General features: G+C 32.8%; 6 protein-coding genes and 1 long non-coding RNA gene across 15 annotated transcripts; 3 read left to right on the top strand and 4 right to left on the bottom strand.

The window, feature by feature from the left end:
• The first annotated feature begins 4907 nt into the window (after positions 1-4907).
• Positions 4908-7547, top strand: LOC107934628 (ALA-interacting subunit 1). The gene is made up of 8 exons (XM_016867103.2): positions 4908-5176; positions 5502-5560; positions 5777-5851; positions 5931-6047; positions 6214-6284; positions 6508-6805; positions 6886-7175; positions 7292-7547. Exons 1-8 carry the CDS (start codon positions 5086-5088, stop codon positions 7350-7352), a joined length of 1062 nt encoding a protein of 353 aa, XP_016722592.1. The 5' UTR covers positions 4908-5085; the 3' UTR covers positions 7353-7547.
• A 3852-nt stretch (positions 7548-11399) lies between these two features.
• On the bottom strand, positions 11400-15077 carry LOC107934631 (uncharacterized). Of its 4 annotated transcripts, XR_005928941.1 has the most exons (5): positions 13286-15077; positions 13092-13158; positions 12676-12771; positions 12040-12273; positions 11400-11919 (listed from the first exon to the last, which is right to left on the bottom strand). XR_005928941.1 is itself a non-coding variant. In XM_041116244.1 (4 exons), exons 1-4 carry the CDS (start codon positions 13351-13353, stop codon positions 12112-12114), a joined length of 393 nt encoding a protein of 130 aa, XP_040972178.1. In that variant the 5' UTR covers positions 13354-15077; the 3' UTR covers positions 11400-12111. The 4 variants fall into 4 exon arrangements, 2 of the variants coding, with proteins under 2 accessions (XP_040972178.1, XP_016722594.1); XR_001693971.2 differs by having other exon boundaries at positions 12045-12273; positions 13092-15077; XM_041116244.1 differs by having other exon boundaries at positions 11400-12273.
• A 4811-nt stretch (positions 15078-19888) lies between these two features.
• LOC107934646 (probable protein phosphatase 2C 60) lies at positions 19889-27021 on the bottom strand. Of its 3 annotated transcripts, none has more exons than XM_041116241.1 (11): positions 26897-27021; positions 26088-26207; positions 25471-25534; positions 24084-24192; positions 23536-23689; positions 22224-22349; positions 21599-21722; positions 21404-21480; positions 21106-21158; positions 20434-20488; positions 19889-20312 (listed from the first exon to the last, which is right to left on the bottom strand). In XM_041116241.1, exons 2-11 carry the CDS (start codon positions 26202-26204, stop codon positions 20079-20081), a joined length of 1113 nt encoding a protein of 370 aa, XP_040972175.1. In that variant the 5' UTR covers positions 26205-26207; positions 26897-27021; the 3' UTR covers positions 19889-20078. The 3 variants fall into 3 exon arrangements, with proteins under 3 accessions (XP_040972175.1, XP_040972176.1, XP_040972177.1); XM_041116242.1 differs by lacking the exon at positions 26897-27021 and adding an exon at positions 26784-26805; XM_041116243.1 differs by lacking the exon at positions 19889-20312 and having other exon boundaries at positions 20433-20969; positions 26897-26948.
• Positions 27022-37137: 10116 nt separating this feature from the next.
• LOC107934641 (histone acetyltransferase HAC1) lies at positions 37138-48389 on the top strand. Its single transcript, XM_016867115.2, has 17 exons — positions 37138-37381; positions 37687-38088; positions 39301-39415; positions 39612-39912; positions 39994-40470; positions 40593-42376; positions 42555-42851; positions 42950-43228; positions 43385-43513; positions 43652-43852; positions 43972-44114; positions 44219-44531; positions 44709-44848; positions 45777-45855; positions 45974-46366; positions 47370-47587; positions 47679-48389. The coding sequence occupies exons 2-17, from the start codon at positions 37880-37882 to the stop codon at positions 47791-47793; spliced, it is 5193 nt and encodes a 1730-aa protein (XP_016722604.1). The 5' UTR covers positions 37138-37381; positions 37687-37879; the 3' UTR covers positions 47794-48389.
• Positions 48390-55418: 7029 nt separating this feature from the next.
• Positions 55419-60329, top strand: LOC107934642 (organic cation/carnitine transporter 7). Of its 4 annotated transcripts, none has more exons than XM_016867116.2 (7): positions 55419-55945; positions 56537-56814; positions 57634-57871; positions 58001-58529; positions 58623-58825; positions 58914-59471; positions 60042-60329. In XM_016867116.2, exons 2-6 carry the CDS (start codon positions 56543-56545, stop codon positions 59160-59162), a joined length of 1491 nt encoding a protein of 496 aa, XP_016722605.1. In that variant the 5' UTR covers positions 55419-55945; positions 56537-56542; the 3' UTR covers positions 59163-59471; positions 60042-60329. The 4 variants fall into 4 exon arrangements, with proteins under 4 accessions (XP_016722605.1, XP_016722607.1, XP_016722608.1 ...); XM_016867118.2 differs by having other exon boundaries at positions 55437-55945; positions 60057-60329; XM_016867119.2 differs by having other exon boundaries at positions 55457-55945; positions 60062-60329.
• Positions 60330-61258: 929 nt separating this feature from the next.
• On the bottom strand, positions 61259-66209 carry LOC107934643 (leucine-rich repeat receptor protein kinase HPCA1). The gene is made up of 18 exons (XM_016867120.2): positions 65771-66209; positions 65500-65620; positions 65357-65428; positions 65198-65272; positions 65049-65120; positions 64811-64972; positions 64642-64716; positions 64480-64551; positions 64337-64408; positions 64178-64246; positions 64025-64099; positions 63758-63829; positions 63546-63677; positions 62832-63466; positions 62609-62745; positions 62310-62529; positions 61999-62234; positions 61259-61931 (listed from the first exon to the last, which is right to left on the bottom strand). The coding sequence occupies exons 1-18, from the start codon at positions 65850-65852 to the stop codon at positions 61497-61499; spliced, it is 2814 nt and encodes a 937-aa protein (XP_016722609.1). The 5' UTR covers positions 65853-66209; the 3' UTR covers positions 61259-61496.
• Positions 66210-68479: 2270 nt separating this feature from the next.
• On the bottom strand, positions 68480-69301 carry LOC121230802 (uncharacterized). The gene is made up of 2 exons (XR_005928940.1): positions 69158-69301; positions 68480-69085 (listed from the first exon to the last, which is right to left on the bottom strand). It is a non-coding gene; the product is annotated as an uncharacterized lncRNA (long non-coding RNA).
• Positions 69302-70498: the final 1197 nt, after the last annotated feature.

The following is a 70498-nucleotide window of genomic DNA, read 5'->3' as shown; positions in this document are numbered from 1 at the left end:
CACCACAAATTCCCGGGAAAAGGAGGAGTCAGATAGAATGGGAGATCACGGTGTTGAGAAGCAGGTGGAGTGTCAGGTGGACGCTCCAATTCCTACGGAAGGTACTTCAGTCCAGGATGATCAAGTTGAGGTGCAAGATTCCGATGAAGATGAGTCACCTCAAGAAAAACCATATAGCATTGCCACTGGAAGAACGAAGAGACAAATCAAACCAAATCCGCGTTACGCTAATCTGGTGTCTTTCGCGCTCAGTGTGGCGGAGTCCATTGGTATAGAACCTTCCAGTTATAATGAGGCTGTCACGTGTGATGAGTCGGCACAGTGGGCAATTGCTATGAGTGAGGAGATAGAATCTCTTCACAAGAACCATACTTGGGAGTTGGTTAAGCCGCCAAGTAACCAGAAGATAGTTGGTTGCAAATGGGTCTTCAAGAAAAAGGAAGGCATCCTAGGGGTTGAAGCAACTAGATTCAAGGCACGATTGGTTGCTAAAGGCTTCACTCAGAAAGAGGGGATTGACTACAATGAAGTTTTCTCCCCAGTCGTAAAGCATTCTTCCATTCGTGTATTACTTGCCATGGTGGCCAAGTCTGATCTAGAACTTGAGCAGCTTGACGTAAAAACGGCGTTCTTGCATGGTGAGCTCGAGGAAACAATCTACATGCGTCAACCAGAGGGTTTTACAGTTCCTGGTAATGAAGACCATGTCTGTCTATTAAAGAAGTCTTTATATGGATTGAAACAATCCCCAAGGCAGTGGTACAAGCGGTTTGATAGCTTCATGATTCAGCATGGTTACACAAGATGTGACTATGATGCTTGTGTCTATCATCGGAAGCTCTCAGATGGTTCGCACATTTATTTGTTGCTGTATGTTGATGACATGTTAATTGCTTCCAAAAACATGTCGGAAATCAACAAGTTAAAGTCGCAGTTGAGTGGTGAGTTCGAGATGAAGGATCTGGGTGCTGCCAAGAAAATTTTGGGCATGGATATTCACAGAGATCGCAAGGCGGGCAAGCTTCGTGTGTCGCAGAAGAACTACATTGAAAAGGTTCTTCAACGCTTCGGCATGGATAAAGCGAAAACTGTGAGTACTCCGTTGGCACCACATTTCAAACTCTCTGCAGAGTTGTCACCACAATCTGATGAAGAAAAGCAGCAAATGTCTCACATTCCATACTCGAGTGCAGTTGGAAGCGTGATGTATGCAATGGTTTGCACTCGTCCAGACATTTCACATGCAGTTAGTGTGGTCAGCAGATACATGAGTTGTCCTGGCAAGGAACACTGGCAGGCCGTGAAATGGATTCTCAGGTACTTGAGAGGTTCTGCAGATTTATGCTTGGTATATGATCAGAGTGACTGCACTAGCAGTGTCACGGGCTATGTGGACTCTGATTATGCTGGAGATCTGGACAAAAGAAGATCTCTGACGGGTTATGTTTTCACTTATTCTGGAGGAGCCATTAGTTGGAAAGCTGTGTTACAGTCTACCGTAGCCTTATCTACGACTGAGGCGGAATATATGGCGTTAGCAGAAGCAGTGAAAGAAGCATTGTGGATGAAAGGTCTAGTAAGCAGTTTGGGTTTACAACAGGATTTCACTGTTGTATTTTGCGATAGCCAGAGTGCCATACATCTGACTAAAAATCAGATGTTTCATGAACGGACCAAACACATTGATGTCAGATATCATTTTGTTCGGGAACATGTTACGCAAGGTGACATTGTTATCAGCAAGGTTGCTACCGAGAAGAATCCTGCAGATATGTTAACTAAGGTGATCCCTGCATATAAGTTCAAGCATTGCTTGGACTTGATAGGTATTCGGGATTGATTAGCGCCAGAGAGGCGTTTGGAAGAGGTGATCCAGTTCGAGGAATTCACTATGATGTTCAGCTTGGTAAATTTCAAGCCAAGGTGGAGATTTGTTAAGAAATGGCTTAAAATTGGTAGTGGATTGTTGTTGTTGGTAGTGGGTTGTTGGTGGTAGTGGATTAGTGGATGGTTGTTGGTGTCCATTTTCAACCACAAATCTTTGCCAAAGTTTTGGACAATTATGTCCTTGAACTCTCTTATAAATAGAGAGGTTCATTAGCCATATTAATCATCCCAAACCAAGAGAGAGCAAAGCTTGTTCTTTGAAAGCTAGGATTTTAGCTTTCGGGTTTTCTATAGGGGTTGAGAGTTGTGAGGTTCTCGGGTTGTGTCTTGAGTGTAAAACACTTGTAATCTTCATCTTGTTATAGTGAAATTTCTTTTCGCCTCTGCCCGTGGACGTAGGCATTAAAGCCGAACCACGTAAATCCTTGTGTTCACTTTATTTTTCGTTCCGGTCAATTTACTTGTAGTCATATCGGAGTTCTCGAAACGATCCTTTCCGCAACAATTCATGTGTTAAATTGAGCCATTGCAGAGTTGTTTGAGCTAAGTTAATGTTCTTAAATGTGTTAGCTTGACAAACTAATACATATATCTAGATGAAGGAAAATGGAATTCTGACCTTGGTTGGGAATAATTTGATTTAGGTGTCTAATGTTGATGAGTTTATAAGTTTGATATAAGGTAATTTATAAGTGAGAGTTATGATTTAGCGATAAATTTTAAAATCCAATGTAAGTTGAGAGATTGAGAAGTTTTAAAATTAACAACTATACAATGAATTATGTGCAAACAAATATTTTTATCGAGTTGAAAATCATATTCCCTTGCTTGAATGTATATTATGTTTTTGTCTAAAAATGTCAAATGTAAAGTGTTAGTGCGGGTTACATGCACTAGATGTGTCACTCTAATTGCAACCTAGTTTTAGTTTGAACTTGGTAAACTAATATTTACCAATTATATGTTTGAGGATTTTTAAAGAGTACGTTACAAAGGCTTTTTCTTATTTGAATAGATTTATTTTCCTTAGAAGATTACATCAATATCACTGCCTATTCTATTTTATATTGGAGATGTTATCAAGCTGAATTTAAGGGGAATATAGATTCACAGTAATTATATTTTTGCAAACCCAAATACGTTTTTATTGACGAGATTTAGAGTGCATTTGTTTTGTTCATGTTACCAACTTATTTTAGTACAAATTCATTGCAAGTAAATTGTTCTTGCTAATTAGTTTACAATTAAACTTTCAAAAGGAAAAAAAACCTAGTGGAAAGGGTGATTTAGATTGTATATAAGAGTAAGGTTGCAACTTAGTGGCTTGGTGAGTGATACTGTATCTGTGTTTTAGTTTTAGATTTTTACTTTTGCTTTTACTTTTACTTTTACTTTTAGATTTTTATTTTTATTTATTAAATTATTTGTAATTTTTATGATTGAGTTGGGTTGGGTACTTGGGTTTATATATATTAGATTGGGTTTATGTTGGATTGGATTTGGGTAAATATACTAGGCTATTTATATATTATAATTTTATTTATTAATTTTTTTGGTTAACCAAAAAAATTCGGTTAACTGATCAGTTTCGAACTGAATTAACCGTTAACTGAAAACTCAAAAAATTATTCATTGACCGCCAACCGAATTAATTAGGCTAACCGACCGATTAACTGAATTCAGTCGGCTAATCGAATTTTTTCAGTTTTACCCTAATTTTGCACACCCCTAACTGAAATGGACTTAAATTATATTTTGTATGAGTTTATTTATATCAAATTACTCTCTAGGCAAAGTCCATTGAGTAGGAAGTTCTCGAATTATGTAATCAAACTTTTGTGTTCATCTCCTATTTTATTATTATTAGTTCAGTTACAATTGAAGGTAAAATCAACAAATTCACCTTTTTAACTTCACAACTATAAAAGGAAAAAGCTCTCATTTATTTATTTTTATTTTTATTTTTAATACGAATTAAAAACACATTGTGATTTTTTAAACTTATTTTCGAAATTAAAAATTCTACTATCACTCCAAATGGGGGAGTTTTGCACCAAACATCTCCAAATTATGACTTACACTTTGAATTGGTCCTCATACTTGAGAATATTTTAATTACATGCTTAAACTGTTGATGTTATATTAATTAGGTCATTCCATTATTAAAACATTAATTTAATCATTAAATGATACATCAAATATTATATGACATAATTTAAAATAAAGAATTTAAATAAAAGTAAAACGTTGCCACTTAACTTTTAAAAATAAAAACTAAAAACAAAATAAATCTGAAAAAAAGAGAGATAACGATATTACTTTTGTAAAATCTTCGAAAATCTCAAAATCAAGAATTTTTTCGACATATATTTTTACAGTATTCATATTTCTTTAAAATTTTCATTTTAAATCATGTCGCATAAGATATGATGTGTAATTTAATGGTTAAATCAACTATTTTAGTAATTGAAGGACCAAATTGATATAACCTTTATAGTTTAAAGATATAATTAGAGTATTTTAAAGTTAGAAAACCAATATAAAATAAGAATCATAGTTTGAAGATATATGGTGCAATTAATTGAATAAATAAATGCATTTAATGAAGCGTGACAATCGTAATAAATGTTAAGACTTCACTCCATCTTAATTCGAAATTTAAAATTATTATTTTACTCTTGTAATTTTTAGTATCAAATAATTTTACCAAGATTTTTGGAATTGGGTCGGTGACCGAATTGATTAGGCAATCGGATCACCGATCCAATTGCTAGGACCAGTTTATCTAGCTTGATTAAATAGATCATTAAAAATTTATAAAAAAAATATTAAAAAGTAAAAATTCAGTTCAATCGGTTTTTTACTCAATTCAATTTGTGCATATTAATTCTTAAATCAATCAATTAAATATCTTTTTTGTGACTAATATCTTAATCAATTTTCGATCCAATTGACAGGTATGATATGATAGAGGTATTAAGGTTGTCTATTATAAGTTTACATTAAAGACTATCCGATTCTCTCTCATTTCCAATCGTTTTGTAATTGTCTATTCATTCCTACCACTCCAAGCTGCCTAACCAACTTTCTTTTTTTCTTAATATCAAATTTTCTTTTATTATAGTCTTGCCCTTTCCTTGGCCACCCCCCTAATATTCCAAAAAATCCACTTTTCCACAACAAACTATTTCATACGATATGGATACCAACGGAGCCACCACGAGCTCCGCCGCTGGTGGTGGTTCAACTTCTAAATCTTCCAGCAAAAAGCATTCCAGAAAACCCGTATGTATGTTCCCTTCTGTCCCCCCTTTCCTCTTCATCTCTCTCACTACCGCATTGCCTTGCTGGATTTTTTTTATTTATTATCATTTCTTTTCTTTTTCATCAATCTGTTAATGGGTGCAATGTGGGTCATAATACCCAATGTCAAAACAACAAGGAAAAAGAAACTCTGGGTTTTGGTTGGAATTTGATGAGTATATAGTTTCGTGTCCATTTTTTGATAATTTGTTCTTGGTGAATGGTTAAGGATTTTATGTAGTTTTTTTTTTTTTCGGAATCAAGGATTGGGCTTTTTGTTAAATTCTCATATTTGTTTTGTTTGGTTGCAGATTCTAGGTTCACGCAGCAAGAGCTTCCTGCTTGCAAACCTATTCTTACACCTGGATTGGTATGAACATATACATATGTATATGTATGTATATATGTATGTATGCATGTATGTGTGTATGTATGTATGGAACTTTGATGACATAAGCACTTGAACACATTCATTATGTCTCAAACTTTAGCTCTATCTTTTTACTCGGATCTACCTAGGTAGGAGGAAGCTATGATTTTTCTCACATTTATTTTAATGCTTTTTTTTTTGGGGGGGTATTTTCAGGTCATTGCAACATTTACCATCATAGGAATCATCTTCATCCCATTGGGACTTGTCTCATTGTCTGCTTCAGAAAAGGTAGTTTATTCTTTTATTTTGTTCGTTGCTATTGATCCATGTTTAACTTAAAATTCTTTTGTTGCTTTGTTGTATATAGGTGGTAGAAATCGTCGATCGTTATGATGAAAGTTGTGTTCCTTCTGATTATTCCAATGATAAGCTTAAATTTATCCAAAATCCATCAATTAACAAATCTTGTGTTAGGACTTTGACGGTTAGTCCAATGCTTTCTCTGTTTTTTTGTTTTGTTTGTTAATGATGTTCAAGGGATTTCTAGCTTATATCTGTTTTTCGTGTTCTTCGACATTTCGTCTTGACATGTCCATTCTGCTAACGAGTATTAACTTACCCTTTCCTTTATAATTCCTCCTCTTTTCCAGGTTCCTAAGCTGATGAAAAGCCCTGTTTTTATCTATTATCAGCTTGATAACTACTACCAAAACCATCGCCGGTACGTGGAATCTTATTCAAAGAAATGTTCTATATTTATACTTGTTTATTGATACCATGTTTAAGTTTCATGATTGTTTACATTTTATTGGATTTAGAAGGACCTGATTTAGGTATAAAATATCTTTTGCAGTTCCTTTTATGGAGCTTGATGTTGAAAACCTTTTAATATTTTTAGTTTTCATCTTTCGAAATATTTTCTAAATGCGGAAAAACATTTGCAGTTATGTAAAAAGTCGGAGTGATAAACAATTGAGGAGCGTGTCAGATGAGAAATCCACAAAAGATTGTAGCCCTGAAGACAAAACGGTGGATGGTCCAATTGTTCCCTGTGGTCTAGTCGCATGGAGTTTGTTCAATGACACATACGGGTTTTCGGTGAATAGTAAGACAATAGAAGTAAATAAACATGACATAGCATGGAAGAGTGACAAAGAGCATAAATTCGGATCGAATGTATATCCGAAAAATTTCCAGAGTGGAGGCTTGATCGGAGGTGCAAAACTGAATTCCTCTGTACCTGTAAGTATACCATGCTTGTCATATTTGCATATTTAAGTGATGTTCTGGTTTGAGATTATGAATTTTGGTTGTGGATGCAGTTAAGTAAACAAGAGGATCTGATGGTATGGATGCGGACTGCGGCACTGCCGACATTCAGGAAACTGTATGGGAAGATAGAGCAAGACCTCCAAGCGAATGAGAAAATACAGGTCGTAATCCAGAACAATTACAACACCTACAGTTTTTCGGGGAAGAAGAAGTTGGTACTTTCAACCACAAGTTGGATAGGTGGGAAAAATGATTTCCTGGGAATTGCATACATTATTGTAGGAGGGCTGTGCTTGTTTTTAGCAGTCTGCTTCATACTTCTTTATGTTATCAAGCCAAGGTGAGCTTCGTGCTGACGATGAAAAGTTTTAACTCAATAAGCAAGGTTAAGATTTTGCCGTATGTCTTTAAGATGTATTTTATGTGTTAAATACTTTGTTTAATTATGATGTGCAGGCCACTTGGTGATCCGTCCTACTTGTCTTGGAACAGAAGTCCAGCTGGCCATCCAAATTAGGATTATGTCATATATTTATATTATGTAAACTCACTCCTTCTATATACCTATTTTCCCATGACAAGGAAACTTTAACATTCATATCCTTTCCTATTCTCTTTTCTTTCTTTCTTTTTTTTTAATTATTAATATTACTATTACTGTAATCCATTTTGTGTAGACCCAACCCCAATAATATTTATTTGTTTGTTTTTCTGATAACTAGTTTTAAACTCATGACATTACCATGCTTGTCAAAAGGAAATATATATATACCTCCATATTCCTTTTCCTATTGATCATTGAACTTGTATCATTGAGTTTTATGAGCTATAAACTCGTTGATGCATATACTTTAGAAAGGAAGAAGGGAAAAAATGAGTGATAATCCGGTAGATTGAGCTAACTCCAATGCCGGCATTGGAAGGGCAGCGAAGAAGGTACTATGTAAGGAGGATTTTTTCACCTGATGAAGGGGATATGATGGATTAAACGATGGATAAAGGTCATGTTTTGTTTAAGGATATTGTATTGGGAAACGGAAAAGGGACAAGTAATTCCAGGCTGATGCTGGAGGAGGATGACAGAGATCTTTTAGATAATGATGTTCAAATGGAATTTGCAGATGGTTTACCATCAACCGGGTTCTCGGACAGGGTGCAGGCATTGCTGCAAAACAGCATGAAGTCCATAATGATAAAGATATTAGGTCTAAAGATCGGTGGTCTTAATGCTATGCTGAATAAGATTTACGCAGTTTGTCTAAGCTATCCATTTAGTTAATGGATCTTGAAAACAGTTACTACTTGGCCAAGTCTGAATGCAAGGAAGATTATACCCTATTATATATGTGACTCATGTGACAAATAAATGAGTCAAAGCTGTTAGTATATTGATAGTTGTAACCAATTGCTATTGAGAGGTGCTTTGGTAGAGTCATTAGTTGTTGTTATTCAATTATAAGTAGCAATTAGTAGCTAAGAAGTGAGTGCCTATAAATATAGACTTAGATATTGTATGAGAGATTAGCTTGTATTTTTCTTTTTCTCTCCTTTACAGTTCAATTATTCAACTCATGTCTTTCTCTCAGTACTTTTCCATTATTTGTTGATTGAATTAGTAGCTATTAGTTGTATTAACATGGTATTGGAGCTTGCTCATTCAATCATTATAGAAGCCTGAGCTTCTTTGTTTATTTATGGCATCACGGGATGGTTCATCTGATGAGGGAGAGCGTGATAGTGATGAAGAAGTATCATCGCAATCACTGCAGTAGGTTAAGGTTGGGTAGATCTTTTCTAATAAAAAGATTAATGTTTACCTTGATGATTCCAACTTTCTGCTGTGGAAACAAGTTCTTCTAACCATATGAAGTCATGGTTTAGAAGGATTTTTTGACATAACAGAAGTATTAAGTACATTGAAACTGGTGAGAAAGTCGAAAATGTCCCATATTATCGCCATGTGCAGCAGGATTGAGCATTGGCTTCTTGGCTTCTCTCTACAATCAATGCACCTATCCTCCCACAGCTTGTTGGAACTGAAACTTGAGCATCCATCTGGAGCAAACTTTTGAGGTTGTACTCGACTCAGTCAACCAAAGTGATGCATTTGCATTGCAAACTGAGGTTAATAAAGAAAGGGGAGATGTCCCTTTGTGAATTTATTACACTAGTGAAGGAAGTTTTTGACATGTTTATTGTTTGTGGAAATGGAGCACATTGCAGCAATTCTTAATGGCCTCCCTTCAGAGTTTGATCCTCTTATGGTAGTGATCACTGCTAGTCGTGAGCCGTTTAGCCTTGAAAGAGGTATGTCCGTATTGATTGATGTGGAGACAAGGTTGAGAGATCCTCTACGATTACCTGTTGGCATAAACACGGTGCAAAATAATTCTCAGTTGGTGTTGATATTCAAAGCAACGTGAATAGGACTTCAAAAGAAATGTCTCATGCATTAATAGCTGTCAGCAATGCTAAAGAAGAATCTGAGTACTGGCTATGGCATAGACATCTAGGCCACCCAACTTTTGAAGTTGTTGCTAGTGTACTTAAATCATGTAATAAAGAAGTTATTCCTTTATGCACTGCTTGTTACATAGGCAAATGTCACAAGTTGCCCTTTAAGTCTTCTATAATGTATACACAGCCATTTCAACTTGCTGAAATATACCTTTTGGGTCCAGCACCAGTTTCCCTCATACTCTTTATTTAATGTTTTTATAGATGCCTATAGTAGAAATTGTGGGCTCTACCTGCTAAGTCTTAAGTCAGAAGCCTTAGTTGCTTTTCAACTGTTTCAAAAGCTGGTCATGAACGAGTTTAATGTTTATAAAAGAGGTGCAAACGGACTGGGGAGGTGAGTTTAGAAACCTTTCTAATTTGCTTGCTCAAAGTGGGATACGTTTTAGAGTCTCTTATCCACAAACCTTTGATCAAAATGGTACTGTGGAAAGAAAACATAAGCACTTGGTTGAAATGGGTCTCTTTCGTCTTGCACAAGCCTTCTCACTTATGACGTTTTAGGCTTAGTTTAGATGAGCGGTGTTTTTACTTCCGGTGAGGTTAAAAATAGCTGTGGCGGTGAGATTAGTTACTGTAGCGGTAAGATTAGATACTGTAGCGGTGAGATTAGAAACAATGGTGGAGCATGTGTTTGGATTCAAACATAGCTGTAGCGGTGAGGTGAGAATAAAAAATGACTATTAATGACATCAGATTAGAATTGATATATAATAGAAGTTTTTTAAATTATTTTACTTTTTTAAAATTATTAAAATATGTGAATTTATAAATTCATTTAATAAAATATTAAAATGTATCTTCAGTATTTTATTATAAATATTTTAATGAATTATATAGTCAATTTAAATTATTTATTAGATAAAATGATAATTATTTTTAATTTTTATTGTTAAATATTATTTTATAACAATGGTAAACTACAAAAATAGTCACTTTTTTTTGTAAAAAGGAGAGAAAGAAATTTACAAATAATACAATTTTCACTCAAATGCATAATTTAACCGGATAAAATATGTATTAACAGATATACTTAAAATCTAGTTAGCACTTAAAATCTAGTTTTAGTTCTCAAATATGAAAAAAGAAATGATAAGACTTTTAAAATTTTAACTGGGTAAAAATAGACCAGTGGAATTTTTGAATTATTTTAGTTTTACAAAATAATGAAAAATACGTAAATTTATAAATTCATTTAATAAAATATGTTTATTAAAATGTTTATTTTTAATTAATTAATATTAATTTTATAATGGTAATATATATAATTACTATTTTAAAAAAATCAGTAGTACAAACATACATTAGATAAAAGGTTAAAATTATAAAAAACCAGGTTGACTGGGGTTGCTGTTTTTTCATTGGAGCTTTAAGCTCCAGTTGAAAATTGCAGCTTCAGTGAGGTGAGGCTTTCCAAACGTGCCTAACCATTGGTGTTCCAAACACCCAAAAACTCTAGCAAAAAGGTATTATTCCTTAAGATTCCATCACACTGGTGTTAATTGGTGATCCAAAGGAAGCCTTAGTCTGATGCTTTCTTCAGTGCAGTATATCTAATTAACAGACTTCCCACCAGAGTTGTTGAAAACTTGTTACCTCATGAGAAGCTCTACAACAAGCCTTCTCAATATCAATTCCTCAAATTATTTAGGCTCTGTTTGTTTGCCAGTAAAATGTTTTCTGGAAAATGATTTTTGGAAAATAATTTATTTTTCCGAAAATGATTTACTTTTCCAGTGTTTGGATGAATCTGTGTAAAATATTTTCTGTTGTTTGGTAGGTTTCCTGAAAATATTTTTCGGAAAAGCTGTATTTACATATATTAATAAATTTATATATATATTAATAAATTTATATTTTAAATTATTTTTACATATATTGCAATGATTTATTTATAAATAAATAAATCAAATTTAATATATAATAATACTCAATTATTAAGCTAGAATATTAACGCTTATAAATTGAAAACAACCAAAGTCTATTCACACTTTTTTCAGATAAACGTCAAACACAAATACTTTAAGATGAAAAAGAGAAACCCCTGTAACATAAGTTTTCCTTGTATACATAATGGAAGTTTATTAGTTTAATATTGATGACCACAAAAACTTTATTGTTCATCAATTTAATTTAACAGAGAAATTATTTTTCTCAAACAAATGTATAATTTGAAGACTTTTAGGAAGACAGTGGAGACTCTTGATTGCAATATCAGCTTTCTCTTTTGCCAACTCTTGTGCCTTAGACATATCCCATGTCCCATATCCCATATGTATGATCCTCTAGCCTGTGTATCCATTGTGTTGGTGAATTTGAAGATGCCTTGGACATATCCCATATGTGAACAAGATTATCATACCTCCACTGGCCAGTTGTTTTCCAGAAGTTGACCATTTCAGCCCACAAACTTCTTGCCGATGTCCTCTATAGGTTTTAACAACATGGGATCTAATCCTTATATCATTGTTAACTATCATACCATCCATTCCTCCAGTTGTAAGAAAGTGAATGTTCCATGCCATTGAACCCACTCTTGATCGGTGACAACCTCTCAGAGTGTGCAACTGCAAGCATTAGAAAATAAAGGTTTGTGTCGGAATAAATGACAGAACTAGAAAACAAAAAGAAACTGCTAATATTTAGAGCTTATACAAAACTGCCTATTTGAAGCAGAATCCCATAACTGTACTTCAGAATTGTTCAAGCCAATGGAAAAGTTCAACAGGTGTTGGTGGCTTGTTCTTGAAAGCCAAGATTCAAGTCCTATTCATGTTCAAGGCCTCGGCTAGCTGCATCCTATAGGCGTCCCTGGCTGGTGAGAAAACTGTCTTGTTCTCTTTGATCTTCCTCCCTTCAATCAGCATGTAATGTGCATAATCATAGTCCATTGCTGAGCGATTTGGTATGAATCTATCGAGCTGCCAGTACAAAGAAAACATCCAATTTGAATTTCATTACAAAGTGTAATTTATCAAGATATAATTTTAAGCAAATCAGTTTCCTAAAATAAAATTTTAAGACCAAGGTTTCATTATTATTTACGTATATTCCATTGTGAAATTGGAAAACCATATGAATAAAAGACAAGAAAGCATTCATATGAATGTCATCACAAAATCTAATTTATCATGCTGTAAAATTGAAGTCTTATTTGACATACATAATAATCCTGCTCAACTGTCCATGAAATGCCAACCCCACACCTACAATGCTATAAAACAACTATTTTTACTTCACATCATGCAGTGATCACTACCATCACAACATTGCAAATGGTCCATAAAAACACTAACAGAAAAAGTAAAGAGATGAACTCTCACCAGAGAATCAAAGGCATCTTTCTGGACTTTGCCACTTGAATTTCCAGTTTCAAGATTTTCTACATTTTTATTCGAACATTCTCCTTGCAAAGTGTTCTGCACTTAACACCATTAGGATACAATTCCTTATTTCACTATACATCCAATTCTCCATTACTTATTAAACAAAATTCCTCACTAATTAAGCAAATAGTAAGGGAAAAAACTCAATCACCTCACAGACCATCAATTCAACATAAATCCTTAACACTACAAACTTTACCATTCATAGATGTTCATATAACCAATAATCATCAATGTAAATTCTACAAATTACTCAATTCAAACAATCTATACCATGTATCGAACACTCATACAGCTTCATGATTGATACAATTATTAGGCAATTAAAATGCAAATAAACATAAGAAGTTTACCTGTGATTCGCTTGAATTAGCCAAAATACGACTCAAAGGCTCTCCTTTCAACAAAATCACAAGCAACCTATCAATGTCCCAACCAAGAACTTTACAAACAACCAATCCAAAAGCTCTATTGGTTGTCTTACACTTTGTTTTCGAAATCGACATATAATGCTGTACAAGTCCAACACACACTTGAAATTTCTTACCTAAATTTTTTCACCAATGCCACCACAAACCAAGCAAAAGAACTCACATTTCTCATGATTCTCCTCATAGTAGCCCCTCAACTCACTGTTATTCACAAAAATTCTCATAAAAAACATGTCTACTTCATTCTTTTCTTCTTCTTCTTCATTAAAATCATCATCATCACCATCATCGTTTTCTTCATCACGAACCCTGTTCTTGAAAAACTCTTTGCAACTGTTAAGAACCTTGTTTTGCATTTGCATATTGGCAAACCTGGCTTGGTCTTCAATTGAAACAGGTCTGATCGTGGGGTCTGGTTTAAACTTGGGTTCTGGCCATCCAAGAGAGGAAGGTGATGTTGGTTTCAGAAAGACTGACCAGACCAACCCAGGGTCAGGTTAGGGTTCTGTTTGTTTGACGGCAACCAGTAGATCAGGGTGCAAAGGATGGGTGAGGAGGAAAGAGAATGAGAAGGGGAAGGGGAAGGGGAAGAGGAAGAAGCTTCAGGTAAGTTTACTGGGGAAGAAAACCTTTGGAAAACGTCTTACCAAAATAAAATCGGTAAGACATTTTACTAAAATCAACGCTTCTTTTCCCGTTTTTTGTAAAAGGTTTTACAATGAGAAATTATTTTTAGCCAACCAAACATGGGAAAAGGCTGAAAAGCTTTTTCGTAAAAGCTTTTACCCCTAAACAAACGCAGCCTTAGTTCCTAGTGTTTTCCTCATTTGAGCTCATAAAATGCTCATAAGCCCACTCCACTATGGATATTGTTGGGGTTTTGACAACAGCAAAAGAAGAGAACAAGACAGAGAACAAAGGAGCAAGAAACTTGACATAATTTACATGCTCACAAACCTGCAGCAGGGAAGCAATCTGCTTTACACAACTGATATGCTTTCTCATTCAATATGAAAACAATACACTTATAATCAAAATACATCACCAAATATTCAACTAATCCCACTAATCAACATTGAGACTATCAAAACATTACTTGTACACATGAATAAGCTGACTTATCAGCTCAATCATCACCTAAACCCATCAAAACATCAACAACTAAGTTCATTTTCAATCAAACTAAATTACATTGCAACTAAAATAGAAAATATGTTGCTGCAACATGCACAATTACTGCGGCATGTATACAAGCTGTATGCACTCAACAAAATCATCATATTGGCATGCATTTTAACAAAAACATAACAGCAACATGGTTGGCCATTTTTAACAGATATAAATGTCTCAATGACAGCAGACGAGTATTGATCTCCAGGCATGTCATTTTTTAGGATTATGTGTTTCCTTTTGAAGAGCCTTCACAAATTCCAATTTAACTAGGCATGGTCAGTTTTGGTTTCAGTCTCTACAAGTTTTTCCTTCGATTAAGCACTCATTTGAGGTATCTTCAAGTCAACGCAGCTCTCCTTCAGAGACATAAGATTCAATATTACCTTCCACTGGTAATGCTCATTATTTTAGTTCTCTTGTGGACTAATTTTTTCTCCTAACAGATCCGATACAATATCAGTTGTTCCTACCATGCCTTCCGAGACTCCCCATGAAGCAATTCAAGAGCCTTGCTGAGTATTAATTAACACTCACTCCATTATCACAAGAAACAGGAAGGAGAGTTCAAACATAACATTTATTTGACTACTAATGATCAAGCAATCCTGCATAGAAGGAGGCTGTTATGGTTGAATATAATGCCCTTATTGCTAAAGAACTCGGTCACTTGTAACTTTTCCTCCTGGAAAGAAAGCAATAGGGTGTAGGTGGTTGTTCAAAGTAAAAATGCAAGGTTGGTTGGCAAAGGGCATGCTCAAGTTTAAAGTTAAGATTTTCTTGAGACTTACAGTCATGTTATTAAATCTTCTACTTTTAACGTATTGATTACTTTAGCCTTAACTAACCATAGATTTTTTCTTTTATTGAAATCTAGATTAGTGGAGAAATTTTAGATAAAGTAATTGGAAATATGGGCTTTGGTTGTTCTCATCGTGTTGAACTTAGAGGTTAATTATTTTGAAGGGTTTTGGGTGGCATGGAAAAATTCAATCTCTTAGGAGGTGATTAAAACCAAAATTCAAACATGTAGCAATCTTCTTTCTTAAAATTCAAACATGTAGCAATCTTCTTTCTTATTGTTGTTTATGGGAGTCCCTATAGATTGAGAGGAGACTGATGTGGGAGTGTCTCCATCTGATAACAGAGAATATGTCTGACCCATGATTGATTGCAAAGGATTTAAATTTTATTCTAAATAGCTTGGAAATGAAATGTGGAGTTGATAAATTTAATATTGGTCATACTTTATATTAAGATTTCTTATTTCAGCATAATTTGCAAGACATGGAGTTTGTTAGTCCAATGTTTGCATGGAACAAAGGTAATTTGGTAGACAGATTAGATTGGGTTGTGTATAATGTTCTATGGGATGAGTTGTTTCCGAATTAAGTAGTCCATCATTTACACAAGCTTAAATCTTATCTTAGACCTTTCTCTGTTAATATAGAGAGGTAAGATCAGAATTGCTTAATAGCTCTTTTCAATTGTTTTTGTTTAGGTTTCTTTCTCATCTACTACAACAAATTTATGTATTAGTGGCATAGGAAATAGTCACTGATAATTACATTTATGTCTTTATTTGTATTTAGTGACACAAAATTCATTGTCACACTAAAGGTTAAAAGTGATGATTTATCACTATTTGTCATATTGTTGAAAGTATGGTGACGATAATGTATACTGCCACCTTGTAATTAGTATTTGTGACAACAAACTATGTCATCATATTATATAATATTTATCACTGACCATTGGTATCATTACCAATAATGAATAACATTCAATGCATAAGTGACGGGATTGTCACGATATTAATGACATTATATTTTGTCACAATATAATGTCATTAATGACAATAATGTAAAATGTCACCTTTTAATAAGTATTTGGTGAGAGATAATTTTGTCACCAAATTATACACTAATTTGTCATTTGATTTGTCATCAGTAAGGAAATAATATTCAACTTATAGTGACAAAATAAACTTAGTCACATAATTAATGACGGAACGTATCGTCATCTAATATGCTAAAATTGTGTCATTAAAATTTTATTTCATGTTAATTTAAAACCATCAAATTGAGCCAACTGAATCTTAGCTCGATTGACATGGCCATTGTTGCCAATGCAGGAAGACGTAGGTTCGAGTGCATTAAAGCCCATTATCCTTCTATTTATGGATTGGGGAGGGGCCAAGCATTGTGTCAAAAAGAATAGATATGATTAAAACCTATAATGGGAATATTTAAAAAAAAACTTCAATTTAATATGACATTATTATCATCACCTAAATTGAAACAATAAAAATTTATCAACTTAGAAGTATAATAATCAAAATCAAAGTTCTATGAATTAGATGAACTTAGAGCATCCTAAATTTTACTTTCAAAAATTTCAACTGTATTATATTTTTACAAGTTGGACCGGCTTCCTATCACCTTTTCTGACTAGCCCAATTTATTGAAAACTCTCATTCCCTTGATTACTTTTCAAAAACAACTTGGTTGCTACCAAGAATTCAATAAATGGAAATCCAGTACTAAACACCAAAGAAATTTTCTTCCTCTATGGTCATGTCAGGTAAATAGCAATAAGAAAAGGCTAAAAATGGAAAATTATGGATATATGCTAAATTTTAAACAAAATTAGGGATTTAGGCAATTTTTGTAAAAAAATAGAGAAATATGCCAGTTTGGGAGAAAGAAGGCAAAAACACACCGTGTAAGAAGCGTTTTCAGGTGACGTAACATAGGGCAAGGCAAAAATGCATCCTGTAGGATGCGCCTTCAAGTGACATGGAGAAGAGGGTGAAAACGTGTCCTACAGGGTGCCTTTTTGCCCTATCTCGTGCCATTTTAATTCTGAAAGCTCAATAATCCTAAGATAAAATTTCTGAAACCTGAGAATCCTAGGATAAAATTTACTTCTCATCTTTCCGTGGCACAATTGGAATGTTTAGAAAATTTTTAGAAAAATGAATCTTGTTAGAAGCGCTTTTTTTACTTATCATGTCCAATCTTTTCCAACATTTTGAAATTATGTTTTATATTCGATATTAAAGTTTCCTATAAAATGAAGATTGATGTGGAGAGGTTTTTATAGTTAAATTTCGAGTTGAAGATTTGTATAAGGAGAAGATTGTTGATGTTAAACATTTAAAGTTTAAAAATCAACCCAACAAAGTAAATTAGTTCAAGTAACTGTCGTTGTTTGAATTTAGTTAATGAGTACTTATTTTTCTATATAATGTTTTCATTTTAAACATGTGAAACATGGGTTTTTTACAAAGATGAGTAAATGAATTAAAGCCGTTACTTATTACAATGGTCAAATTTGTGAAACTGACATTGGGGTTGTTTTTGTAATATCCCAATCTACAGAACTGGCTTTCAACTGAAGCATAAAATTGAATAAGCTCTGGTCAAGAATTAAAAGGAAAGTCTCGACTTCAAGCTGGAGGTGAATTTCGAGCTTGAAATATAAATATCTAATGTCAATGAACCCTGTTAGATATGATACATTTGAGATCAAAGGTAACATAGATGTCGAGGCAATGCTCAATATGCATTACTCTAGTGAAAATGCTATACTAGAGTTATATGTCTAGTTTGTCGATATCCAGGAAGGTGGTCCGAGCTCGACAACAGATTTAATAAATTTGTTTTGGGAACAGGAAAAAGAAAGTCCAACCACATAGTTGTACAGTGGTTTCACAGCATTGTTACAAATCTCGTATCAGGAAATTTCGAAATCATCAATGGGAAAGCATTCATTGGGTTCAACCCTCGATTTCAACTTTGGCGTACAATCAGGATTAGTTCTTAACCTGAACTTGGAGACCTCGGCATGACATTCTGTGAGCACTTTTGATTTCAACTTCAGAATGTCAATGTTCTATGTTGGAAACACTTATTCGAGTATGCCATCAAGTTACATTGGTGGGCAGTCCACAAGTAATATTGGTTTTAACATAGGGTTTACGAGAATGGATGATGTACTCCTTACAACCTGCACCGACGAAGGGACATCCTTGGACATGCAATTGGGGTTGAAAATGAAGAGGAATCTAGAACTGATGATGATCCAATTCGGGAATCTAGGCCAAATGGTTCGAAAAATTGCATTGTTTTTTGAACCAGAGGTTGTTCTTACTGAACCAGTGAGGAGTGGTTTTGATAGTGAAAGGTCCAGACAATGCTAGAGGCGTTGATCCAGATTTTACAACATATGAACCTCCACCCAGCATGCTTAATGTGGACCTTAATGCTGAAGAAAAAAAGGAAAATGGAGAAAAAAATGAATAAATAAATAAAAGGAAAACACGCAAAAAAATTAAGTAGATTTCTGACTATGCAATATGTTAAAAGAAAACGGAAAAATTAATGACAGTGACCAGTTCATAATTTTTTTATTTAGAGTGAGTAAATTGAGAAAAAATTAGAATGATAAAAATAAGACAAACTCTATTTTAAAATGATCATAGATTTAGTTTACCCTATTTAGTTTCTATTTCCAAGAAAGAGCTTTGAAAAGTAAAAAAGAAGTTGAATGTAATTCTTTGAATGTCCAAGTGTCATGGGCCACAGATCGAAGCCATGCCAAATAAAGGCAAAATGTCTCATGGAGATCCATTGAATAAATGGGACTCATTTGATCCACTTAAATTGACTTCATTAATAGAACATATGAAAAAACCCTCTATTTGAAACCTTGGTAGCCCAGTTAAACACTCTAGTAAAATTAGAGTTATCATGGTAAATATTGTAAACTCTAAGTAATAAGATTGTATAGAGTTTAAATCTCTTAGAAGTCTCATATTGTAGATAAGTTTTACTCTTGATCATCGATGTAATTTAAATTAGACTATTGGATTTAAGGAGCTCAATTATAAACAAAGATATTCCCCTCATTTGTAATCATCTCATTCATAGTCATTGAATATATTTGAGAGCCTTTACTCAAACATTTTGTGTGTATTGTTTTCTTATGATTTTTCTATTCGATTCAAGTTGCTTTGTCTTTTGTATTTACTTCGGCTTTATTTCAATACCTTGGAGAATTTCCTTTTACAAATTCTCACTTTCAAGAGATAAATTAACTTAAACAAATTTGAAGTAAAAAAATTACTAAAATTGCATGATTTGTCAAACTAAAATTCTAGTTCCATGATACAAGTTCATACTTTTAAAATAATATAAATAATATTTACTATATATGTTTCAACCGATTTGCAACCGGTTGAATCAATCGGACCAAAAACCTATGGTTAGATATGTTCAACCGTTAGTCTGGTCTTGAAAACCATCTTGAAGCATATCTATTTGTGCAATTACATATACACATAAAGAAAAGAAGCGTTACCCAATTGCACTAACTATTCGGTTATGACCTCCCAATTGAAGCTTAACTTAAATCCTACCAATTGAAGCCTTAGTTGTTTGACCTCCCAACAACAGAAGAAGCTACTTAAAAAGCTAAAATGACACATGCCGTTGCTAGTATCTCATGGAAAAATAAAAATAAATGAAAAGCACAAGTTTCACACATACAAAAACCCAAGGATCCATTCGATCAAAAACCTTGCAACACTATACATGCATTCACATAAACAATCATACCACAAGAAAATCACTTCCTAAATGTGAAATCTGAGTATCATCTGCGTTTTGCTTACAAGCTTTCAAGGAAACAGCTAGCCATTTGGTCAAAACTGAAAGAAAGGCGGCTAATGCTTTCTTAAGATCCAGATTCCGATTCAGGTCCGGATCCGGATCCAGATGCACTTTTATCTGTGGTGGCTGTTTGATCTGTCAATAGTTGCTGCTCTTGTTGCTCCTCCAAAGTGCCTGAACCAACGGGCCTTTTGAACTGAACAAGGATCATTGTCATGTTATCACAGCCCTCACCACCGGCTGTTGGAGCCAAACATCTGTCGAATACTCTCTCACAGATAGCTGAGAGTTTAGTTTCCTACAGAGACAATGAGACTGATGTTAAGCAATGTACATATCAATTCATCAGGCTTGGCAAACGGATTTTTGTATTAATGGGGCTTCAAAGTGCTTAGTGAGAGGTCTATGAAGCAACTTACAGAGCTTAACTGCTCTCGAACGTAATCCACTAGTTGTTGGCTTGACATACAATCCCTAATGAATAGAAAATGGCAAAAATATTAGGCAATCAACTTAACAAAAAGAAGTAATATCATCCAAGACACTAATGTTCACTATGATTCAGATGACTTAATTTGGATGAAAACATGCCACAAAATTGGCAAATCAGAAAGTAGCCCTCCACCACAAACTGTACAGGACATATGGTGTACTATGTCTTCTAACAATTGACAGAGAACATCATACAACAGTCAGAACACCTACATACATGAGTACACCGAGCATGCATGCATACTTATATATGTATGTATGCAATCATAGTTCCCTGAAGTTAAGTTTGGTTACATGAATATGTATGCAATCATAGTTCCCTGAAGTTAAGTTTGGTTACATGAATCCCCTCCTCACCCACCACTCCAGCTTAAAGTCAGTCTGAGTCTGACAGATTGCTTGATATAAAAATCTTTTAGAAAGATTGGCAAGTAGGCATGGCATGCATGTATCCTGCATGCACCTACAGCAAATTACAAAAGATTGTTCTTAATAGTGCCCAAGTAATAACCAGATAGGGTCTAAACTTAATTTCAGAGCAGCAGGGATAAATGGATGCAAGTTTCTAGTAATAGAAACATTCCTATAAAGTAACTTACCAAATCCCATCGCAAGCTAAAACAAGAAACTCATCATCGTCGCAAAGCTCAACCTATTTCAAAGATGGTAAATGCTAAGTATAAACATAGGGTAAGGGGTGAAAACAAATATTAGTTGGCATGATGTAGCAAAAGATTTATATATGCATATGAGGATTGCCTATTTTTTAAAATTTTGATAAAAGAGTACCAAAACAAAAGAGATAGTTCCTTTATTAAATCAATTGGTCATTATCAAATTTTATAAAATGAGTTGGAATAATTACACAAATATTAGAGCAAACAACTACACACTTACAGCGTTTATGTCTGGATTAGCTGTTACAATCTGCTTTTCAGCTGGCAGAGTTTTATTCTGTTTGAACTCCACATCACCTGCAAGCAGAAGCCAAATATGGATCAACATGCAATTGAAATAAGATATATTCCCCCTGCTCTGCACACCTAAATCTCCAGTCAAAACCAAACATTTAAACTGGGAACTAGAAGGTACCAATAGCCCTGGTCAAGTTTAAACTTCCATTGATACGTCCCACTTGAATAAAACCACCAGCTTTCAGAATCCTATCTTTTTCCAACTCAAGCTCTGGTTTGTGATCTTTAGACAGATTATAAGCCTGTAAAAGAAATTTCTATGAAATGAATCTTGCAAATCGCACAAGTAAAACTATGCCACCTTAAAGAGGAACCTATTTGCATGTTCAAAGGAGAGAGAGGTAAAAGAAATTGAAATGGAGCAGGGATAAATCCCATAGTCTCCCTCAGTGACAAATATAGTGTCTATATACTTGAAGCAAATAAAAAAAAAAATGATGTGATGGGCAAATAAAAAACTATGCTTTCCACTCTCTTATCACCAATCAGATTGAAAAAGGTAATAACATCTGCAACAACCATTTCCATGCCACACTCAGAAAAACTAAAAGGGGCAGTCCTACTGATGGTATCTTATTCCTAAATTCATGACAAAATTAACTTATAACAAAATCATTAGTTGACATTCAAAGCAGACACTGCTTACGTCTCAATTTTTTGAGGCCTTCAGAAAAGGTTCTATAGAAGAAAACATAATTTTGAAATAGTGTTTTCATGGTTCAGCAGAAGAAGAAAGAATGTACCTGACCCTTTCTAGATATTACACAACGAGAATCACCAGCATTGGCAACAATGAGTTGTTTGTTTCGAATTATTGCAACACACGCTGTGCTTCCTTGAGTAGGTCCATCAAAATCTGAGTGAGGGCCCTAGTTTGCAATCAAACAAAATTTCATTTAGAACTGCACAGGTCAAACAGACATTTAATGAATCACATAAAAGCTTCTTACATATCTTATTACATAAAGAATTAAACAAATCACATTAAAGTTTGCGGCACATACGATACTTCAATTAAGCTGCATCCTTCTTTCTTCCACCATAACTTGAAGAGGTATCATCCACCACCAGAGGAGTTTTTAGATTCCACAAGTGGAGTTAACAGAGTCATACATACCCTTTAGAGTATAATTAGAAAAGCTAATTTAAAAAAGAATTACACATGTGGCTCCACTGCTAGTGTATCAAGATGAATTCCAACTTAAAAGGCAAGCTAACATATGGTTTAATAATGCATGTTTGCTACCCACCTACCTATAAAGTTCATTTTTACCAAATTTATATAATGAAGTGAATGTATGTCACGTTTTCATAGTTCTAACTACAATAATTAGTAATCATTGATTTCTAGCAGCGATACAATCCTAGGCCATTCATCAGGATATGCTCACATGAAATGTCTGAGGGAGGGGCAGTAAAGATTATTAACTATACAACCCCAAACTGTACATTGGACTGAAAAGGATATAGCAAAAGTCTCTTGATCTTAGTTAAAAAAATTTCTTTTCCTAAGTTAAAAATGGTCTCTTGATCTTGTCCCAAAAGGGATATAGCAAACTTTACTACATCCTAACTCAGTTAAAATTAGCATACTTCAGACAGTAGGTTCAATTAAGTTTATTCCGTAACATGGCATCTATTGTTAAGATTTAATGATGAAATTTATTAATATTCACAAAAGAAAAATGGTATTAAAAATATCCTTACAAACTGCAAAGACAAAAGCTTCTTTTATCAGTATTCTCATCAACTTTCTCCAGTCTACCAAATAAGCTACCGACATAATTTACTGGTAAAGAGATTTATTATGTGAGAATACACATAATGCAAAAAAAAATTAGAAAGATATGATTACCCCTTATTGATAGCATACAGATTTGTAAGCTGAAAACTTATTCTACTCCTTGGAATGAACAGCAACCAAAGAAACATTTAAAGCCATGTAGCTTAGATCTCATTGAAACATTTCCTAGTCCAACTGCTCAGCAATCAGCAAGGCAAATATAATACGAAATCGTTTCATATAACTAAAAGGAAAATATATCACCAAAATACCTCCTCAGAAGACCAATCATCAAAATGGTTGTTGGCTTCACCACTTCTAGGAGACCATATGAGCCCTTCAATAAGGCCAGAAACCTGGTCTATCTTATCTCCCAGGACCGCTAATTCTCTCCATCCCCTTTGTCCACGCATCATCTCATCCATTCTGCATGATCAATAAAACAGCAGTTGTATACGAGTATAGCAGAAGAAACAACTGGCCTACAAGCACCCTTGTTTGTGTCATATTATTTATTCAGTGAAAGGGGAATATCATCATACTCTTAAATTTCAAATGACGGAAAAAATGAAAAAAAAAAAAAGGAGACAATCATGACTTAAACATCAAAGATACAGTCGCAATTGCATAAGCCAGAATCAAGCTATAAATAACTCGTCATAAAACCAATTACATTACAGTACTATAACATGCAATTGCATCAGTGTCCACTAACAAACTTTGAGTGGTAATGTGCATGAACTCCAAGCACACGGTCTATTTGACATGCCAAAGACACGCTCGTGCTTGAGCTGTTACACATCTTCAAAATATCACTAACCTCAGAAAAGATTTCTGCAGTGAAGTCCCTATATCTCCAGCTGAATAAGCCTCATGCTGGAGCACCTGTTGATGAAGATACTTGGCACAAAACTTAGACACTGCTTGACCTGCAAATAAATGAACCACAGAAAATACCTAAAAGACTTGGCATACAGAATTTAATGACTAAACAATTCATTAAAGGCTTTCAAAATCATGAAAGCTGAAATTGATAAAAAGGGAATAAGAGCAAAGACAACAATCATATTGCATGCAGCTGAAAATAGGTAAACTTCCTATAGAGACCAATATTTTTACCTACACAACTAATGTAAATTAAATGCTTTCTCGCTAGTTTACCAACTTGAAGCATTACAAATAATATTTAGCTGTGCATAAAATAACCTCGATATACAAAAAAAAAAAAAAAGTAGATATGAACATTGCAGCGAGACATAAGCATGTCATTCACTGCAATCTCAAGTATCAGGAGAGTTTCTAGAGCTAAGAACCTCACTGAGGTTAGTGCTGAACTTGCAAACAAAAATCCCATCCTAGGAACACTTCATAATCTTTTAGCAATACGAAGTATGGCATACCAGTCTATGCAGGTCTCACCCATCCAGTAAATGCACTTGACCAACTCCAATCCCTTTACCATTTCTAATTAAAAGAATTATTGAAACACAAAACAAGTAAGTCCCAAATTGCAGCTTGCTTTCTACCCCTCAATGTTTGACGGTATGATTCAGAATTATTACGAAGATAATTGGGGTATCAGCACAATTCAAATTTTAAAATGACTATCAGGCTCAAGTTGACACCAAACATGCCCCTCAAATAATAAAACCATTCAATTTAAAAATGATAAAAGGAAATAGTTCAATAAGTTAAGGAACTTGTTGCTAAATGGACCAAAAACTGTCAACATTATCTTCTGCTTATCTGTTTGTAAATATAAACTATGTGCCAGAAACAGAAAAAAGGATTGCATCAGATTTATCCTTTGATGCAAGAAATTTAGTGATTTCTTTTCCTCCTTTATTTGAGTTGAAACTTAAAATTTGTTCCTGAATGTGCTTCTAAGCGTGCAAGATTGAAAAGAAAAAACAATACCTTCGATATATATTTAACACACTCAGATGCCATCTGTCTCCAGAAGCATCATAAAACCTAAATATTTAAAGCTTCTACTCTAGTCACTTCACCAGTGACGAGACCAAAAACACATGCCAGTCAATTAAGATTTCCCAAAAGAACAAAAACCATCATTAGAAGAATACAAATTGTACCCAGCAAAGTTTAAAAATAAAATAATGAAACAAAAACTTTATATGCTTTTAATGAAAAAAGTGATGCAAGAAAAAATTAAATGAACTATGAAAATTAAAAAGTTCAATCCATACCTCCATGACCATCATAAACACCAAAAAATGACGTCATGCTGTCCAGATCTGGATAGGCTGCATGCTGTTAAAAACCACAAAAGTCTATTCATATTTAAGGTAAATAGTGTTATTCAAGGTAGATAAATAGTCCTTCAGAGAAATGGAAGAAATTCTCCAATTGACTTCGAATGCATGATTTTATCAAGGACCCCATATCCCTTAAAATTCTTACACATAACAGGTATCAAACACAGACAGACATGCATTGGGCAATTTCTCTCCAGAAAAGGCACACAGGCATGCATGCACGCATATGAACAAAAAATACGTATTCCAATAGGAGTTTCTACTTTCCTTCAATCTGTCAGATTTGGTGAGATTCAATCCTCAATCCAAGGATAAGTCTAGAGTCTGAATGGACAAACTTTTTATAGTTACATAAATCATTTCCTCCAATATGTTTGATGTTGACCATATACTAGATATTATTTATACCTAGTTAAGAAAAATATATTAAGTATATAAAAAGCATATATTACAATTAATTGCTAACTGAAGGTAAGCCCCGTGACTTCAGTTAAAGATTAAAAGTCAGAGCATATTTAGCCAGACAATAAGACTAGTGAGAAACTTACAGCATCTTCCATAGTTGCACGCCATCCTTGCATGGATGACAACCCAAATCGAAGCCTGTCGTTTTCACCATCTTCCGAGAACTTTTCGGTTTTCGGGGTACTTAGGTATACACCCATTTCCTGGCAAACCAAAACAGAAACTATCAATCACATATTGTATAGTAAAATTCTACTTACATACACCCACAAAATGACAACCACATGCATATGATTGTACACAGAAATCAATTATTTTTTCCTTACGACTATTTACCCATAAAAACTTATATATCCACAAAACCTCACCACGTGGGCCAAAAACACATACACTAGATACATTGTCTGTATATAAATAAATGCTGTAAGGGATAACCATGCCAAAAATTAATTCCATTAACGAATAAATGGTAATATATTCCAGTAAATTTATACAGAACCACGTGTCATAATCAGATCAAAACATGGTCCGAATCAAGAACCCAATGAAAAACCAACTAGAATGATCTAATTTCTCCGTTTTGACTAAAGAGAAAGTTAATTCTAGAGAAGAAAAAAAAAGTATTCCCATAAATTATGTCTTTTTTCCATCAATCAAATGCATTTCTTTTCATTTTCCTATGGTTCTTTCCAGGTATCAAAGGATTCATCAAAATAGTAACAACAAAACCAAGATAAAATTACGAAAGGAATAACAAAAAGAGAAGAAATTGAAATTACGGAAGTGAGTAATGCAGATCGAATTGAATGTTTATAACTATAACAATCAATGAAATTAAATAAAAATTAGGAATAAATTAGGGTTTGAGATGTAAAAGAGGAAATGAACTCACTTTGGCAGTTTTTGAGTGTCTTTCCGTTTACCGTTTTGTTATCATTATTATCTGTTACGTCTGATTGTGTTTTTGATAAAGCCATATTTTGGAGCCGAAGGAGTCACCTGGACCAACTCAGCCCAACCCAACCTAACTCAGTAACAAAAATAAAATATTAGATCCATCTTAACTACGTGTGAGTTTAGATGGATGGTGCGATATGATATGTTTAAGTTATTTTTTATTTCACGTTAAAGTATCATTATAGTATCTAATCTCACCACCACGACTGTTTTTACACTAATCACAATTAAACGTACCGCCCATCTAAATTCACTCTAAAGCCCCTTTTAGATGGGTGTTTACTTCCAGTCTGGTGCGTTTAGCTTTTTCCTTTTTCACAAGCTACAGTATTTAATCACATAGTCACCGTTGTTTTTACACTAACCGTAGCTAAACACAATACTCATCCAAAAGGCCTAACTCTTTTTTTGTTCATTGTACCTAAAAGTGTTCATGACCCGTATCAGACTAGATTTGGTCAAATTTAAACTTAACTTAATTCAAAGTATGAGTTTAAGATTTTCTTTAAACTCGTCCATATTTGTAAATAATTAACTCAAATGCATTTTAAGCCTACTCATATCTTTTGGGAGAATTTAATAATTCATATTTATGTCTTTTTAATTTAATATTTAGTAATTTATTTTTTTATTTCAATTTTATATATAGTCATTTTAACATTTTTTAATGTTTACTTTATAGTAGTATAGATTTAAATTTTTATGTTATAAATTGCATAATATAAAAATAAAAATAATATAATAGAAAGCATTACAAACTTAAAAGAAAAAAAATTCATATTTTAAACGAGCCTGATTTTTTTGCCTAAACTCATTTTCTAGGCTTAATATTTTTACCTAAACCCTCCTAAATTACAGGCAAAACTACAGGTTTGGGTAGGTAGCCCTGCCCACATATAAATACATTTTTTATAATATAATATTTATAAATATTTGTCGTGATTTAATAACAAGGTTGAAGAATTTTAAGACCTTATATTCGAGCTCTATCATCATATACAATTACGATCCATTTTCGGGGTTCGGGGTCACCCCTCCCAACAACATTGTCTCCAATGTTTGAACATGTGTCTTCCCTTAAAAATGCAATTTGCTTTACTGTTACACCCAACACTTGTTCGTATATATGCAATTACTTCACTAATATAAATAAAAAATTATAAATTCATAAAGTTCACTGATTCATAAATCAAAGTACAAGGGGAAAAAATAAATAAAATACATAATCTTACATAAAATTGTGAGCGGCGGTCTTCTAAAGAAATAAAATCTTCAAGAATTGAATCTGCAACAAATGTTTCAACAATCTCTCTTTTGATGTTGACAACTAAGTTATTTGCAAGAAACTCATCATTTGTCTATCTTGCAGTCTTGGTTTGACAATCTTCATAGCTAAAAATGATCTCTCACTAGTTGTTGTAGACACTAGAAGAGTCAAAACAAATCTGATCAATTTGTCAAAAAGATAATACACTTCTAATTTTTTTGTCTCTGTCGAAAAGAGACATAGTCGTGACAAGTAAGACAAATTTTGTAACTTCTCCTCATCGTACATATCATAATCAATACTTCAATTGAAATATCAAATTCAACTTCTCTTACTCAATAAAATCAAAATGATAATATTTTTCAGCAAGTGTGCAAATGTCATCTAACATTGAAAATTTTACTCTTCATTTAGATCCAAAACAGAGCTAAGTTTCAAAAGATCCATTACTTGCATGTTAAACTTTTTATTTAGCTCTTGTAACCGAAAATCAATTATTTTATTGAATATGCCAAAATGATAATGGTGTTCCATTATGATTTGACTTTGTTGGTGTTGACGACTTTTACCTTTAAAATATTGTGCATTCAAATTAGGAACACCCAAATCATGCTTTTCCCAAAAAGACAACACATCTTTAAGCAAACTGGTCCAACTATTTTCTCATAAATTTTGAATCAACATTTTTGTACTTGAAATCAAATTCATAGCATTTAAAATGTCTTGAGACTTTTGCTGCAAAACTTGGCATAGTATATCAATAGTGTCCCCAAACTATGGGTTAATTACATCAAATGTCCCTAAACTATGGGTTTGACTCTAAATTTATCTTCTTTAAAAAAAATTCTAAATTTATCTCTAAACTTTAAAACATTCTAAACAAGTCCATGAACTATCATATTGTTCTATTTAGGTCATTTTGTTAGCAATTTTTTAGGGTAAACTACACCAATAGTCACTAAACTATGGGTAAATTTTTATTTTGGTCACTTAACTAAAAAAAATTACAATTTGGTCACAAAACTTTTCAAAATTGTTTTCTTTTTCACTCAATTGTTAAGTAACACTTTTTTAGTTGGTATCATAACAATTTTAATCCTCAACTTTTATATCTTTATCAATTTGACACTGGTTAAATTCATAGAAAATATAAAAAAACTAAGGACTAAATTGTCATTATACCAACTAAAAAAGTGCCACTTAACAACTCAGTGACAAAAAAAAACAATTTCAAAAAGTTTAGTGACTGAATTGTAACTTTTTTAGTTAAGTGATTAAAACGAAAAATTACCCATAGTTTAGTGACTAATGGTGTAGTTTAGCCTTCTTTTTAACTTTATCTTTATATGTTTGTTGGTGACACATCTAGTTGCAACAAATGTTGGTTTTTTATACATTTTAATTTTTCTTTTTGTTTAGGGTAAACTACATGTAAGATCACTAACTATTAGTAAGTTTACACTTTGACCACTCGATTTCAAAAAGTTATTAATTAATCATTGAACTATTCAAAAGTTATCATTTAAGTCATTAGGTCATTAAGTTTCTAACAGATGTTCGATGGTCATTAACTCACTATTTATCATAGGGTAATGTAACATCCCTAACACCTCCTAAGATTAGAACAGTGTTATTTCAAGACTTGCACATGTTAGAATTTTTGAAGTAAATAAAATAGGAATCATGAGTATTAGTAGAGAAGTTGGATATCATAAGGAATTACAAAGACTTTTGAATTGAAAGATATTAATTTGAGGTACTGAGTAAATTGTAAGCGTGAAAAGTGTTGGGAAAAAGTGTGAGGATTAAAAATAAAAATGATTGGATTAGATTGATGGGAAAAAGAGGAAGGACTAGAAGTGCAATTTAACCAAGAAAATACAATAAAATGTTGATGAGGTTGAAAATGAATATTAACCATGAGTTTAGATTTTTTTAAATTAAATATAAGTAAAAAATTTAAATACTAAATTAAATAGATTTTAATATAGAAAGATATAGAAAAAAATATTTCCATCATCATCTATATCTTTTCCTTCTCATGTCACTCCCATCTCCTTCCTTTATCAACTTTTATTTTGTTTCGATTTATTCTCTTCTCTACCATTTTCAACCCTTTCAAGCTCAAAACTTCAAATTTCTCCCATAGATTTTTAGTGAAATCAATAGAAAACCCCATGACAAGTTAGGTTTCTTGTGAAGATAGCTTGTGAATGTTCAAATTAAGGATGATGAAGTTTTCTTTAAGGATTTCATGTTTACCTTAATAAAAATGCAAAAGAAAAATATGTAAGGATTGTTTTGATATTAAATCTTGTGTATGTATGTATGTGTTGTTAATGAAGAGAAACAGACTAGAGGTGAGCAACAAGGGCTTGATAAAGGGAAGGAAGTAGCAAAAGAGTAAAGGAAGAAGAAAAGAGCTCATTGCAAACATTTAATTGTAAGTACTTAAAGAAAGTGTAAGTCATGTTAGAATTGTTAGATGATTAATTGGTATGTGTAGTGAAAATACAAATTGGATTTTAATAACAAATGAATAGATTTGGTATATTGAAATAGTAATAAGAAGGGGCCAAACTGCAAAGTGTACAAAATTAGACATGTGAAGTAAAATATTAATAAATACGGTTTGAATGATGTGAGATGTATTAGTGGATAGATGAAAAGTAAAAGAATAATGAAATTAGAGAGTATAGTGAATTTTTATGTTACTAAGGACTAAATTGTAAAAGGTGTAAAATTTAAATTATTTTTAATTTTTGAGTAAAAGTAGTGAATTTAACATATAAATGCACATGTAGCAAGGTGTGAACTAGTAGGATATAGATGGCATGCTATTAGGAAATTTTCATGCGCATTAGTAATAGTGGCACTTCGGTGCAATTTAGTTCTTTTGCACCCGGTGCTAGTGACTGTGGCACTTCAATGCAAATCGTCAATTTTACACTTTGGTGTAATATAATGTATGTGTAAAAAATAAAACGTCAATAATGGCAATGTATCGTAAAGAAAAGAAAGAAAATAAAACACACAGAATTTTACGTAGAAACCCTTTCAGGAAAAAACCATGGGCAGAGAAGAAGACAATTCACTATGTTGAATTCGAATGATACAAGAGGAGAGACAATTACGTCTATTTATAAGTTTAAAAACCTTATTATAATAAAAGTCTAATAGAAGTAATACAGTAAGGTTAAAAACACCTTATTCTAATCAAATATCAAATAGATGAAGTAAACTTCTATATAGATTCCACTTGTGCAGCCTGTATAGTACCATGGGGGCCTCTGACCCCCGCACCCTTGGTTGCGAACCCAGTCCAATATTTTGCTTATTGGGGATCGACAATGGGCTGCAACCTTCGCCCTTGCAAATCCCCCTATCTTGCCATTTGTATTTTATTTTAACATGAATTTGGATCACTCAACTCTAACAGTATGCATGTTTGTGCAATTGATTCAGTGGACAATTTCACATATCCTATGTGTTCTATTAAGTCTACAATTGCATTAAAAATTTAATGGTTAGTGGACTTAATATTGAAATTGGTAAATGGCTTATAGAATAAAAGTTTGAGATTTCACTATAGTTAATTCTCTATTTAACTTCATTGTATGTAGTTATCATTACTTAAATTCATATGTTAACATTGGTTAATTTCAATAGCAAATTTAGTTCTTGATGTACTTACTAACTTTATATAACTTACGCGTTATTTTTTCCAATGCGTAGGTGTAGACTAGCTTTGAAGTTCTAAAGTGAAGATCAACCCCTACTTATCTAATCACATATCACAGCTAGGAAGAGAGTATGGTTTTGATTTTTGGCAATTGTTTATGGCATGTACATAGGTTTAAACGATGTATGTATGTGAAAGAATTCTAATAGAAACTTTTGATGGATTTTGATCACCTTATTAACCTCACAAACTTAGTTAAATTATGATTGAGTTATATGTTGATTTATATGATTATCTAATGGAGAATCATGTTTTATAATGTTTAGAACTGGAATGGAATGACTTATGATTGTTTAGGCTTGGTTTTAAGTGTTTCAAACATTTTTTGGGCAATTTGTCTCTAGTGTCGCGACACCAGCAGCTCTATGTCACAAGATCAATAAATGTCATGAGACCCACTTTCTAGTGTCGCAAAATTGACCCTTTTACCCTGTTTTGACCCGAATAAACCCCAATTGGTCTCCGTTTGTAACCTAACTTTAAGAAAAGCTTTAAAATGACTTAAAAAACTCTAAAGGAGCCTAATTCTGTTTTAAAAAAAGTTTTAGAATTGATGATTGAGTTAAGTAGCTTAGTGTACAAATGTGATATCCCTACTCATAATGTATCGGTTCACTCCGAGTAAAAGGTTGTTATAGGTAAACTACACCCATGGTCACTCAACTATTAATAAGTTTACATTTTTGTCACTCAATTTCAAAATTGTTACAAGTTGGTCATTAAACTATTCAAAAGTTTTAGGATTTTAGAGACTTCTTTCACAATTGTATTCTAGTAATCTCGCTACCACCTAACCTCTACTAATAAAGAAAACACATCGAACCAGAGTTTGCCCCCCATCTTTCAACCTTATGGATTTTCTTAAAATGGCTTGAAACTCCACTAATTTAAATTCGAAGCCTTATTGAAAAAGCTCTTTGATCCGTACCCATTCTTGTCAATTGGTTGCCTAATTTCGATAAGTTCATCTTCTCCATGAGACCTTCTCCTTGACCTTTTGGATTGAGCTTTTGTTGTCTAGAACTTTCTGGTGAACTCTTGACTAAATTTGGTATGTTTGAGTCTCCATTTTTTTTATATTTTGATTCTCTTTTCTCTATTCTTATCCCGTCCCATTGCTTTTGTACATCTTGTTTGGGGCTTGCTGAAATAGAAGACTTTCTTCTCTTCTTCTTCTTCTTCTTTAATTATTTGCTTGTTTTGGTATTTTTTGTTTGCTTTGATTGTAGTTGCAATGATAATTTGGTTGTTGATTCAAGGTAAATGTGTGTGAATGATTTGATTTTGAATTTTATTGGGTTATGGTTTAGGTCGAATGAGAAATTGTTGGTTTTCAATTTGCTTTTGGTTATTTATGTTTTTCATTAATATTTATATACTCGAATAATTTTTGTGCAAACCTAATTTTTTAGTGCAAATTTATTGTTAATAGGTGGTTTTTGTGATTCGTGTGTACATATGTTCATATATGTTGTGCTTAGGTGTATTAATATGCAAACATGTTTGAAATATGTTATGTGCAACTTCTATGTCATAAGTGTTGCACATTTTTTTAACACTTAGCATATTGTATTCAAATTTGCCTTTAGTTCGAATAAGGAAGTCACTATGTCAATTTGTTTTTTGAACATGTTATGATTTTTGTGTATGTCTATATTTTTAGGATTAAGTTGCATGTGTTAGAATTATTTTAAAACATGTTTAATATAGAGTTTGTGTGATTTTTTATCTTTTTTTTTTGCATTTTTTAGCAAAGTATGGTAAATCATTAAATAAGTCTTTTGTTTTTTCAACTTTTGTTTTTTAATTTTCATTAATATATGTAAGAGTTTTATTGTTTTTATTCACAAATTAGTTAGTTTTATTGTTTCTTTAATTTTTTTAAACATCTTTTTTACATCACTTTATACCAAATTTAAAAAATAGCATATTTATTACTTGATTAAAAATTTTCGAAATTCACATAGTTAATGTTAATTTTCATGGTTTTATTGCATAAAATTCATTGTTAAAACATTCAAAAGCATTGAACCTCGTGTGTTGGCTTGATGGCCAAGGTGTTCACTGCCCCAGGTGTGGCCTGGATTCAAGTTATACTAGTCACATTGCTATTAGAGTTTTGCCCACCTCTTATAATTTACCAAAAAATAAAAACATTCAAAAGCATCACAATAAATTTATACACAATAACTTTCTACACTATTTCTAAAATCATTTAAGACCTAAGGTAGTCTTTCTATTTTTGTAATTACTCTCAATATTGTTGATATTTTTTATGATTTAACAGTGATTTTTTTTATCATTGTAGACTATTTTAAACTACCCATTGCTAATTTTCCTCAAAACCTTCATTTTTTCACCTATTAACAAAATTAGTATCATTTAGGACCTTGCACTCATTTGTCACCATTAAGTCTTCCATTCAATCATTCTTTCATCCAAACAAAAACCCATGTCTATTAAACATGCTGCCACAAAACCCCAAGGGTTTGGAGGATGTTTCATCTAATGTAAGTGCATCTTTGAACTTATTGCAACTATGCTTTAGAGATGATGATGCCTATAACCTATATCTCATTTATTTCGTGAACCTTAAGGTCCAACTCACTCGACTTGTATATTGTTTTTTGTTGACGTCATCCAATTTCAAATTTTCTTATTTTTCGACTTTTAAGGAGCTAAGATGAATTCCTTTTATGAAAATCAAAGGCCTAACTCATGAAAATCTTGTTTAGGCCTTTTATTTCAATGCCATCCTTGACATCACTCCAATTAGTTGATTAATGCAATTCACTATTATCTTATGGAACAAAAGATAATTCTCACGATCAATTCTCTTGCCAAATTTCTCGAGCTTCCTAACGTTGGCGAGACCAATGAAGGTGGTGTATATCCACCTAACATGAAACTCTCAAATGGTAATACGACAATCTTTCCTTTATATGATCATTTATTACATCTCATAATCACTCATGTTTTTTGCCTTTATGGAACCAAATACACCCAAATGTGCACCATTGACTATTGGTGGCTTAATTGCTTTCGCAATAATGTCCATCCTAACATCGCTACATCATTTTCTACAATATTGTTAGGGTTATTTGTACATTCTTATTAAATTTAGTTATTCTAATTACTATTACTATTATAACTTTAAATTTATAAAAATTGATATATGCATAGATGAGGTGAAATTTATTAATTTCTATTCACCGAAGTTGCCAATTCTCAAGTTTGGGAAAACATTTGACTTGTGATGACTTTTTGAATAGGATCCAGGAGTTTCTTGGTTAAGATGTATTTATGGTGTTCGAAGATCTATTTCTTAACTTCAAAACGCATTTTGAATCACTTGATTTTAAGTTCGGGAGCTCAAGTTATGACTGTTTTAATGAAGACTGTGGAAGTAGAATTTTTATTATTGTATTTATCAGCTCTAATTATTTTATTATTTTGAAATTTTAATTATTATTAAGAATTTTGAGTTATTTAAGAGTTTTATGTCAATTAAAAAGTTTAATTTAAAACTACTTCTTATTTAGGTTAATTAGAGTTGTAGTATGGTTTAGAGTTTTATTTAGATTTATTTAGCTAGCAGACAATTATTTTCATTAAAAAGTTTTCAACTCTGAGAGTTTGTTTATTGTGCAAGATTTCTTTTTTATGATTTTTAGAAATAGTTTTCTTTTCGATTTTCATCAAGGAATCCTGATAATTCACTCTTCATCCTTCAATTTGCTAAGGATTATTTCTTGGAAGGTTGATTAAAGCCATTATTTGAGTTTGTTGAGATTTATATCTAAATGATTCAATTGGACATTTATCGTTCTATTCATTATATCCATCGGTTTACTCGTCCATCTTCTACTTTGTTCTTTTTTTCTTTTTAATTTCTATTTCTTATTTATTTAAGATTTTTATTTTTTTATTCTCAATTTTCTTCTTTACTATTTTTGATTTTTTTATTACCAAATTTGCTTATTTGTAATGTTATTAGTATTTATTTTTAAATTAAATTTTATTTTAATTTTTTCACAAAGTTGGCTTTTTTTTAGAAAAAATTATGTTTTAACATTAAATTTAAAAAATTAATAGTTAATTCGATACTTTTAATACATTAAAATCATACTTTTTATTTATTTGAATTTATTGTTTAAGATATTTACATATATTTTTCGACATAGAATTATTTTACCTTTATTTGAACTCAAAATAATTGTTGAAGTAATTTAAAATATTAAACTTAATTAATTTAAATTATTTTTATTTAAACCAAGATAATTCTATTATGAGGGAAAAAAAACACATAAAAAAGAGATGCACAAAAAAATATTGTATACAATAATAATTTTATCATTAATTTATTTATTTTTGAACATAAAATTATTATAAAAAAATAATATTTTTAATATTCTACAAATTATTTGAAAGTGTTTTATTTTTTGATTATTATATATTAATTTTTTATAATAATTATAAAATAAAATAATTATTAAATAATACAAATATAAACACAGAAATTCATGTGTAACCCAGTAATATTGAAAATTAGTATATTAAAAAAAATGAAAAAGAAAGGAACTACCTATGAAAAAATATTGTCATTATATGTATTTTCAATTTTCCACTTCATATTTACTTGCATTTTGTATTTTCACATTGCCTGAAATGGAAAATAAAATCCCATTGAATTATTTATTTATTGGGTAAATATCTATTTTACTACTTGAACTTGATTTCAAGGTTCAAATTGGCATCTAATTTTTTTTTGATCTAATTAGGTACATGAACTTGGCTTATTAGTTCAAATTGATACCTGAACTTGGCTTTTTAGTCCAATAGTACTTGGTAAATGACTTATTTGAACCATGAAGCCAAGTTCAAGTATTTAATTGGACCAAAAATGTTCTTTTTAATGCAAATTAGTACTTATCGTAAATGACCGACTTCAACCATGAAGCCAAGTTCAAGTATCTAATTGGACAAAAAAGCCAAGTTTAGGTACCTAATTGAACTGAAAAAAACGGCTAGGTACCTAATTGGACTGAAAAAACCCTTAGGTACCAATTTAAACTTTAAAGACAAGTTAAGGTACCAAATTGTATATTTATCCTTATTTAATTCAATCCCAGAAAAATTAATTCTACTCGCCTCTTATTATTTATTTATTTTCCTTTCCTCTAGTCGATCTTCTCCCTCCTTTTTCTCATCTTGCTCTCTCTCTTTTTGCTATCGCACGCTCGTGTCAATTTCCCTTCGCACGTGTGTTTAAAGGCGGTGTTTCGCCGGCTCCGTTCCGTTTCCCGTTCTATTTTCCGATCAGTATTCGTCGATATTCTCGGTCTTACCTTCGGAATTCTCGAAGCTCCGGTCGCAGTGTCTTCTGCTTTCAATTATGGATTTCCCCTCAGGTTCCTTTTTAGGGTTTACATTTACTTCTTGATCGTTTAAAGAAACAAATGTTCTTTTTTTATTATTAACCTAGGGTTAGTCATCTCTTACTGCTTAATTCAATAATCAGGATCGTGTTTATATTGGAATCCAAAATTGGGCTTTTTTTTTCTTCTTCTTTCATTGACCGAAATTCCCCAAATTTTAATCCAATTTTCCAAATTTCTGTTTCAAATGTTGTTAAACAATGTGAAAATTTTGAAATTGAGATTGAAATATTGGAATTTGAGTTAATTTATTCTATTCCCCTAATATATATAAGCAGGGTACGTAAATGCGGAAATGCAATAAAAGCAATGTATTTGAAGTGACAATTAAAAGGGGGAAAAAAGAAGGAAGCATGAGTCTGGTGGATTTTGTGATTTTAAAAAGCCAGAGTGTTGAATAAGTTATGCTGCTTTTGCTAGTTGTGAGAGTTACGAAGACAAGGCGAAAAGGAAGAAGGAATAAGGATAGAAATGAATGTTCAGGCACATATGTCTGGGCAGATATCGGGTCAGGCAGCTAATCAAGGGGGATTGCCCCAACAAAATGGGAACCTTCTTCAGCCTGCCCAGATGCAAAGGTTAGGTGTTGGAGGTGCAAGTGCTGCTGGAGGTCCTCCGCATACTATGTCAAATATGGACCCTGACCTACACAGAACTCGTGAATATATGCGAGGAAAGATGTAAGATTTTCTACGAAGTAGTGTTGTAGATGTAAGTTTAGGTTTTTCTGAATGCATGAAATGTTTGTATCTGCTGATTGATTTAGTTTAAATTACAGAAAAATTTGAAATAAAAGCTGCATTAAACATTGTTTTTTTTTTCCTGCCTGAATGCTATTTAATATCCATAGAAGCTTGTTACATTTCTGTTCCAGTAATTTCTTTTTTCTTTTTTCTCTGTGTGTGCGTGTAAATTTTACATGTTTGTGACATGAATGTGCTTCTGGATGCTCAGGTGCGTCTTAGTTGCAAAAGAAACAGTAAAAAAGACCTTTGCATCTAAATAGTTGTGTATCAGTTTGTGTAGGATTTTATGAGCCTGTAGATAATGTTGATTCTACTTCAGATATACATGATGTATGCATCATTGAAAAATGATTTCAACAAATTTAAGTGCCTGATTTCTAGTGCAATAGGGAAGACTCCTGGTTCTAGTTGAAATTCAAGTAGGATTTTTTTAAGGTTTTATACCTCTGAAAAAAACACCTTTCTATTTGAATAATATTTAAATTTGTTTCTCTGCTTCTACAAACTGTGCATAGAATTCAACATTTAAAAATAACTTAGTCACAAAACTGTAGGATTTAGATGTCCAATTTCACACAAATTCAGTTATCTATGTTATAGTAAGTATTATTGGTAGGATTATATTGCTAAGAAAGCAGCGAAAAAGATATTTTCATTGAAATAGTTGTGTATCTACTATCTATTTGTGTAACATTTTATGAACCTCTAGATAATGTTGATTCTTATTGAGATATGCAGTTGATAATAGTTGTTTCAACAAATTTAAGGGGCCAATGTCTAGTACAGTGACGGAGGCTTCTGGTTCAAGAAAGTTGTTAGAGAGTTCTCTCTCTTCCCAAAAGAAAAAAGACTAAATGGAAAAAATTGTTTGTTAGTTCTTCTTAAGAATCCATATGTTTGTGGGAGAAGATGCATGTAATGATCCTTGTAGTACTTTGACATGGAGATGGATATTTAAATCATATGCAATGGAAAATTAGTTTCATGTCATTGATTTCATATAATCGTTATAGCTATATAGCTTCTAGAGACATTAATCTATACATCAAGATTAGGCCCTTCCATCATAGAAGTCTCTTCTTAATATAATCATGTCTAATGATAATTTTTTATAGCTAATGCAATTTTCAATCTCTTTTTCGTCAGCATTGATGTCTTAAAATTGCGGAACCAGCTTCCTATTACTGAGGCATCTATGATCAAGTTTCGGGATTTTGCAAGACGATTGGAAGAAGGTCTATTTAAGATTGCTCATACAAAGGTTAATTATTTTGTTAAATTAATATGTTTGAGCAAGTCTGTTTCTTGACCAATTTCATTCATATATTTTCTTCACCTTTTTCCCTATTCACCTTGGAAGCACATTTCTTTTGCATTCTTTTGATCACTTTTAATTCTTTGTGCTACAACTTTCTTTTATTTCCTTTGACCTTTGATGCTTGGAATTTGTTTTCTAGGAGGACTATACAAATTTGAGTACTTTAGAGCACCGCTTGCAGATTCTATTAAGGGGGAGCAGAAATGTGCACAACCAAAGGCATCCACAGCTTGTTAATTCAGCATCAGCATCAGCTCCAGTAGGTACTATGATTCCAACTCCTGGTATATCACACAGTGGCAATCCTAGCATTGTGGCTACATCTTCTATAGATAAATCTACAAGTGCTGCCAGTGCAAGCATAGCTCCTACCAATATCAATACAGGAAGCCTGTTGCCTAGCAGTGGCATGACTAGTGCTTCCTTCACCAGATCTGAAGGTAAATTTGAGCCTTCGAATATTCTATAATCTAATTTAAATAGCATTTTATACCGAGAGTAACAAAATGGTACTTCTATAGGAAATATATCTAATGGGTATCAACAGTTACCTGCGAATTTTCCTCTTGCTTCTGGTGGAATATCATCAATTGGTGTGCAAAGAATGGCAAGCCAAATGATTCCCACTCCTGGATTTAATAGTAATAACAATAATGGTAGCATTAATGATCAGTCTTCCAATAATGTTGGACTTTCAACTGTTGAATCAACAATGGTATCCCAGCCACAGCAGCAAAAGCCACATGGTGGTCAAAACAGTCGTATATTACGCACCCTTGGAAGCCAAATGGGTAGTGGTATCAGGTCAGGCTTGCAGCAGAAAGCTTTCGGGTTACCTCATGGGTCCTTAAATGGTGCATTGGGGATGATGGGCAACAATATGCATATTGTGAGCGAACATGGAACACCTGTCGGATATCAGACTACTACAGCTTTTGCTAGTTCGCCAAAACCTTTGCAACAAAACTTTGATCAACATCAGCTCCCTGTAATGCAAGGTAACATCCTGGTTTCATTTGTCTGTCTCTATTTCTATTTTATTTAGTAATAATGAATCTGAATATGTAATTTATCATTGGGATGAATGAGTTATCTCAAAGAAAGCAATCCTTTGTGTCAGCTGATGGATATGGAATGAACAATGCTGATTCTTTTGGGTCTGGAAACTTGTACGGTGCTGTAACATCTGTTGGATCAGTGACAAACTCTCAGAATTTGAATTCTGTTAATTTGCAGTCTACATCCAGAACAAATACTTCTTTAATAAATAATCAGTCAAATTTACATGCTGTGCAATCGGCTGCCCATATGAAGCCCCAGTCCATGGATGAGTTTGAAAAGATGAACTTTCAACCTGCAGTTTCTTCGAGAGATGATATACTTCAGGTTAATCAACAGAAACAATTCCAGCACCAGTCTCTTCAGTACCAACAACAGCAGTTCCTTCAACAGCAACGCCAACAGAAGCAGCAAAATTTGCCGAGCAATAGCGGTTATAGTCAGTCTCCACTGGCCTCTGATATAGGCAGTCAAGTAAAGTGTGAACCTGGAGTACAACATCATGACGAGGTTTTATATCAACAAGCTCCTGAACGATTTCAGCTCTCCGAATTGCAGAATCAATTTCTACAGAACCATAGTGAAGAGCTCGCTAATCAGCAGGGTATGTTGTCATCACTGCCACAAAATTCTGAACAAATGCAACAGATGTTGCATCAAGACCAATTGATTCAAGAATCTCAAAATGATTATAAACTTCCGGCTGTAGCACAAATGGAATCATTTGCTCATAGCCAGTGGCACCCTCACTCACAAGATAGCGCACAAATTCCAGGGAACATATCACATGAGCAGCCTGTCCAAGAGGAATTCCGCCAGAGAACATCTGGGCCGGATAAAGCTCAATGTAACAATATATCTGCAAATGGATCTACTATCAGCCCGATGGTTGATGCTAGAAGCTCATCAGAGCCTTTTAATTCTAGAGGCGCCATCTCTAAATCTGAAAATGGGAGCCATGATCGGCAGTATAGAAATCAAGTGAAGTGGCTTTTGTTTCTACGCCATGCTCGTAGTTGTAAAGCCTCTGAGGGTAAGTGTGATGGCTATTGTTTTACCGTAAGGAAGTTGTTGAGTCATATGAATAAATGCGAATCATCTCAATGCTCATATCCTCGATGCCGTCCCTCTAAGATATTGATTCGTCACTACAAGACTTGTACAAATCCAACATGTCCTGTTTGTGTTCCTGTTAAAAATTTTATACAGGCTCATAAGGCACATGCCTGTCGGAACTCTGCTTCTGTTTTGCCTTCTTCTGATGGTGGTTCTACTAAAATAAATGATGCTGGAGACATTTCAACTAGAATGACTTCAAGAACTGCATCAAATGATGCATCTGTAGGTGTACAACCTTCGCAAAAACGCATGAAGATAGAGCAATCTTCTCAGTCTGTTATTGCTGAAAGTGAAGGTCCTCTAGGTTCTGTTGTTGCTGAACCTCACATATCTCAGGACATCCAGCACCAAGATTACCAACATGTTGACAGGTGTATGCTAGTTAAACCTGAGCCTATGGAAGTGAAGACTGATGTCCCCGTGAGTTGTTCTAGTGGTAATCCTGTTTTTATTGAGATGAAGGATGATGTAGATGACATTAGCAAACAGAAGATTGATAGGGAGGCTGTTACACTTGATGAATTTGGTGGTCTACCTATGCAAGAAAGTGCGAAGATTGAAAAGGAGCCTGACTCAGTTAAACAGGAAAATGTGACGGAGTCTTCCGAAAGTGCAGCTGGAACTAAGTCTGGGAAACCAAAAATAAAGGGGGTGTCGCTTACTGAACTCTTCACCCCTGAGCAAGTTAGGGAGCATATTACAGGTCTCAGACGATGGGTTGGCCAGGTATCTTTATCATAGTGTTTTGACTTATTTCATACTCTGTTCTTTATTATTGTATGTAGATTATTGTAAGTTGTCTTAGGTCGATATTTGTGTGCTAGCTTACTACTTGATGTACCAAAAACCGGGCTTGGAGATAGAATGAGTTATATTGATGATAATTATTTTCTTTCTTTTACAGAGTAAAGCAAAGGCTGAAAAGAATCAAGCAATGGAGCACTCAATGAGTGAGAACTCATGTCAATTATGTGCAGTTGAGAGACTTACTTTTGAACCCCCACCTATTTACTGCAGTCCTTGTGGTGCTCGCATTAAGCGAAATGCAATGTACTACACAATGGGAGCTGGTGATACACGACATTACTTTTGTATTCCATGCCATAATGAGGCTCGTGGAGATAGCATTGTTGTTGATGGAACTGCCATTCCTAAGGCAAGGCTTGAGAAGAAGAAGAATGATGAAGAGATCGAAGAATGGGTATGTGCTCTACATACTTTTTTAAGTATTATGATGTTTCATGATCATCCCAAATAGTCGCTCTTACATGTTTATTTTTTTTCAATAATATTTTCCAGTGGGTTCAATGTGACAAGTGCGAGGCTTGGCAGCATCAGATTTGTGCTTTATTCAATGGTAGAAGGAATGATGGCGGACAAGCTGAATATACATGCCCCAATTGCTATATTACTGAGGTAGAAAGAGGAGAGCGAAAGCCCCTACCTCAGAGTGCTGTCCTTGGGGCCAAAGATTTGCCAAGAACCATCCTTAGTGACCACATAGAGCAGCGGTTATTCAAGAGACTGAAACAGGAAAGACAAGAAAGAGCAAGGGTTCAAGGAAAAAGTTATGATGAGGTGATCAATATTCTCCTGATGACAGTTGATTCTATGTTGTTTATGGCAATCCCTTTTTCTACTTTCATGTTGCTTAAATATATTCAAAACCAATTCACACTGCATATACACACAAAAGGAAGAATATATTGATTGTTTTCTCATTGATTTTTTCAGGTGCCTGGGGCTGAGTCACTTGTAATTAGAGTTGTTTCATCAGTTGACAAAAAGCTTGAAGTGAAGCAGCGGTTTCTTGAAATCTTTCAGGAACAGAATTATCCACTTGAATTTCCCTACAAATCAAAGGTGTGAAGGATATAAATTAAGCTTAATGCACATGTTCTTTTTTTTTGAATGGATTAAGTGTAATACATACGTGTATGCTGAAAAGGGCAATTTTAATTGTAATTATGAAACGCTTATAAGTACATTTTTCTCTTTCAGGTAGTTTTATTGTTTCAGAAGATAGAAGGGGTAGAAGTATGCTTATTTGGTATGTATGTTCAAGAGTTTGGTTCAGAATGTGCATTTCCAAATCAGCGTCGTGTGTATCTGTCATACCTAGATTCAGTCAAGTATTTCCGGCCTGAGGTTAAAGCAGTTACCGGAGAGGCTCTCCGTACCTTTGTTTACCATGAAATTCTTGTAAGTGCAAACTCTTATGATTTCTGCAATGTGATAATTATGATTTTCAATTTACATATAGTATCAGTTCTACACTTTTATTTAGTTGTGACTAACATCTTTAAACTTTAAATGTTCAGATTGGATACCTTGAATATTGCAAGAAGCGTGGTTTTACAAGTTGCTATATATGGGCTTGCCCTCCACTTAAGGGTGAAGATTATATCTTATATTGTCATCCAGAAATTCAGAAAACACCTAAATCAGATAAACTGCGAGAATGGTGAGGCAAATAATTATCAAGTTTTTTTCCCTTTTGCATCTCATGTTATGTTTTTAATAATCGATTATTATTAATTCTCCTGATATGCATGAATGCTGTTTCAGGTATTTAGCAATGTTAAGGAAGGCTTCCAAGGAAAACATTGTAGTTGATCTTACTAATTTGTATGATCATTTCTTTGTAACTACCGGTGAATGTAAGGCCAAAGTAACAGCAGCTAGACTGCCATATTTTGATGGTGATTACTGGCCTGGGGCTGCTGAAGATCTAATTAACCAGTTCCGTCTGGAAGAAGATGGCAGAAAGCTGAACAAAAAAGGAACAATAAAAAAGACCATAACAAAAAGGGCTTTAAAAGCATCGGGTCAATCTGATCTCTCTGCTAATGCATCAAAGGATCTGCTACTGATGCATAAAGTAATTTCTTTTCTTCCTAATCATTCTGCCCATTTTTTCCTTAATGATGTTTTTCTGTGTAAAGGCAGTGGATATGAAAATTACAATCTTGCTATCCTAGTGTTGACATTTTTCTTATCGTGATCCAAGGGATTTTAACTGGTTATATTACTTGTTTACCTCCTTTCTTCACTTCAGCTTGGTGAGACCATTTGCCCAATGAGGGAAGATTTTATCATGGTTCACTTGCAGCATTGTTGCACTCATTGTTGTATCCTGATGGTATCTGGAAATCGCTGGGTCTGCAACCAGTGCAAGAAATTTCAGATTTGTGACAAGTAAGATTGCTACTCTGTTTAGCTGTGTCTTTTTGTTTCTTTTGAACTAGTTTGGCTATGTCTTATTATTATTATCTTCTTCTTGTATGGTTGAGCTCTCTCTCTTTCACTACCTACCTGTATATGTGTGTGTGCACTTGCGGGGATGTGTCTGTTTGACTGAAAGTATACCACTTGTGGTACTTTAGCGGGCAAGGTTTTTTATCAGTTGGATTGTATATAGTAATAATATGATTCTGGAGAACGAGAAACTATAATTTTTCAATCAGATCTATGTACGAGAAGGGTATGCTCTTTTTCATACGCAGAGTTAAGCAACTCTGTTTTAGTGTTTCTATTGTTAATTGGCATGTTTGAATCTATGCTAGGGCTATTTTCTGCATTGTACAAATTAGTGTATTTCTGGTTGACAGTTGAAAGTTCAGCTCACGTTCATTGATTTACAGCTCTAGAACCTTGCTCTTAGAAGTTAAATGACAAGCACCTAGCCTTTTAGGACAAGAGGAGAGCCAGTACGGTTGCTAGTTATACAACTCCTTGGCGTTCATTTTATTATTAATACCATTTACATTCTTTATGTAAACATTAGTTATTTTGCTCAGCCTAGTAGTACAAACCATTCAAGCTTTTCAGTCCTTGGTGTTACTATTTATCTGCTTAAATGATTTGCAGAGTGATTCTTTTCCCTCATTTTAAAATTTCAGTTCATTACAGTCATACTTCTGCTTTTAGAGAAAAGGAAACTGAATCTTGTGCTCTTCAGAAACTGATTATTTTTCAAGTTTTAAGACTCAACTCCCCTTCCCCCTGTTAGAAGCCCAATAACGCAACTTCCCTTCCTCTGTCCTTATTTTGGTCTGCTTCCACCAACTATGAGACAGTTCTCTAGATAAATGGATCTTATGTTTGCTTCTTTGTATCCTCACAGGTGCCATGAGGCAGAATTGAAACGTGATGAAAGAGAGAGACATCCCTTCAATCAGAGGGAAAAACATGTTCTTTATCCAGTAAGTTTGTCTTAGTACTACAATAATTACTTATAGTGTGTGCCTGTTGCTGCTTCTGTAGACAGATTTTTATTTGCTTTTTTAATTTATTTTTTTTGGACAAATTGTCATTGTGCAGATTGAAATAACTGATGTCCCTACTGATACAACCGATCAAGATGACATTCTTGAGAGTGAATTCTTTGATACTAGACAGGCATTTTTGAGTCTTTGTCAAGGGAACCATTATCAATATGATACCCTGAGACGGGCTAAACATTCCTCGATGATGGTACTCTACCATCTTCACAATCCAACTGCTCCTGCATTTGTCACTCCCTGTTGCATATGTCATCTGGATATTGAAACTGGTCAAGGTTGGCGATGTGAAGTTTGCCCTGATTATGATGTGTGCAATGCCTGTTATAAAAAGGATGGGGGCATTGATCATCCTCATAAGTTAACAAATCATCCATCCATGGCAGAACGTGATGCACAGAACAAAGAGGCTAGGCAACTACGTGTTCTGCAGGTATTTTTTTTTTAATGAATTTGTTGAACTCTTTTAACTAAATCTCATCAAAGCATATATGTGTTAAAGAAGAAGAAGGATTCTTTCTATTCAATATCTTCAGTACAGTAGGTAAATGACATATACACAAGCCAGATCAAATCAATCTATTTAAAGCCATCCCTTTAATTAAGTGAAGTATTTATTTAATATAATTACAACAAAAAAAACATCAGTCTAGTCTTGAGATAATCTAGCTTAGGTCTCGAGACTAAGTGGCTTATGTCTCGAGACAGCCAAACATCGAACCTAAATTAAGAAAACAGGGGAAGTTCGTCTCGAGACTGGTCTTGAGACATAGACCCCAATGTCTCAAGGCATGTTCAATTAGAATCAAAATAAAATCCATCATGTCTCAAGACATGAAACCTATGTCTCGAGACCTCCTGTAGAATTTGGACACGAGTTTGGATTCAAATCCTAACCACGTTTGTAACCCCGTACAATCCTAGAATGCATTTAATGTGATTAATTGGCAATCATTTGAATTATTTAAGAGTGTGTGATGAGAATGCATGGGAATTTAATTGATTGAATGCCACATTACTTGGTAAATGAGGTTGACTTAGTCTGAGTTGCTCCGGCAACATAATGTGATGTCATGAATTCGGATCCGGCGACTGGGTCGGGTGTGGGATGTCACATTTAGTGGTATCATCGCTTTTCTCTGGATCTCCCCTTTTTTTTTTGGGTTTGAGGGGGGGGGGATGTGGTTGTACTGGTGTTTGTGAATAATTGGCTTGATAACATTGAAAAGCATGGAACTCTCTAAGTAGATGTTTCTGATATGCTATTGGTACTTTGCACTTGAACATTGAAATACACTAAATGTAAAGTATAATTCCCTGAATATATTAGTTTCCTTCTGATTTGGCAAATAGATGGTTGGAAAATTGAGTTTATGACTGTAAACATGAGACCTTTTTTGTGTTGTTCTAACTGGATTGGTTACTGAAATTTACAGCTGAGGAAAATGCTTGACCTTTTGGTGCATGCATCACAATGTCGTTCTGCACATTGCCAATACCCAAATTGTCGGAAAGTGAAGGGGCTTTTCCGCCATGGAATTCAATGCAAAACACGTGCTTCTGGTGGCTGTTTACTATGCAAGAAAATGTGGTATTTGCTGCAACTCCATGCACGAGCATGCAAAGAATCTCAATGCCACGTACCACGTTGCAGGTACATTTGCCTTTCTCCCTCCTTAACAGCCATATGTTATGTACTCCTTGGTGCAATTTAAACCTAATAAAGTTAAAACTTGCTAATACAGAGACCTTAAGGAACATTTGAGGAGGCTTCAACAACAGTCTGATTCACGACGTAGGGCTGCTGTGATGGAGATGATGAGACAGAGAGCTGCAGAGGTTGCTGGTAGTTCTGGGTAAAAGACCAAAGTGTTAATATGCATTTTGGTGCTTCGATGAAAAAATGCGCCCTTCTATAAAGGGATGTCTAAGATTGTTCACTGCTTGGAACTAGGCGGTGATGAGAAAACCCGGCTGATCTATAAAATGTCAGAGGGTGATATGCATATGGCTCATTAGGGAACAACTTTCATTGATAAAACCTGCAACTAAATTCCCTACAAAGAAAGCTAATCTGCCTGCAACTGCCATCGCCAACTTTGCCATTTGGAGGAGTTCAAATACTAGTATACCCCAGCTGGCTGATTCGACCTATTTATGTGGAATGCCATGCCACGCCATTCGATCCCTTTGGTCGTGTGTACTATAATCGTTCTAGTCTGTCCAAATTGCTTTCTTACAGGGGAATCTGGGGGGTTAGTTTTATAATCTTTTTTTTTTCTTCTTTTTTTATCATTTTCCTCTATTCTTCTTGCTATGTTTTCTCAGTAGAACATTGACCCCTCCCACTTTTCGTAGAATGGGCATTTTAATTAAAGATGGAACAATAAGTAGGCTTTAGAGAAGAAAACTGAATCAATTCATTTTTAGTCAATAATATGAAATTATTATATGTATATATATTATATGGTTAAGTGGAAGATGTGTTGGATTTTTAATGCAAGTTTTGTTTTCAATTTTAGCAACGTTTACATGATTTATTGGTAAATACAATTTGTTTACCAAAAGGGTTGCGGGTAAGATTTAATGTGGGTGAGGGCATGAATTGTGATGTTAAATTACTTTGATTGTTAGACAAGCTTGTTGAAATTCATATTTCTATGAAATAAAAGTGTGGTTAAGAGAAATATGCTCCAACTAAGATATAAGTACCTTGCTGTCAAGTATGAGTGTGTGCTACTGACTAGAGGTTGAGTTCTGATTCTAAAAAATTTTAAGCCTGGGTTGAATCAGATTACTCATTTTACTATTTAAAAATTAATAAATATATATATTTTTAATTGGGTTTTTATATATTTTTATAATTAAATTTAAATTATAACAAAACTTAGCCCAAGTTGGGTTGGGCCTATTGTGTAGGGTGGGTTACTTGGCCTACGAATGAAGAATCAATTTTTATGTTTGAATTTCTTAAAAAGTTTTTTTTTGGGTACTGTGTAATTACATGTTAGGGACATTCATACCATACGTTTAAATTCTACCATATATGGGTATTTTTCTAGATTTATTTTGAATTAATTTGATTTTTTTTATATAGATACCCTTATGGTAATGGTAATAGGTTTTTAGTTATTTCTCATTTTAGTTTACTTAATTAAAATTTTGAATCAATAGTATAGATAAAGATATCATTATTTTACGAATCATTTTTCAATTGAGTTGATGTCCGGTTAGAAAATTATATCAACTCGATTAAGAGTTTAAATAATAGACATATAAATCCATCACAATACATAAAAAATGATATATTTTATATTCGTTTATTAATATAAAAACAATTTTATATAATTGAATATTTTATTTATTTGAATAATTAAAATTATAATAATTCAAAGATTAAAAGGTTAAATTTTTGTGTTCATGACGGAATCAGTGAAGTAGAAGATTGAAAGATGTAATAGCATGGAATTATTATTGGAACAAATATGTATAGATTTATTAAATTAAATTATCTTACAAGATAAATTAAAATAGATTTGACTTCTAGAATTTTGACTTTTTTTAATAAAATATAAAATTAACTTATAACCCGACTGGATATTGTTATTCTATTTATTTGTTAATTTCTTCGTCAAGAAATAGGTGGACATTAATTTAGTTGGGACATAATTAAAATTTCGGTAAAAATATTGTTTTTATTATATTTAAAATTATATTTTGATAGTAAAAATGAGCAAATCAAATTTGTATATTATTAAAAAATTATATGACATGAAAATTCGTGATGACGAAGATTAAAAAAATATATTGAAATTCCACATACAGGTAGGGTAAATATATAAAATAATTTTTTTATTTTATCAACATTAATTAGTTTCTACATCATTAAATCTAAAAATATATCGAAGTTTCACGTAATCACTTAACAATAAAAATATTATTGGAGAGATCATTTTACTGTTATTTGTAATATATAAAGATTAATTTATACATTTTTAAGTAAAGAGACAAAAATGCAATCTAAGATATAATAAAATAACTTCCATGGTATTTTTACTTTGAAAAATCTTTTATTTTTTTAAAATAACAAATATTAATACAATGGTGGTTTTGGCTTTTTATATAAAAAAATTAAGAAAAAATATTTAATACACTGATATTTAAATTTGTTTAGATTTTTTACTAGCAATTTGCTACGGTTTAAAAGATATAGAATCTGTATTCATTTATTACTATCAAAATTATTTAATACGATTTAATATTTCATTTATTTGAATAATCAAAATTATAATAATGATATTGAAACATGTAATGTCAAATTTATAGCATTGATTTCATCCTCCCCAAACTGAAAAGAAATACAAAAATAGATTAGATTAGTAGTCACTTAATTATTAGTATTTTTTTTTTGTCACTCAACTATAAAAAGTTATAAAATAATCATCTAACTATTTAGTTTTGTTTTTTTGGTCATTAGTTGGCTAATGGAGGTAGTGCTTAAAATTGGCATAATACTAACTTTATCCTCAATATTTGTACATTGTGTCAATTAATCTTAATTCTAAAAAATCTAATTCTCAACATTTACACATTGTGTAATTAAGTCCTTTTTATAATTTTGCTTTTCTTTGTGACCCTTTAACCTAAAAACCTTGAAAAACAAATGTTTTTCTTATACAAGTGAACAATTACAATGGGAAAAGGGTTTACACACATAAAGATTGAATCTTAAACTTCATCCCAATCAGCGTAAAACTCGTACAAATTTACTACCGAACCAGTGGCATGAATTGTTAATTATATTTATTAGATATAGTTTTGAAATTTCTATTGTCAACTTATTTGGATAGGTGATAGAGTAATAATGGATGATTAACGTTATAATTAGTAATAATTTTTCATTACATAGGTTTATTTGCATTTGCAATATTTGCCTAATACATCTGTTGAAACCATTTTTTGAACAAAACTGGCTTGATGAATTTTTTTAAAACACTTTGCTTCAATTTCTAAATATATATACACACCAATCGAATCCCATTAATCATGGCATGAAAGATGAACTTTACTATTATAATAATTTACAGTGAATTTCATATTTTAATAAAATGTTAAAAGAAATTATAAAAATAAATAAATTTCTTAAAAAATAGAAAAACCCCAAATATTTTCATAAAATTCCAAAAAATTAAAAATAAAATAAAATATAACAAGTATACTTTTATATATATATAAAAATTAGCTGTAGTTTGGGGAAAAAAAATTGGTTGGGGTGGACAAGCCTTCTATAAATAAGGGGATTAATTTGGTTGGACCAGAAAATTCTGCTTTAATTTGATTTTTTTTTTAGGAAAAAAAGGTGTAATTTTCAGTGGGACCAGTGAGGGATAAATTGCAAAACATTTTGTAAATTTATATGAGGTGACAAAAAATGTCTTTTTTTTCTTCATTTAATTTTTGAAGAAAACGTGTAAACAGCTAAACAAGAGTAAAATGTGAATAAAAACATTAGACGCAAAAGAAACCAGCTGGAACATCCACAATAACTACGTGCCAACCATAAGATGGGTCTCTTTGTAATTTCGTCTAAATTAAATTTGTGAAAGTTTTGATAAAAAATTAAATTTATTTAAATAATTAAGATTTGAATCCAATTTAACCAAATTCAGTTGGGTACATTTTTTATGTTTGCCTCATCTTATCTTCATCTCAAAATATGGTTCATAGCGTAAAGTGATAATATAATATTAGTTAAAATGCTCAATGGAACCAACGAGGAAGGAAATAATTCAAGAGTTGATCATATTGACACGTAAGAAGGGCTAGAGGTTCCCTTTTTAACTCTATAAAAACTTTAGAAATTTTTTTTTTATAATTCTTATAAAACCTTTAACTTTTTTGAAAAATTTTAATTAAGTCTCCAAAAATTTTGAAAGTTTTAATTAGACAATCTTAAAATTTAATATTGTTCGAAAAATACAACTACAAAATAAAATTGCTACCACTGATTAAAAAATAAACCAAGTATAAATAAAAGAAAGAATTACTGTGTCGTAGAAGAACCACTACCTTAGAAGCAGATTCGCCCCAAATGGTGTAATTATATAGTGGACGTTGCCCCTCAATGTTAACACGGAATTTCAATATTCATACACTCGAATAAAGAAGGTGAAACACAATTGGTATTACTCTTCTATGAGGAATAGGGAAATAAGATAAAAATAAAGCTTTAAAGGTCGAAAAATTTGACCAGAAAAATCACACTAGGTTCAATTCTCAAGAAAGGTTGAGGGAGTCACCAACAGTTTCGTTTAAAATCTAATCTCCTAAACAAAATTTCCTCTATGTAATTTTGGTAAGATGCCAAAGTTTTAGAGAAAAGAAAGATGAGATAATTGAAAAGGATGAGAGAATCTTTGCTTGTAAAAAATGAGGAGAAATGACCTCCTATTTATAGGATTCTCAAAGAAGTAAAGTGATCCAAAAAATTGAATAGCAATATTGCAATGGTCAGATTCCAACAATCATATCATAACGGTCAGACTTTTACATTATTAACAAATACGACGTTCTACATTACGAATTGTGCAAATAGTAATAAATCAGGTCTCTTTGTTTTTGATGTACCACCTCATGGTATTAGCAAGATGTCATTAGTAGATGCAATGGGTTTTGCTAAGGAGATGTATGCATTGCAATGAGTAGGGCCATTTAGTTGTTCTCCTTTATTCCACCATTGAAAAACATGGCATGCAAGGATAGATCATGAAAGATTTATATGTTTGCTAGCCAACACAATACTGTATTTTTCTGACTTTAATTCTTTAAAATTTACTCAACAAAGGAAAATAAAAGAAATTAGGATTGTTTAATATTTTCTAAGAAAAAATATTTTTTTCTTTTTAGTAATAAAGTAATTGTTGATTTAGCCAACATAATTGACATGTTCTGTCCTACTACTTGCTCCGTTTATCATTTTTTCGATACAATATTAGGAGTAAAAGATGGGGATAATACAATTTGAATTCACGGCAAATAAGTGTCTGATAAAAGTTTTAACTACCACTCCATTCAAGTCAAGACAAAACATTTTTACCAATTAATAGTTATATATAATACATTATGAAAATTAATATAGCAAGACAGGACAGGGTAGGGTAAGGTAATAAATTACAACAATCGATCTATATATACTCTCCAAAGAAAAAAGTCCACACCACTCCTTCCCAATCTACTTTTCAAAAAATAAATCACTCTATTCAAAGTAAATCAATTCGGAATCTATCGCCTTTAATTTTGATCCAATTTAATACTAAAATTGCAAATGTTATATCTATTACTCCAACTTTTTTTTCCTCTTAAAATAATAGCTAAAAAAGAGATATTAAAAAAAAATCAGAAAATTCTAAAAAAAACTATAAAAACAAGTGAGAAAAAAATTAAAAATTTATATTTTTTTCCAAAAATTAAAATAAGGTATTTTACTATTCATGACCCATCCAATATATTAGAATGCCAAGTCTAATAATAAAAATTTGACAAATCGAAATAGTAAATTTCATTTAATTTTCATAGGAGAGACTAAGTCTTAAATGTTGAATAAATAGAAAGACTAATTGCATTTTATCTTTGAAATTTCAAAAAAAAAAATATTGATCTTGTGGTCCATGAATAAAAGAACTAATTGCAGACATGGTACAAAGAGTCCTTTAAGTAATAATGTTAACTTTTTTTAGTGTTTAATTCGTGCTCCAAGTTGACTTGATGAAAGTTCATAATTAATTAATAATGTTAGCAATTAATTTTCATCATATCAACTTTAAAACCTAAAATAGATACTATAAAATTAACATTATTACCTTTAGGTGTCAAAACATATAAATTTTATTAAATACATGTACAAGATTGGATAAAAAAATAACATAATTATCACATTGGAGAAATATTATTAAACTCAGGTATTAAATAATATATTAAGCCAAATAATTATATAAATTAATTTATTTAAAGTTTTTCCGTCATTCTTTCACTTGAGATCTTTGAAATTTTTGAAATTTCCAGTTTAAGCCTTATCTGGTGTAAACCATCATGTGGCTTTTTTCTTTCTTTTTTTTAAAATTTATTTTATATATTTGAAATATTATATCATGTTTGACTAAATTTTTTAAATAATTTAGTGAATTTTTTCTTTTTCTAATTTTTCACTTTATTTTGAATTTCACCTTTTTTGAATTTTATGCACTTTTTATTAAAAAATACTTTAATTTAATTTTTATTTTTTGAATAATATTTGAGAAGTTTTATAATTTTTTTATATATTTAAAATAAACTTTTTTTTATCTCATTAAGAGTTTTTTTTTTAAATTTACTTTAATATTATAAGTGGCTCAACAATATTTTTTTCTTTAGTAGAATTATATCTAAACTACATTTTAATATGTTGCTTTAATTAATATTATTACTAAAATAATTTTATTTTTTTAATTTAATCATTATATTAATAATATTTGATCGTATTTTCTGAAAAATATTAAAGTAAAAAAAATTTACATGTTTAAGATTATATCGGTATCCACGTTCCCTTGTTGCATCGTAAAATATGGGTAGTAAAATCCTCTATAACCCTACCACCAATACTCCATGGTATGGTCAAAGCTACATCTTCTTACACCCTAATAAGATTTTTCACGATCCTACCACCGACCTTACATAGTAAGATATCTTTTCAAGAGGATCCATATTAAGTTAATTATCTATATAAGCCATCTCTACCACTAAAAAGACTCTAAGATACAAACCATACATAGATACTTTTTTGGCTTATGACATGAATCTTTTTCTATTTCCAACCTCACATATTGTACATGACACATTGCTTCATGGAATGTGCACTCATGTGTAACCACCTTGCCAAGTTAACTATCTAGATTAAGGAAAGGCCCAACGATACCTCGCCAATAAGAAACACTTTTTGACGTAAGTCAAGTGGATTATTGTAAAGTAACATAAAAATTTATTCAGAAACTACTATTGTTGTATTCTAACACACATACAATGAAGTCTTCTTCAACTCTACCACTAACTCTTCTTATATAGTATAATTAAATCACATAATCCTATCAACTTAACATATATAATTTTATCAAAACTCTTAAACTAAAAGATATTCAGAACTTAATACAATACCAACCGAATTAATCTCACTCAAAAAAAAAACTTAAAAAATATACAAAGGTATATACTATATAGACACATGTAAGACAATGAGAAATAAGATGGATCACATCTTGATTTCATTTGACTGAGTTTTAAACCTACGGCATCATCCATGGCTTAATTGTGGTTCATAAATATTAAACCTTTTTTTAATTGGTTCAAGGAAAATGACATAGAAAGAGACCATATTATACCCAAAGTCAAACAGATCTAAGATCTATACAAACTTATTCCTTAATCTACCTGTTTGGTAAAAGGGAAAAAAAATCAATCTTTATTATCATCTATTACGATATTTTCTAATCTAAGGCATTCAATTAAATAAAGGCAAAATATAAAAGGAGAAGTATAAACAAAGAAAACAAGGCTCCTACAAAAAAGGGTCCAACAGAACAAATCCAGAAGTTCCTTCCATTTCTTTTGATTTCAAATTTGATGGGAGGAGGAGGAAGAAGAAGAACCAGAGGCTAAGGTTAGCGGTGGGAGAAATTTCCTAACTCTAGAGTGGCTGTTGAATAAGTCAAACCCCTCCTTTCAAATTAAATAAAGAAAAAAAAAGACCAACCAAGAACACCCAAATCTTCATTGGCACAAATGCATTCTTCCTATTTTTCATCTTTAATTTATTTCGCTTAAAGTCAACCCCTTTTATTTTTGTTTCTTCGATTCTTCATTTGTTTTTTTTAACACAAAAAGAAGATTTTTTTTTTCGGTTTCATCTCTACATTCATACGAAGACGGAGAAGACGAAGAAAAAGAACATTCCCATTCTGTTTTTTGGTCAAGCTTCAATCAGGTTCCTTTTCTTTTTCTTTTTTTTTTTGTTTCAAATTCTGGGTTTTTCTTGTTTTTGTGATTTCTTTTTTGTTTATATTTTGTTATTGACCCTGAAATCTAGTCAAGACTTTTTTTTTTCATGCGATTTGCGTATCGCATTGTTGTTTTTCTGGTAATTAATTAATTGATTATTGTTCAAAGATGATTCCTTTTTGGTATATTCTTGTGTGTGGGATTCAAAAACTGATGGGATTCAGATCTATATTCCTAGTAACTTGGTGTGTGTTATGCATACATTTGTATTTTCATTAATGGATGAACACTATGTTTGGGATTTAGGGTCTAGATAGTTTTTTTGGTGCAAAATGATCAAATTTGGAGAAGAAACTAGATTTTAGGTGATTTAATATAGTTATATACAAGATGGATATGGGGTATGAGTGTCGGTGGTATATAACTTCATGTTGTAGATCTGTTTGTGAATACATCTTCATGTTTTAGATCTGTTAATGGATATAATTTTCATGATATAGATCTGAAAAATATTTGTTGAATTTGCTTGTTATGTTATTTAACAAGCTTACTTTCACATCTTATTTTCTTTTATCAGTGTTTAATGGGAGAAGATGGAACACCCACCTTTACTGTGGATGATGCCCTTTTGCACATGGGGTTTGGAAAGTTCCAAATTCTCGTGCTTGCTTACGCCGGAATGGGGTGGGTTTCGGAAGCTATGGAAATGATGTTACTCTCATTTATAGGACCAGCAGTTCAATCTTTATGGGGTCTTACTTCTCATCAAGAGAGTTTAATAACCAGTGTGGTTTTTGTTGGAATGCTTGTTGGTGCCTATTCCTGGGGTGTAGTCTCAGATAAATATGGAAGAAGGTGAGAACTTTTTGTCGAATTCACATTTTTATTCTTGCATTCAATCCCTGTTTTGATGATTCGTGTTTTCTTTAGATGAATATGCCTCAATATTGGTACCTTGCTTTACCCCCAATGCAACACAATTACAGGTGCTTGGCATATAATGTGTTGAGGGTGAGTATCCACTTTGGAGTGTCTCACTCCCTCAATGATGGAGGTATTGTTCTTGGGGTATCTAAGCTTGGTTTCAGTCCTGGGTTTTTGTCTCTCTATTTTGAGGAGAGCCCAAAGGGATTCACGGAGTTTTGGCGGGAGCGCTTAGGTCTATCAAGAAAATATTTTTATCATTTTGGCCTTGTTGGGGTTAGAACCCAAACCCTTAAAGGGTCTTAGTGGTTAAGAATACTACCACTAGGGCTAGGGTTTGAACCCCACCAAAATGATAAAACATTTCTTTGGTGCTCCTGCCAAAACTCTGTGAACCCCTTCTCTCCACGGAGTAGAGGGATAAAAACCTGAGGCTAAGTCGAGTATAGATACCTTGGGAACAATAACTCCACCGGTAAGAGAGTGAGACACACCAAAGCAAATACTCGCCCTCAACATAATGCATAAAGAAAAATCGATGAGTTAGTTCACTTGATGTGCTTTGGTAACAAGACTAAGATACAAATATCTCGTCCACTCATGGAAAGAGGCCTTGCTCTTGCACTTTATTACCTTTTTCTTTATGCAAAACTGATTGTTTTTAACCTTTTTAATGGAAGTAAAAGTGGCTTTGATGTTCCTCTGTGTTGCATATTCTTCTGACCTATAATATCTGTTTATTTCTTTCAGGAAAGGGTTCCTCATCACTGCAATAGTTACTTCGGGAGCTGGCTTTTTGAGTGCCTTGTCTCCAAATTATATTTCATTGATTATTCTTCGTTGTTTGGTTGGTCTGGGTTTGGGAGGTGGCCCTGTTCTTTGCTCCTGGTTTCTAGAGTTTATTCCTGCCCCAAGCCGAGGAACTTGGATGGTTGTTTTCCAAGCATTCTGGACTTTTGGGACGATTTTTGAAGCCTCACTCGCATGGGTATAAATATAATATTGTTTGCCTCACCCTTAGATTATACCGGTTATTATTACATCAAAGAATTAAATGCATATTACAATATCATGTTCATTTTTCCCCCTTATCGACATTATTTTTTCATTCTTTCAGTTTGTGATGCCACGGTTGGGATGGAGATGGCTACTTGCTCTATCTTCTATCCCTTCATCGATTCTCCTTCTATTCTATGTATTTGCACCTGAATCACCCCGATATCTATGCCTGGAAGGTAGAAAAGAAGAAGCGCTCGTTGTTTTGGAGAAAATAGCGAGAATAAATGGAGCAAAATTGCCTACTGGAGTTCTTGTTTCCGAGAATGAAATCGAGTTAGTTGGAAAAAGTACCCCAACAGAAGATACATTGTTGCTTCAAGCAGAAGATAACGGATACGAAGCTCCTAAGGAAATGAATCCTAAAGCCGGAGGCATCTCGACGCTGTTACAACTTCTTTCTCCAGAATTAGTTCGGTCAACCACACTCTTATGGATGGTATTCTTCGGAAATGCATTTTCGTATTATGGCCTTGTATTACTCACAACGGAATTGCACAATGGACGTAATACATGTCGTCCGGAAGAATTGCAAACAGTAAAATACGAGGGCGTTAGCTACAAAGATGTTTTCATTACTACTTTTGCTGGTATGTAATTATTTATTCTACTTATAATAGTTTATTTCCAATGCTCATGGAAGGCACCTTGCTAACATCTAGCTTCGGTTTTTTTCCCTCTAGAGTTCCCCGGCCTCCTGATATCCGCTTTCACTGTCGATCGATTTGGTCGTAAGTTCTCAATGTCAGCTATGTTCTTCCTGTGTTGCATTTTCCTGTTTCCTTTGGTAGTCCATCAGCCTCAGGGTCTTACAACCGGCCTCCTCTTTGGTGCTCGAATATGCATCACTGCCAGCTTCACGGTTATGTATATATACGCGCCAGAGGTAATGCATATGGATGTTACTGTTCTTTCTTGTTGATTCTAATTAACTTACGTGTGAAGTAACAATTTTTTTTGTTTTTAAATTGTAGATATATCCAACGTCTGTTAGATCAACTGGTGTTGGAATTGCGAGCTCAATGGGAAGAATTGGTGGGATGGTATGTCCGCTCGTGGCGGTAGGTTTAGTGCATGGATGTCATCAAACTGCCGCCATTATGTTGTTCGAGGTTATAATTTTTGTAGCAGGGATATGTGTACTTCTGTTCCCAGTAGAGACCATGGGTCGGGATTTGAGCGATAGCATTTCCAGTTCAAAACAAACGAGTGGGTCGATTTAAAATAGTGAGGGCTTTCCCCCTTTCTGTATAGCAGTTGTTTTATTACCCAAAAAAAAAAAAAAGAAAATAAAGAAGTACTTGGACTTCCATATCAAAATAGCTTTTCCCAATATTTTCTCCCTGCAAACATATTTTTCGTTACATTTTCGAGAATTCAGTAGCTTTTATGGTTTAATATCGGGGGTGGGGGAACCTTTATGACGTCTTCCACTTTTGATGGCATCCATGTCGGGAAAAGAAAGCAGTTTACAATGGCAGCATTAGGATTTCATTTTGGTGGAAGCTAGAAGATAAAGTCAGACCGTGCCGGTAAGTTACATCTTCATCACTTGAATTCTTTATTGCCTGCTCTTTAGCACTCGAATCTCTGCCATGCCTGCATGTTCGATGATTCGTATTCATCGTAAAACTTCATTTTTACTATCGTTTCGAGGTTTGGGTTTTGATTGATTATCGAATGGTTCTTATTTTTTCTTCAGATGCTTTCATAGTTTAGCATAAATGCGTGATTTTTGTTACCTATTAGGAGTCAGATTACATTTTACTTCCTTTATTAAAAAAAATAACAAATTAATCCATGTATATTAGATTAAAGAGTAAATTGCTCCTTTCTAGTACAAAATTCATGTGTATCTCATTTTGAGGGACAATGATAAATTTTTAATAGTAGAAATGAATGTAATTTTTAATAGAAGGTCTCGATTTGCTTTTTGATTTAATGTATAAGGATTAATTTGTTATTTTTTTGAGTAAAAGGAGTAAAATGTAATCTAACTTCTATACAAGATATTTTTTATAGTTTTTAAGGCTACTATTCCGTGCATGAAGGATTTTAACCCCTGACATTGGATAGCCATGTTTTGTTCTGTTTTTTTAAAGCAAAGCAACTTGCAGTGCAGACCAACCAGTTTCAGAGCAGACATGAATAGTTGCAGGGGCAGGTGCTTCATCACTTTCAGAGGTCGTAGAAATTGTCACTTTAAGACAAAACATGAATATTCATCATTGCTGCCATAGGATTTTGGTAGGAAAAAAGGGGGAAATTATTTGGATTTTATATAAATATATATACACCTTATACGAGGAGAAATTCAGTTACACTAGTGGAAAATATTTTAATTTTATATTCTTTTGGATTTAATATTTTAACCATTGGATTTAGTGATATATTTGTATTCATTATGTATGTAAAATTTTAATTTTAAATTAATTTAATATCTTTATCGTATGAATCGAAATATTATAATTTTTTAATATATTAAATAAATAGTTAAATATTTTCTAATTTGCACAAAATTTCACCTTACCCTTCGAAGCAGGCCTCCAACTTTTGGATTAAATACATATCGAGGGTTTCAATTTTTTTCAAGTTAAGTTTTGAATTTATAATTGTTATTATATTGGGATTTGAATTAAGCAATTGTTCTTAAATTGGAGTTTAATATATTTTTTTGTTCAAGTTAGGGTTTGAATCAATTTTTTATATTGACAATTGATCCTATGTTAGGGCTTGAACTAAGCAAATGTTCTTACAACGGGTTTGAAATTTTTTTGTTCAAATTAGATATTAAACTTGACAATTTCTTTTTACATTAGAGTTTGAATTAGACAAACTGTTCTCACATTGGGGTTTGAATTTTTTTTTTGTCTAAGTTAGTCTTTGGAACTTGCAATTGTTTCTATATTAGGGTTTGAATTTGACAATTGTTCCTACATTAGGGTTGAGAAGGAAATATTAGGGACTAATTTGGACAAAAGATATTTCAAGTCTAAAATGTAGGAACAGTTGTCAAGTCCAGGACTTAATTTGGATAAAAAAAAGTTTAAGCCTCAATGTGAAAATAATTGTTAAGTTTAAGGCCTAATTTGAACAAAAAAAGTTGAAGCCCCAATGTGAGAATTATCAGGCTCAAGAATCTACTCTTAAAACAAAATTTATTATTATATCGAAGTTATTTTGAATGATAATTGTTCTGAATATAAACTGTATTATAAATTTGAGTTTTTACTCTGAAGAAAATAATAAAAATTTTTATTTGGAGTTACCTAATAAAGTAAATTCATTTATTTGTAAGAAAAAATAATAAAAGAAGCAATTTGTAATCAAATTTTATATTACAATTTTATCATATAATATGCAACAAAATAAAAATAGAAGATCCCACAATCAACTCAAGCACCTCTCATTGTTACAAAGTTCATTGCTCCTAGAAAGCAAATCAAACTAGTAATAGAAATGACATCCAAATTCCAAAGGCCTCTATCTTGTAGGCTTTTAAGTCCTCACTCAATCGGTTCAACCCAAATCAAATCCGGTTCATTTAATGAATACCTTTAAATTTTATTACCGTACGGATGTTGAGGAGTTCCCTTATTTGCATCTTCATAAGTAGCCGAACTCGAAGCTGATTCCGCATACGGATTCAAACCGGCTACCTGCATAATGTTTTCAATCTCTTTCACTACTTCACCCATTGTAGGCCTATCAGTTCTTGCTTCTTCAACACATCTCATTGCTAAATCTACAAATTTTTCCAACCCATGGGGTATTGTATCTGTATCTAAACCAATGGCTGGATCAAGAATCTCTTGGAGATTATATAAACTTCTCGATTTATCCATCGATGTCGCCACTTCTCTTACGATGTATTTCCCGTGCTCTATCGGTTTTCTTGCCGTTACTATCTCTAACATCACTACTCCAAAGCTATAAACATCGCTTTTTTCGGTCAATTGTTGGGTCATATAATATTCAGGATCCAAATAACCCTACAACGGTAAATACCATTAGCATTATGTAAAACCGGTCATTAAAACAAAATCTAAACAGACTCACCATTGTACCCTTCACTTGAGTCGTAACATGACCCTTTTCGCTATCACCCATTGGTTTCGAGAGCCCGAAATCAGCAACTTTAGCATTTAAGCGTTCGTCTAATAAGATGTTCGTGGACTTGACATCTCTATGAATAATCGGAGGATTCGCGAGCTCGTGAAGATATGCAAGACCTCGAGCTGCACCGAGTGCTACTTTTAGTCGCCGGGCCCAATCCAGTCGGATTCCCGACTTCCCTGTTCCGAATAAGCATTACTAGTATTAATTCATTTCTTGGTAACATATGGTCATTACTAGATGAAGGGTGGTACCTGATAGACTATCACCAAGAGAACCATTGGCAACATACTCATATACTAGTATTTGTTCATCTCGTTCGAAGCAAAATCCGAGTAGACTGACGACGTTTTTATGATGAACTCTCGATAGAAGCTCGATCTCTGTTTTGAATTCGAGCCCACCTTGCATAGAACCTTGTTGAGCTCGTTTGATGGCAACGAGTTCCCCGGTCGGTAAAGTTCCTCTATAAACCTGTAACTTCATAAACATAAAACCAACATGAATACATGGAGCATTAGACCATCAAAAGAGAATGAGAGCCAAACTTAACCTTTCCGTAACCGCCTGATCCGATATCGCAGGCATCGGAAAAATTATTCGTGTATTTCTTAAGTTCATCGAAAGGGAAACATCTTGCTCCTTTCAACTGAGGACTATCACCAAAGCTCTTCTTAGAATCCCAGCTTGCTGTGTTATTTTACAGAAGAGAATCAGTCATAAAGCCGAGATAGCTGACTGAAAAAAGAGCTAAGTAAACGAAATATTTATCGTACCGAACGGATTACTGTTTTTGTTTGCTCTTTCGGCTCTCATCTTTTGACGATAAGCGTAAATCCCAGCGAGCATTAACAGTAGGAAAAACACCAAAGCAGCAACTCCTGCTCCGATTTTGATAGCAATGCTTGAATTCTTCGATTTTTTATCATCGAGAAAGTGTTCGTATTTGTCACCATTAAAGACATAAGGTCCAAAGAATTCTTTTGGAGGCTTGAAAGTTTGGTTGCTAAATGCAAATGCAAGCATTGAAATTCCACTTCTATTGAAACTATCTGCTCCATATGGAAACACACTAAGGTCCAATAGCAGATATTGAAACTGATCCTTCCTCGGATCACTTAACGAAACGGTTTCCACCGGAAGTTGATGTGTCTGGAAGAACTTCATCAAAGCTTGCTCAAGAGAAAGATACGGAGCTGTGTTTCCTAACTCCGTGAAGGTATAGCCTCTAAACAGTAGTGTTCCGGTATATGGATATGCACATGTACATGTTGGGCTCGTGATTTGACTCGAACGACACGAACCCGATACACAGTTCTTTTGAGGTGTTGAATAGAAGGACTTTCGTGAAGGTAGTTGGCAATACTTGTCGGCTTTTCCAGTCTCCATACACACCGGGTTATCTACAAGTCTGTAAAAACCAGTTGAACGAAACTTATTAACTTTAACAAGCATTAATGATTTTAAACACCAAGTCTGGCTTAGCTTACACTATTTCAAAATTGTATCCGGCATCATTGAATTCCGAAATCTTATTGTTCCGCAAATCTACGAGTTGTAGTTGGTTGGTAAAACTCGTGCCGATTACCAATGTACCATTAAGTTGGTTGCTTTCTAGTTCCCTGTCAACAAATATAACAGCAATAAGGTGAACAAAAGACCAACCATATAACACATTTATATAAGGTCAAGCCATACTCACACAGCCTGCAAATGTGGAAGCTCAAAGAACGTGGTCGGAACTTGACCTTGAAGTTTAATACTTCCCAACATTCTGCCATAGAAACGAATATATCATTAAACGGTACTTATCCCAAGAGGTCCATGTCAAGAATTGCTTATATAAACGGTAAACGAGACTGTTTTTCGGTTCAAATCATATCAACAAGGCTATATAAGCTACCATCACGGTGCATGGTCCTGAACTAAATCAAATGCTTGAAAAATCTGATGGTAAAGAGGGAAATACATTATTGTTAGCGATGTCAAGGACTCGAGCCACGAAGGAAAATCCGATGGAATGAAAGTATTATTGCTCAAATGTCTGCACAATCATGTAAACAGAAAGATGATGACGGTGAGTAGGCAAATGACAGTATATCTTGTGAGTTAGGTTACTTACAAGGTGCTTAAACTGGTCATGCCTGTAAGGTCAGGCAAAGGACCAGACAGCTTATTATTGGACAAAAACCTGAAAATCAACACCAAACGCGCTTAATTAAGAGATGATAATAGTTCTGTTTTCAAGTAGATAAACAAGTGCATACGTCGTATAGCTTACAGCTCATGAACATTTGTAAGGTTGTTGAGATTCAATGGAAGACTCCCACTTAGTGAATTGTTATCAAAGCGTCTGTTGCCAACATAATACATTAGACCGAAAATATGAACACAAATTCACTCGAGTACTTTCGAGATACTCACACTACTTCCAGAGTTTGCACAAGTCCAAGGGTCGAAGGAAGAGGTCCAGAGAGTTTGTTGCTTTCGAATAGCCTGTAAGACGAAAACGAAATGTTAGGAACACAAGTTTCATGCTGTTATGTCTTGAACTTTTCATCACACGAAAAACCGAATGCAACTTACACATGTATCAGTTCCATATCTGAACTGAAAAGTTCAGATGGGATAGTCCCAGAGAGTTTATTCTTCCCGAAATGGCTGTAGATTACAAAGAACAACATCGTTAGGATACGGAAAATAGAACAACCATGGCAAGAAAAAGTACATAAAATTACACGGAAATTTGACATACAAGTGTTTGGTATGAATCAACAAGTCAAGCCCTGGTGTTGATCCATTCGAAACTGGAATTGGTCCTTCAAGTTGGTTGTCAGCCATGTCTAACCAATAAAGATTCGATAAATTACCGATGGTCGGTGGAATATGTCCGGTGAAGCCATTAGTATTTAGTGATCTGCAGACAATATAAGCCAGCATGAAACTATCTATGATTGTATTGGCCAAAAGAGGTAATTAGGACAAATTCTTACAAGAATCTCAACTGTGGCAGTGATCCTATTGTGTAAGGAATTTGACCAATGAAACCACAACCAACCAAGATTCTGCCAACATAAAGAAAAAGGGGTCATTTACTCATTTATGTTAGGTGATGCTTTGATTGCAAAATAGAACTTCTTACAAGTTTTTTAGCTTCTTTAAATTTCCTATCGATCCCGGAAGAGATCCGGTGAGTTCGCGGTTAAAAGATAAATCCCTGAAAGACAAAAAATGATGCTAATATCAAAGATGTTTGTATTAAGCCATGGAAACAAGTTGCATATGCAAAAAAAGGACTTACAATTGCTGCAATTCAGATAACATCGCGATGTCTCCCGATAACTCTCCAACCAAGTTCATGTTTGGTAATGTTCTGAAACAGAAACAAAACAACATTAGATAAAATCCCGAAGTCGAAACAACATGAACGAAACAACGACTTACATCGAGGTCACACGAGAACCAGTACATTCGATTCCAACCCAACTATCACCACAAGGGTCTGCTCCTGTCCAACTAGGAGGTAAATTTTGCCACTCATCCGTGAGAGATCTTAGAGCAGCATCTGTAAGAATTGGACAAAACAGGTTCCCTTAGTCAGACACCAATGATAAATTCTATATGACAGACAGTGCAATCTTCAAGTTCATGTCATTTTTGCAGTAAATTAGCATGCATATACATACATAAATGATCAAAGAACAATAGAACTTACAATCCCTGCCATCAGTAGTAGCTGTTGTGATATAGATTTGAACTGAAAAAGCTAGCAAAAGCACCCAAATTGTTGAACCCATTTGTGAGATTAACCAAAAGGATTCCACAGTTGAGAGTTGAAGAGCTTAAAAATATTTGGATTTTCTTTCTAATTTAGCATCAAACAACAAAACACATTTGACATGACATTAACCTGTTCTGTTTTCTGTTACTAGTTATGAACAAAAGAGAACAAAGTCTGGGTATTTCAGATACATCAAAAAAAAGGTATAAAATGGTAGTTTGAGTGGATCAACAAATTGAAATTTGCTCTAAAAAACACAAACATTAGCCATGGACACCCAAGTTTTGGCTTTTTTTGTGTTTCCCAATTATTTAGCTGACGTCGAAGTCAACGATCTTAAAGTTCGGATGGTTGAGATTAATAAAAATCCAGATAAATTATTCTTTTTAATGGGACTAAAAAACATTAATTTTTTAATATAAAATACATACGAATTATCATACAGATTATCATATTTAAAACTTTCATATTTAAATTAATATTTCCATTAAAAGAAAAAACAACATTTAAAAATATCAACTTAAAAAATCCTTTAAATACATATTCAGGGTCGGATATATATCTTTATCTAATCTAAACACTAACACCTAAATTTAGTTGTCAGTGATAAATAACAGGACCAGGCCAACTAGCCAGCCTTCCAAGTGAGTCACACGAACATGGCCCCAAGCATTAAAGTATAATAAATATCTTGCATGGCAACAATTGAAAGATAGGTGGGTTTTTGTTGAAATAATTAAAAGTTTGAAGAATTGTATAATTAGACATGTTCATGGGTCGGGTTATTCGGTCCGGCCCGAAAGCCCGTCCAAAATGTAGAAGGGTTTGGGCAAAAATATAAGTCTAAAAAATGGGTTTAGAAAAAAAAAAGACCTGCTTAAAAAATGGGTTGGGCCTCGGGTAAGACATTTTTGGCCTAGGCCTAGCCCGAATTCACTAAAGGATAAAGAAAATCTATTTTTTTATTTTTTAATATTATTTTCTTATTGTTTTCTCCCTATTTTGCTACTATTTTACTATTATGTTGCAATATTTTGTTGTTATTGTTTGGATATTATATAAAATTTATTTTATTGTTAATTTTGTTATTATTTTAAAGACATTTGTTAATTCTGTTATTATTTTAGAGACATTTGCTTGTTACGTTGCATCTATCTTAGTTTTATTTATATATATATTTTTTAAAATTTATTTTTGTTATGAATTTCTTTTTAAGTGGAAGTCCATCATGATCAAGATAAAGTTTTGATATATTGTAAATTCTAATAGTTATTAGAATTAGATCTCTACTTCTTTTATACTTTTTATGCCTATAAATAGAGACTCTGATAAAGTATTGTAAATTACCCTTTTTGATCAATAAAGTACATGCTCTATTGCTTTTGTATTTTTTTTGTTCTTTATTCTTTCCATATCTCTTTATTTTATAATACGTTATCAGCACGATGATTCTCTATTTTTTTCAAAATCTTTCGAAGTCATCCCACAGACCAAATTCTTTTACACCTTAAACTTTCACCCTTACAACTTTATATTCGGGATGTTGAAAGATTCAATCTCAGAATGGATTATAATTCTTATTCTCGATCTTTGGTTTATTGTACAAGTATGGGTAAAGTATAGATTTGGTAAGAAACTTTTATATTTTGATCATATATTCTTTTTCTATTAAGGTATGACTAATATTAATTTTTATTTGACATAAATTTCACATTCTGATGGTATTTGATTTTTGCCTTTCTAGGTTTTTTTATTTATGTAAAAGACATAATTGTTGATTAGATATGTTTGCTATTAATATGGTATGTTTTCTTTATTTTTTTTTGATAAATCATTCTTTTTGAAGTTTTTTTAATTAAGTTATATTATGCATAATATTTAGATGTTTTGATTATTAAATTATTTGTATTAAATATTAACCTACCATTGTTGATTAAAGGGAAATTTGATAGGACCTATTTATTCTTATTAACTTGCTAATGTTGAATGATTGTATGATATCTTTTAAATTGAACTTATAAATATTTTGTTAGAGCAAGATAAGATTTTATAACATATATGTAGTATTAAAATTTGGTACAATGTGTATAAGATAATTTTCAAGCATCGTACACGAAAATTTTGATTATTTGTTAAATAATTTTTACTATTAGATTGTAAATGTTATTACAAAAACAAAGTTGTTTTACTACTTGTAATAGTGCTCGTGATAATAGTTAAGGTGATGACGATGATGTTAAAGATTTTTAGGTATATTTTACTATGTTTTATTTATTATTTATTAAATTGGAGACTAATAATTACAACATGCATAGATAGATTTTGTTTTGAAATCTCATGCATGTTTGCGATGGTGATTATGAAATAAAGAATCTATTGGAATGCTTATAAGTCCGTCCTACTAGATTTGTTGCATTCCTCGAAGTGAATGTAAACATAAAGAAAATACAAGATATACTCATTGACCACTAAAAGTGGGAACATAGTAATAAATAAGAAAACAATGAGAGTTCTCAATATAACTTTTTAAAGGGTAAAGATAACTTATGTTATTAATGTGATATGAAAGATTCTTGGCCACATATGTGGCGTATGCTCAAATATTTTGTTTCTGTTAATATTCTTTGAGGAATAATATGAAAATGTAGTAATGAATTCTATTATTACTGTAAAAGCTCATTTTTACCCGGGCCCACTAAACAAAAAATAAACCAAATAAAAATTAATTGAATAGTCCAATTATAAGTCCATTTACAAGGCCCAAATGCTCTACAGCCCAAAAACAAAAAAATCAAGGCAGAAATCTTAGCCTCTGCTTAGCGCCGCAGCCACCAGCAGCTACTGTACTTCCACCACGCGCGCCTCCGTACGCCTCACGCCAGGTGCCAGCACACGCTCCGTACCTGCGAAAAAAACAAGCAAACAACAGCAACAATAGCCAATACGAAAGCAAAAAGAAAAATTGTATTTTTATTTGAACATTCGACTATAAAGCCAGGGGGAATCGATTGTAATTTTTTTGGGGAGACACACACAGAATAGAAAAAAAGCAATCAAGATAGTAAAGGTGATTTCAAAGTTCCTTTTTTTCTCTCTGTCGATTTATTTTCCTTTTGGTTGATTTAATTTTTTTTTATGTAAATCGACACTGATGAGGAGCCCGAATACCTCATAGATGCGGAGGTAAGGGCGAGGGGTCGAACAATGTGGAGAATTTCCTTGCTCTATGAACCTTTTTTTTTCATCTTCCTTGAAAAAATAACAAGGATTTGAAGTTTTTTTAAAAAGAATGAAGAAGAAAAAGAAAAAAGGAAAGCTTACCGGATCTCTGTGGGCATGTACCAGATCTGGCCATTACCTAAAAACTATCGGTCACCAAATAAAATGGTGGTTCAGCGGCTTCTTGCCAAATGAAACCCTAACAAATTGGGTTAATGGCCTTTGTTTTAAAGATTGGCTATGTTTTAAGAAGGAAATAAATGGGAGTTAACAAATGTTGAAACGGCGCCGTTTGAAAGGGAAGGGTCCGCGCGTTAACCCGTTTAGCAGGCCGGATCTGCGCCCTTTTGTTCGAAATGGGAAAATTTCGCATTAGATCCTCCCCTTCATGCGGACGTTCAATTGCGCTTTATTTGTTCTATTTTGTTTTTTTTTTGAAATTTGGCTTTGTAATTTGCGCGCATTTTCATTTTAGTCCGCAATGTAACGCAGCGTTTCAGGATCTGGATTATTTCCAGTTTGAGTCCCTACGCACTTGCGCGCATTGCATATTGGTCCTTATTATTATTATTGTTTTATTTTCAAATTATCCCTTTTGTTTAGTTTAATTCTAATTAAGTCTTTCTATCTTATGGCTTTTTATTCTTGATTACTTATTTGTACATTTTAAACTACCTTGGTAATTATTTCTTTATCATTGTAAATTCGTTTTTGTAATATTATCATCACATTTTGCATTTTTTTTCTTATATAAACGTTTTCATACATCATTATATTTATATATACTTTATAATAAAATTAACTTTATTCTATGTACGTTATTTCGTACATGTTTTTGAATCTATTCATATATTTTAATATACATTTTTGTTATTTTAATACATTTTGCATGCATGTTTACATATCATTTAAATTACTATTATACACATGCACTTATATTAGCACATATGTTTGGTTTATATACATCATTAAATCCATGTTATTTTATACATATAGTTTTCTTTGTATATATAAGTATGTTCTTAAATCTATTATATATATATATATTCCATAATAAAATTAATTTAATCTTAAATACATTATTAAGTACATGCTTTTGTTACAAATAATTATTTCTTAATCCATTTAAGCATATGCTTTGCAAACCTAAGATTATATTTTAGTACTTTTTCTTGCTATTCTTTTATATATATATGTTATTCAAATTTTCCTCTATTGAACATATTTTAATAAATGTTTTTAACATTTCATAATTCAAAAAAATATTTATTCTATAATACATTTTCTAATGATCGCATGTATATATTTAGTTTGTTTTTACAAAGATTTTCTAATTTATCAATTCGTCAATGCATATATCATGTTCATCATTATTTTAAATTTGTCTTATACCATAGTCTTTTTTTATTATCATTTTATTTTGGATATTTTGTATTGATTGTA

Source organism: Gossypium hirsutum, chromosome A06 (genome assembly GCF_007990345.1).
Source record: "Gossypium hirsutum isolate 1008001.06 chromosome A06, Gossypium_hirsutum_v2.1, whole genome shotgun sequence".
Classification (NCBI taxonomy): Eukaryota; Viridiplantae; Streptophyta; class Magnoliopsida; order Malvales; family Malvaceae; genus Gossypium; species Gossypium hirsutum.
The sequence above is the reverse complement of the archived record's forward strand: the minus strand, read 5'-3'. Positions and strand labels throughout refer to the sequence as shown.

Excerpts from the sequence above, each read along its gene's own strand:
- LOC107934628 (XM_016867103.2), top strand. The coding sequence starts at position 5,086 with ATGGATACCAACGGAGCCACCACGAGCTCCGCCGCTGGTGGTGGTTCA. Across the intron at positions 6,806-6,885 it reads AACTGAATTCCTCTGTACCT|TTAAGTAAACAAGAGGATCT; the intron begins GTAAGTATACCA and ends TTGTGGATGCAG. Across the intron at positions 7,176-7,291 it reads CTTTATGTTATCAAGCCAAG|GCCACTTGGTGATCCGTCCT; the intron begins GTGAGCTTCGTG and ends TATGATGTGCAG.
- LOC107934631 (XM_016867105.2), bottom strand. The coding sequence starts at position 13,244 with ATGTCGATTTCGAAAACAAAGTGTAAGACAACCAATAGAGCTTTTGGA. Across the intron at positions 12,772-13,091 it reads CTAATTCAAGCGAATCACAG|AACACTTTGCAAGGAGAATG; the intron begins GTAAACTTCTTA and ends TGTTAAGTGCAG. Across the intron at positions 12,274-12,675 it reads AAGATGCCTTTGATTCTCTG|CTCGATAGATTCATACCAAA; the intron begins GTGAGAGTTCAT and ends TTGTACTGGCAG.
- LOC107934646 (XM_041116241.1), bottom strand. The coding sequence starts at position 26,204 with ATGGGTGTATACCTAAGTACCCCGAAAACCGAAAAGTTCTCGGAAGAT. Across the intron at positions 21,723-22,223 it reads TAATATCTAGAAAGGGTCAG|GCTTATAATCTGTCTAAAGA; the intron begins GTACATTCTTTC and ends TTTCTTTTACAG. Across the intron at positions 20,313-20,433 it reads TTCGAGAGCAGTTAAGCTCT|GAAACTAAACTCTCAGCTAT; the intron begins GTAAGTTGCTTC and ends TTGTCTCTGTAG.
- LOC107934641 (XM_016867115.2), top strand. The coding sequence starts at position 37,880 with ATGAATGTTCAGGCACATATGTCTGGGCAGATATCGGGTCAGGCAGCT. Across the intron at positions 43,853-43,971 it reads TTGTTTACCATGAAATTCTT|ATTGGATACCTTGAATATTG; the intron begins GTAAGTGCAAAC and ends TTAAATGTTCAG. Across the intron at positions 47,588-47,678 it reads TGCCACGTACCACGTTGCAG|AGACCTTAAGGAACATTTGA; the intron begins GTACATTTGCCT and ends TTGCTAATACAG.
- LOC107934642 (XM_016867116.2), top strand. The coding sequence starts at position 56,543 with ATGGGAGAAGATGGAACACCCACCTTTACTGTGGATGATGCCCTTTTG. Across the intron at positions 56,815-57,633 it reads TCAGATAAATATGGAAGAAG|GAAAGGGTTCCTCATCACTG; the intron begins GTGAGAACTTTT and ends TATTTCTTTCAG. Across the intron at positions 57,872-58,000 it reads TTGAAGCCTCACTCGCATGG|TTTGTGATGCCACGGTTGGG; the intron begins GTATAAATATAA and ends TCATTCTTTCAG.
- LOC107934643 (XM_016867120.2), bottom strand. The coding sequence starts at position 65,852 with ATGGGTTCAACAATTTGGGTGCTTTTGCTAGCTTTTTCAGTTCAAATC. Across the intron at positions 64,552-64,641 it reads GATATGGAACTGATACATGT|GCTATTCGAAAGCAACAAAC; the intron begins GTAAGTTGCATT and ends TTCGTCTTACAG. Across the intron at positions 62,746-62,831 it reads CAAAAACAGTAATCCGTTCG|CAAGCTGGGATTCTAAGAAG; the intron begins GTACGATAAATA and ends AAAATAACACAG.